The 72,089-nt window shown below is 33.0% G+C and overlaps 3 protein-coding genes across 3 annotated transcripts; 1 reads left to right on the top strand and 2 right to left on the bottom strand.

Moving 5' to 3' along the window:
- Positions 1–6,430: 6,430 nt before the first annotated feature.
- Positions 6,431–11,325, top strand: LOC131045461 (disease resistance protein Roq1-like). Its single transcript, XM_057979043.2, has 5 exons — positions 6,431–7,183; positions 7,596–8,691; positions 8,965–9,276; positions 9,376–10,644; positions 10,735–11,325. The coding sequence occupies exons 1-5, from the start codon at positions 6,645–6,647 to the stop codon at positions 11,050–11,052; spliced, it is 3,534 nt and encodes a 1,177-aa protein (XP_057835026.2). The 5' UTR covers positions 6,431–6,644; the 3' UTR covers positions 11,053–11,325.
- Positions 11,326–42,589: 31,264 nt separating this feature from the next.
- On the bottom strand, positions 42,590–43,927 carry LOC131045449 (phenolic glucoside malonyltransferase 1-like). The gene is made up of 3 exons (XM_059208309.1): positions 43,877–43,927; positions 42,905–43,400; positions 42,590–42,816 (listed from the first exon to the last, which is right to left on the bottom strand). The coding sequence occupies exons 1-3, from the start codon at positions 43,925–43,927 to the stop codon at positions 42,590–42,592; spliced, it is 774 nt and encodes a 257-aa protein (XP_059064292.1).
- A 13,326-nt stretch (positions 43,928–57,253) lies between these two features.
- On the bottom strand, positions 57,254–58,751 carry LOC131045448 (hydroxycinnamoyltransferase-like). The gene is made up of 3 exons (XM_059208308.1): positions 58,308–58,751; positions 58,044–58,223; positions 57,254–57,931 (listed from the first exon to the last, which is right to left on the bottom strand). Exons 1-3 carry the CDS (start codon positions 58,749–58,751, stop codon positions 57,254–57,256), a joined length of 1,302 nt encoding a protein of 433 aa, XP_059064291.1.
- Between the last annotated feature and the right edge of the window lie 13,338 nt (positions 58,752–72,089).

Genomic DNA, 72,089 nt, shown 5'->3' with positions numbered 1-72,089 from the left:
AACCCCAACGTATGCCGCCCTTAACAACATCCATGTTCCAACTAGTCATAACCCCCCTCACTCTCCTATCAAACAATTCCAATTTGGTGGACTGCTGGATGAAAATATATTTGGTAGTATAACTCCTATTACACCACAGGTTGATGCAGCTATTGCAGAAAAAACGATGACAAGAAGTCCTATGGAGGAGCCAGATGCAGCTGTTGTAGAAAAAATGATAACAAGAAGGCCTGTGGAGGAGCCAGAACCCTTCCCTGGCTTTATGGTGAACTGATGAAACTAATCAATGCTGCATGCTTGAATTCAGAATTTTGGATTGCATTGCAAGTCTTGTTTTGTAGGTTGGCCATTTTGCGGTGCATATAAGTTGGGGAGATTCTGCAATATCTTTACGCCAATATAGCGAATGTGGTGCTACTTTATAATATCTATTGATGTCGAGTAATTTTGTAATTTCTATCTATATATCAATAGAATGAATCTGTGTAGGAGTCAAAGTAGACGTTGTGTAGTGTGTAGGCTGGCCATTTTGCAGTGCATATAAGCTGGGGACATTTTGCAATATCTGGTGCCATTCTGTAATATCAATTGATATGGGGCCATTTTGTAATATCTATCTACCTATATATCAATACAATGAATCGGTCCAGCACCATCTTGTAATATCTGCATATTAGTGCAATGAGTGCATTGCTATTATGGATACTAAAACTACAACTAATGTTATGTCAAGTATTTGCATTATGTATGTATGAGTGTATGTATGTATATATGTATGTGTATGTGTATGTTTATGGATACTAACAATGCAACAAATATTATGGAAAGTATTTGCATTACGTATGTATGAGTGTATGTATGTACATATGTATGGATGTGTATACATACACATACGCATGCACATGCACATACCCCCTACCAATCATAGTGAATTAGCACACCCAGTCTTTAGTTACCTTTGACCTAATAGTTGAACATATTGTCACCTAAAAAATTCACCCCCTAACACATATGAAAACCATTAACATTATATGATTGTACATTATGTTATTAATAATTAAATAAAATTAAATCATATCCATTTTTTACTCATCGAATAGTCAAACAATTTCTATTAAATAAGTGAATGAATAAAAACTAAAAACTAAATAAAACTAACCTAATACCTACTCAACCCTAATCTTTTCTATCCTCCACAGCCTTCCCCAAACACTGTCGCCATTGTTTGCATTTCAAGAGCATGCATCCTCTGCCACCACAGGAGATACTTTGTCACCTTTGTCACCATGAATAGAGACGTGGCAACCAGAGCAACCAGGGTAGGGCATTCAGATAGATATATACATACAAATGCATACATAAATATAGACATACAAATGCATACATAAATATATACATATACATATACATACAAATATATATATATATAGATACAAATATATATATATATATACATCTATATACACACACACACACACACACACACACACATATATATATATACATGTACATATATATATACAAGTACGTATATATGTACGTATATATAGGTATGTATATGTACATATATATATATATATGTATATATATGTACATATATATCTAGCATCATATCAGCGAGTTGCTACAAATCTGAACAACCCACTGCCAACAGCAAACAAGGAGAACTTCAGAAAGTCGTTTCATCAAAGACAACCACATATAACCAAGTTCCATCATTCCTTTTATGGCTAGTGTTTTCCATGCAATCATTTTGGTCGAAAAGTAGTAGATTGCAGAATCTGTACAAACAATAATACTAGTCTATCCAAAAGAAAATGACTTGATCATTAGCAAATACAAGAGCCAAAGAACCCAATACCATGATGGACAAAGCTTCCCCATTTAAAAGAGAAAAATTCAAATATTGAACCACGATATCATTGATTCGATGCTTCAAATATTGTAAAGTAATAATTACTACTAGAGGTCTAAAATAACATACAAATTCTATGTTGAGAGCCTCTAAACTACACAATTTATATTAAAAAGAGGCAAGGCTTTGTCAAAGAAGAGCCAAACTTATTAGCAGAGACATTAATTACAAGCAAGTTATGTTTCTTACCCTTGAGACAAACTTTTCTACATGAATCAAACAATGGTATCGTCCCTATGTACCTTGTGATTTCTATTTCCTACTGCTAATGCAACATCTTTTCTTGAGATCAAGACCCCTGTGAAGATCTAGTAGATGACATACATGTCACTTAATTGAGCACGGGCAAGATATCACAACATGGATGGGCATTCAAAGATACATATCAGCCTTTCTTTCTTAAACATGTTATTTTGTTTATTAAAGGATGAAAGAGAATAGATTTCCATAGTCCATTGAGATTATTGCATTGTTTCTGAATTCCTCTGTGTAGGCTTTTGTTTTGATGCAAACAAAAGCCTATTAAAGGATGGTTAAGAATGTAACAGAGAAGCACTTGTTTTAGTGTAAACACTCATGCATTATTTCAATATTGTTTCTTTGAAGCTTTGCTTCTTTTATGTTATTGACTGTTTTATATCTAAAAAGTTCAAATGAATTATAGAATATCAATATAAACCAATACACTTTAAGACAGATTGGAAGATGTCTTCTTTCCTTTGGAATCCTCAATTTTTTGAGGGCCTTTTAGCACTTAATTATTTCCCTATGCCTACTGGCACTGACGAATCTTTGGGAATAGCAACAACGCTTAGGCATTGTAATGGGACTTATGTTATTCATGTCCATATTCTCGCAGGGTTCATATTTCAATTGAGCACATCATGTTGAACTTCGGGTATATTTTCTATGCTAAGTTTCTTATCTATCAAAGTAGAATAATGATTTTTGTCATGCTGCTTGCTTCTGATAAGGGAAATTTAAATTTTTACAGTATCTTAATACCTATAGAACTCCATATATAGAAGAGAAGAGCCAAAAGTATATGAGGGAAATACATGCCTGCCAAATTGACTTATAGAACCCCTGGCTGAAAATGAATCTAAGATATGGATCATAAAATGCAGCTGCCCCACTGTAACTCTAACCATAGAGGTTGTGTTTGAAAATATTGAGTGCATTTAAATGCTTAATGACCATTGATCAATGGCCCTATGAAGTTTTAAAACTAAATCTTTAAACTAATGCCAATGTAATGAATTTCTGCATACAACTTATATTTATGACTTGCAGGTTCATTCACATATATGTCTATGCCTTTATTGATTTGGCAAAGAAAGACCTTAGTCAATTGAAAACTTGCACAATTAAGCTTTATTTTAAAGCCTTCGTCAAAATATATTAACATATTAACTCCCTAATTTGCAACAGAGACCCTAGTTTACTCCCTAAATTTCAAACAGAATGCCCTCGACAATAGTTTCTTGCCAGGCAGGAACTAAAAAGATATCTTATGAGTTTTGTGTGGCAGAGTGCAAGTGGCTTCGAGATTAGCTCTCAAATTCTATTGCCCATCACTGCACTTATCCCATGAGCCATAACCAAAAAAGCTTCACTTGTGTAAAGCTCTGCATGTTTTAAGTCACCAGATATACGATTCAAACATGTTAAACGTATAGATAGAATCAAATCTTCTTCAGGGCACTTCACGCCATGATTAAGAAGTATGTTGCTTTCTAATCTTCAAGGAGATTGATCTTGAATCTCATCGCTAGCTACAGTATAGCATAATGACTGAGCTACCATTGTTCTTTACGAAAAGAATGTGGCCTGCTTATTTTAAACAGACAAAGATCAGAAATTTCAATCGCTGTGGAGCCAACACAATGTTCAAATGGAAGCCAGTTCATAGCCTAACCACACAAACAGGGCTAATATACCCAATACCTAAACAAAGACTAAAAAAGAAAAAAAATTACATTGAAAAAAGAAAACAAATAATGTCCCGGGTAGCGCTTGTAAAGCGAGGAAGGGTTTTCAATTTTCCAGCGGAGAGGAAACGTTTAAGTTTATGCTGTTGCCATGAATTACTAATTTCACCTCCATTGTATCTTCCACTTCACTCGGAATACTTACACACAGCTTGCCCTACCTTTATTATAAGGTTTCTAGCACATAAAATGCTTTGACAGGAAAAGGCAATAGGAAATAAGTAAAACCATAAAAAATAGAAGTTTAGGGCATCATAAAGCCTAAATACCTGTACATGGCACATAGCAAATGACCATGCAGGATCATTTACACCTGGTCGCAGAGCTTTGTCTAATATCCCGCCAGGATTACTCAAAAAGGCTGTTGTTTCAACTAGTCCCTTCTCTCAGATTGATGCAGAAAATAAACAAGTTTTCAACATAACTGGTCCTTTGATCTTGGATCTGTATATTTAAATCTAGATATCTTTGTAAGCCTGACATTCCATGACTTAGGGTGCAGTGCCATTCCAATTTTACCATGAAAACAACAGATCTATCCATCCATATATTGTATTGTAGGGTACTTCATTTATCTCCCGATTAATTTACAAATGAAGTGGGCAAAACAAGATAGTGATGTTTTATTAAGTAGATTTTCTGAATTAAGAAAGATACGTGTGAAATGGGAAAAGGGTTTGTTCTTCTCGTTTCATTTGCTAAGGATTTTGCAGAGGTGAATTGAAAGCCGGGTGTGATACAAGGTTTTATATACAAAGCCACGCTATTGAAGAACTGTGTCGCTGCAACAAAATGCAACCCTTTAGAAAAGTAAATCTCTGTTACAAATTTATAACCCTAGCCAAAGATTTTTGGCAAGTAAATAGCAAGAAGAATGCATAAAAGGAGACAAAAATAAACATCAAGAAATTTGTAACCCTAGCCAAAGCTTTTTGCCAGGTAAATAGCCTTATGCAGAGGAAAATGACAGGTAAAGATGAAAAAGATTGCACAAATGTTCGAATTCAAACATGGGTCATTGCCCCGTAAGATCTATAAAGACCTTACCTGCTCGAAAGGGTTGCAAACCATTTCATTTCTTGTGTCAACAGACAGAGTTGCAAACTATAGGGTCCTTTCAACCATACGAGCCATACCACCATACGAGCCATGCCGCCGACATTGTATGTGGAACGCCGAGGAGAAAGCTGCAAAACGTAAAATACAGTCAAAATTAAAAAGCAGAGAAGGATATCATGTAAAATACAGTCAAAATGACATACGGTTGTAAAACAACATACCACGTCTTTCCCAGGCCACGTCTCTGAATGCCATGCCCTGGTCGCTCTGGTTGCCATGTCTATGGATGCCTTGGCCTGGTCGTTCTGGTTGCCACGTCTCTGTTCATGGTAGCTCCTGCGGCGGCAGAAGATGCAGTGTTTGGGGAAGGCTGTGGAGGATAGAAAAGATTAGGGTTGAGTAGGTATTAGGTTAGTTTTATTTAGTTTTTAGTTTTTATTCATTCACTTATTTAATAGAAATTGTTTGACTATTCGATGAGTAAAAAATGGATATGATTTAATTTTATTTAATTATTAATAACATAATTTACAACTATATAATGTTAATTGTTTTCATATGTGTTCGGGGGTGAATTTTTTAGGTGACAATATGTTCAACTATTAGGTCAAAGGTAACTAAACACTGGGTGTGCTAATTCACTATGATTGGTAGGGGGTTCAAAAATGGTCATTTTGAACACTTTTTATAAATGCGTTTAAAAAACCTATCAAAAATGATGATGACGACCCGAAACCTTAGTTATAAGCAGTTAACTCGTCATAGAAGGTGCTATAAAAAATTTAGACGTTTTCGACATTGTTATGTCGACTTTTGAAAAGCGCGAAGTTAGGGTGCACGACTACTAGGTCCTTTCCCCTAGTAGCTTTGATCTGGTAGCTATGTTAACTTTCAACAACAAAAAGTTCTTTGTTACCACTGTGTCTTCTCCACACATCAATATTACCTTCAGCAACTTCACCTTGTAGAGATGATTGCTTGCAGACTGACCGACTTCTCTGTTTGCCTTTTTCTGCAACTTTTGCCCTGATTTCCCTGTTCTGATACCACTTTGTAGGGGAGAAAGAACACAAAACTGCAGAAAACAGAGATATCATAATAGATAAATTACCTTCACAAAACAAAGCTGCCCATGCTCACCTTTGCATTATACATTCATTCAAGACAATAGAGTTTTTCATTCCTTATACCCGATAGACAGAGTATTACATTTCAGCTCTTTTAAAAACAGAGCCTTGTTCACAGCTATGAGAGAGGCTTCTAGAATGCGCGCCTAAAATGAATATTCTAGATGCATTAAAAAATGGAGTTGAAGAAGATACAGCAGGAGGGGAGATTAGACAAGTACAGCTGGTTGTCCACGTACGCCAACACAAACATCCAAAAAAATCTCCTCCACAATTTATTTTTTTCTGACTTGACTAATTTACATCTGAAAAAATCTCTTCCTCAAATTTCCTGATTAGACTATGAAAAATCTTACACAGACAAATTTCCTGACTTGACTAAACTGCATCCTGAAAAATCTTCTCCGCTACAAATTACTTGAGTTGATTAATTTATCCTGTCCATTTGCCTTGGAATCCTTCGTCTCACCGTAAAGAAGACGACCACTGATTTCCTTCATCTGCGTTCATTTCAGTTTCAATCTCATCTAGAAGGCTTCCTCTTCCACGACCATGGCTTCATCTTCCACAACCAGGCAACATCAATCTCAGCCAGAAAACGCTTTTGATCAAATTGCTCCTTACCTTAAATCCAACTCAGAAGAGCCATGGGACATATTTATTAATCATCGTGGAAGTGATGTCAAACACACATTAGCTGCTGCCATCTATAATAAACTTCATCCCATGGGATTGCACGTGTTTCTTGATGTGGAAGCTCTTGAGCCTGGTGATGTCATGCCAGCAGAAATACAACGTGCCATAACTAGTGCTACCCTTCACATTGCCATTCTTTCTCCCAACTATGCTCAATCCCCATGGTGTTTGGCTGAGCTATCCTTAATGCTCAAAACTGGTGCTAAAATCATTCCCATTTTCTATCATGTTGAGCCCTCTGAGCTTAGATCGACTTATTTAGGAGGAGATATGTATGCCAATGCATTTTCAGAGCATGGGAAGAAGGGAAAATACTCCCCAGAAAAGCTTGACGAGTGGAAAAGGGCACTCTACAACATTTCATTCCATTCCGGCTACCTGGTTAACAAGAATGAGTATGTATTACTTTTGCAATCATAGTATATATAATGCATGATAAAAATAGAGCTATGCATTTATTTTTATTTATCTTTCGAACTGAAAACAGAGTATTTATATATTTAGATAGTCTTCTTAAAACCCTCAATCCAGTCGTTCTATATTTACTAACCTACTCCATACCTTTTCTTAAAATTACTTGCAAAGCTATTTTATATACATTCTTTCATTAAGGATAGAAAGTACTAAACTGACATAACTAAACACTTAAATATATGGCTTTTTATTCTCTAACAATTTTTTCATATTTCTTCGATGGTAAGTCTGAAATCTCTTCTATTGGTTCTACTTGTATTCTACTTTGTCGACAGTATTTAAGTAGAATATTGTGTTCTATTTTGTTTAAAAAAATTCGGTTTAAACTGTCAGGGATGAGACCAGAATTTTGAAGAATATTGTGAATTGTGCAATCAAAGTCATGAAAATGGTATCCTTGCCAGTAGCAGAGCATCCGCAGGGGTTAGATGATCTTGTAGAAGGATTCCAATCAATAGAAAGTAAAGAGAGAGTGCAAATTACAGGCATCGTGGGAATGGGAGGTAGTGGTAAGACCACACTGGCCAAAGAGCTATTCAACAGGAACTTTTCCTCCTTCGAGAGATGCAGTTTTGTTTTCGATGTGCGAGATGCAGCATCAAGGTATGCTCTAGTTGACAAGCAGAAAAAGCTTCTGAGGGACCTTGGTGTTGATCATTTGCCATTCGATCATGTAGATGAAGGCAAGGCCGTTCTTGGAAATCGTTTGCGCGCCTATCGGGTGCTCATAGTTTTGGATGACATCGATCACTTCGACCAGCTGAGTACTCTACTGCCAAACAAAGACGATCTTGGATCCCAAAGTATGGTCATTGTCACAACAAGGGACTTGGGAGTTCTTATTTCATGGGATCTATCCTGCATTTATAAAATGCCAGGACTCAACAGGTCCAACGCTGAGAAGCTATTCTGCTGGCATGCATTCTTGCAACCCTCCCCACCCACTGGGTTTAAATCTCTGGTTGAAAAGTTCTTAAAGGCTGGGAATGGTTTGCCTCTGTCATTGAAGGTATTAGGAGGACAGCTATATGGCAAAAACTCCAAAGCTAACTGGAAATCCCAATTAAAAAAGCTATCAAGAATATTGCCTACCGACATCAAACAAAGGCTACAAGTTAGCTACGATGCTCTCGATGAAGAAGAGAAAGAAATGTTCTTGGATGTAGCATGTTTTCTCATTGGAGAAAATAAAAGCAGGGCCATAGCAGTGTGGGATGGATCGGGATGGAGTGGTGTGCATGGTTTAGAAACATTTGTGAATAAATGTCTTGTGGAGCTGGTCTCCGACCCAGTCTATCCTGGGCAAAGCCCCTCCTACGCGGATAAGATAAGGATGCATGATCATCTCAGGGATATGGGAAGAGAAATTGCAAGTAGACATTCTTCATATCGTATTTGGTTTCCAGAGCAGATAAAGCAACATTCCCTGGTAATGTAAAGACTGGCAAATTTTCTTATATAGCAAGCTTTTCTTAATCCTTAATAAGTGAAGGTGTTAGAAATTAGTTTGGGTTAGATGACATATGAAATCACACTCATAATAGAACAGAGTGTATTAGTGTGATTTCAAATAAACCATATAAACAAGTCACACTTAATATATTCTATTTAAGCTGAAATGCTAGTTTGTCACTTTGTCTGCCTGTCTCTGCTTTCACCGAGTTTGACTGGCAAGCTTTGCATTTCCTGTTTGTTCATACAGGAAAGAAAGCTGATTCGAGGTATTCAGAGTGCTGATGCTTTTTGTGCATTCAAAGAGTACACGTATCCATTAATGAGAACTTCAAAGAGACAATCTAAACTCCCTAGATTGTCTGTTAAGTTACAAATTCTTTTTGTCAGAGGAAACGAGTTCACGGAAGAGTTTGCATCATTATCTGAAGATCTTGTGTGGATCCGCTGGGAGAATTTTCCTCATAGAAGCCTTCCATCATGGTTTACACTCAGAAATTTGAGTGTTTTAGAGCTTTCGGGTGCTAATGAGTTGGAAGAATTGTGGAAGAGCAATGCGGATGTAAGTATTTCTGTTCTTGTTGAGGAAGAATGTACTTATAAACTTTTCAATACTTAATGTTTAATAATTTGAATTGAATATGATATTGGTTGCCTGCAGCCTCCATTGCAATTGAGAGAGTTTATTATATTTGGTATGAGTAAATTGAAATCGCTTCCAAACTCAGTGGGGCGCCTTAAGCACTTGAAAAAGATTGACTGTTACTTTAGTGGTGGCAGTTTACCAGATGAGTTATGTGGCCTCCAGTCACTGGAGTTTTTGGCTTTATCAAGCAGTACAATGCTATCTTCACTACCTGCTGGATTTGGTAATTTACTAAGCTTGCAGCATTTATCTCTACAGCGTTGCCGTCTCTTGAGGGCGTTGCCAAATTCTTTCAAGCAATTGATACACCTGAAATATCTAAATTTACCAGGTTGTGAAATCCTAACTTCATTACCTGCCGGTTTCGGTGATTTGATAAACTTGCAGACTATAGATCTGGAGTCTTGTAAGCAGTTGAAGACGTTGCCGGATTCATTCAAGCAGCTGATACACCTGAAATCTCTAAATTTAAAGTACTGTGAAAAGATTAGACTGAGATTGGATATGCTGGAGCACATGAGAAAGCTCGAGTATTTGAACCTCAGCTTTTGCAAGGAATTAGAAGATTTGCCTCGTCAAATCATAAATCAGGTGTCCCTGACAGTGTTGGATCTACAAGGTTGTATCAGTTTAAGGGGTTCACCAGAAAACATTGGCGAACTGGGCAACTTAAAGTCGCTAACAATTGAGAGTCTTTTGTTGCCAAGCTTGCTAAATTTTCCCGGAAGATTATGCTCGTTGATAACTATGTCAATAGTTAATTCTGTCAGTGAAACAATTTTTGATGCTGGAGCTGCTTCTTCACTTTCAATACTTGAGAAAAAAGACTTAGAAGATTGCAATCAAGTTTCCAGGATGTTAATTTCCAATGATTGTTGTCCCAGTCTAGAAACTCTGGAAATTTGGTGGAATCACCATTTAATGGAGATAGATACGCTTCCAATGTCACTCAAGATTCTAGACATATGCAATTGCAAAGAGCTGAAGAACATCAGGTGTATTGGTAATCTTGCAAACCTCAAGAAACTGGAAATATCTGACTGTCCGGAGATAGACGAGCTTCCAAGTTTCTTATATTTGGCTTCGCTGAAAAAATTCAGAATTAGTAATTGCCCAAAAGTTGAGAAAATAGGAGGTTTGGAACACTGTAAGTCATTAAAGACACTGAAAATAGGCTTGAAAGTGCCAGGTATACCGAATTTAGAGAAATTGGAAAGATTGGAAAGACTAGAGCTCGAATGCGACACCATATCAGCTCTTAAACCTTGTATTCACTCTATGAAGGTAATAAAAATTGTCTCAAATTCAGAATGTTCATTATTGTCAAAATGTTCATGTTTATGACTGAATGTTTGGCATACAATTCGACTGTAGGAATGTCCAAGCGAAATGGAGATACAAGGTAGAGTGATCAATTTTGTGAAGCCAACAGTAACCTCTTTGGGGTTTCCTGGTCTTACAGTCACAGAGATGAAAGCGGGGTCCGACCTCTTAAAGATTCGAGATCCCGCTTATATTTTGTATTATGATGAGAAGAGGAAAGTTGTATATATAGGTGTGTTCCGCCAAAACGCAGGGTGCTGTGCATACAACTACGCCACTATATTTACAGACAAGAAAGCAATGGTAGTGACAGGGCAAGAGGGAAGAGTTGTGGAAGCTTTTTACCAATTATTCGCACTCCTGGAATAGTTGGCACTTGCACAAACGCTCCAACCTGGCACAGTGACAACCTTGACAAAACCAGCAAGAGTAGATTGACAGTTTTGGTTAAATTGTTTTGCTTATTTGTCTATTAACAGTTTGCATTTATGTGTGAGTGGAATGTAGTAAATATTATTTTATAAACGGGTGAGTATTCATCAGCTGTTGAATAGTTTTATGTTGGACAGAAAACGAAAGAGAAGGGAGTGCTGGTGTATGTTGTATTGTAGAGAATAAATGAATTATATAATATTGTGTAAATTTTGTTATGTGTAGTAATTTGATTACAGGAGAAGATTTAGTAATTGAATATCTTAATTTTGCCTTTTTCAAAATTTTATGTGATAATTTTAAATCATTATCGATATTTTACAGCAGTTTATTTGGCAAGTCCCCTATTTGTAAATAAGGTTTTAGGGTCACATCGTCAAATAAGATACCACATAAGCATGTTTTTTGTCAAGGTGTCGAAAAACGCCAAAAAGAGTGAGACCGATAGTTTTGCACTAAGTCATGTTTTATTGGTGTGCTAATATGACATCACATAATTTGTTGCTTTTAGATCCAAGAAACACATTTCAATTAATTATGGGTACTCATCATCAACAATAACAACTTTTGCAATACTATTAAAAAATGTAGACATTAAATCAACAAATATTATAACAACCGATTCCTTTGCTCTATAATGATATTGCAAAATAGCTGTTTGATTTGATTTGATATTTTGTAATTTAAAATAAAGAGTCGCCCTTATATTTTAAATAAAAATTTTGATACGAGTAAACATAAATATCATATAAGAGATTTTTCCTTAACAAAAGTAATCTTCTTATTAAGAGTTTATATAAGAATACAAAACATTTTGAGAAGAGGGAAATTTAAAGAATTGTCTATAAGATAAGCAAAAAGAAGCTTCTAGAAAAAGTACAAATAAATTATATATTATAATATTCAACTATACTAACTAATCAAATATTATACAAAGTTCTAAGTTTATGTCAAGATTGACAGGATAAAAGTTCCCCCATGGAGTTGGCCATCCCTTTGTGCCTTCCACGGGTAATTGTTCTAGTTTTTGTGTTCTTTGTGCTTTGTTGTTGGTTCTGTTCTTTTTGCTCTTTTAGTTTTTTGTGCTGGTTCTTCAGAGTTTCTGCTAGTTTTTTCTATGTTATAGTGGGGGGTTTTTGACTAGTTGCGCACCCCTCATGCGCCCCAACGGTCATTTCATAGTCATGTAATGGTGGGTGTATCCCACTTTTATTAATCAAAACTAATCAAATGTTATTTTTAATGTAGAGATTAAGAGTTATCAATTTCTCGTAATTTAGGAAAAAAAATCATGTTCTTCTTAAGATAGAGAAAAAATTGACCAAATGATGATAGAAAAATTCTCTTGGTAGTGTAAGTTCAAACATAAAAAATGATATTTATTTAAGACAATAAATCTAAAATATTATGTTTGGGATAAAAGAATTGAAATTCTTTTTTCAAAAAACTTGTGGCTCATACCATTTCCCCTAATTAACATTATTTACCACATCAACGCCAAGCTAACATTGAAACCATTATCTCCTATCTATTGAGTAATGATATACTGTCCAAATTGAATAGTTTTAAGCTTATGATACTGTGAGACCCTTAAATTTCTGTTTATTCGTATAAAGTTGGACTTTATCCCCAACCTAAAAGTTGGATGGGATGTGATGCTTTATCACAAATCTTCATATACTGAGAAGTCTAATAATACTGAGAAGTCTAAAAAGCTGCCTATGAAACTTAGTGTTGTATTTCTTTTGTTGATGTGATAAAGTTGGAGGAAGAGAAAGTAGAATCTCATATGGATCAAGAGGATGATATCCATCATAATATATTTTATAAGGAGAATGGTTTATATAGACATGTGAAAAATTCATAATAGGCTATATATGGTGGCATAGCCATCAGATTTGTCTTCCATTAGACAGAGAAAAAAATGTTTACAACTTGTTGAAAAAAAATCGTCCTCTTTTTCTTTTGCACTTTTGAAGAAAGAGAAAGAAGTTTTGTTTATCTCAATGTCGTATAGTTTTGTCTTTCACATCAATGAAATGAATGTCCATGTACGTGTTTGTAAATTTATTACACTGTTCATTTTAGAGCAGCCTTAAACCACACACTAAACAACATTTTAAACATAAAAAATATTATTCAACTCTATATTGGCTATATTGGCTCTATGAGGAAAAAGATCAGGCTTTCCAAAGGGCAGTCTGTTCTGCTAGAGAGCTTCAGAGAACACAACACTCTGAACTGGGTAACATGGATTTCTTTAAACCCTAAAATATTTAATTGAGGCTCGAAAACGTGCATAAACGACAACAAGTGGAAGTCTGGTTCCAGAACAGAATAGATCGGTAAGCCGTTATTTCTCAATGTTCATTTATTTACAAAACAAGTCATAGGTTCGAAACTTGCCAAAGGGTTGAAAACCTTAAAAAAGGCCTTCTATCTTAATATTTGTATTTTCTCGTCTATTTTTCTTGCATTAGGTTTTCGCAGCACCACTGCAGAAGTTCGCAGTCCACTTCGGCACGAAGGCTTTTAGGTTGAGATTGATTACTCTTTGAATCCACGGCTGGATAAACTAGCCCATGTGTTTGAACACTTAATTCAGGTGTTAGCTACGGTTAATAAAAACGTGAAAAGGCAGAGTTTTTTAGGGAGGGTGATTCATTTTGTCATTTTAGAGACCCATTCTGTATTTCCGTACAATTTCGATAGTGTAGCCCTGGTGCATTTTAAGTTTGTAAAATTTGGCTGTCTTTTTATCCTGCTCTTCACATGCCGCAAAATGCAGGCTGCGGGCTGTGATGTGAAAACTCGTGCACATTAGGTAACTCACCCATATGTTTGATGTAAGAAATGGCAGAAGAATAGTACGATGATCTGAAAAAGTCTGTAGCCATCTTGACTGGCCTTACAATAGTCCAAGTTAACATTGAAGGAGCTCTGACGAGAACCAATAAATATCCCATCACTTTTAAGGTGAGGCAGCAATGAGCAACTTCGAAGCAAGGGCTTTAGTGCGGCACTGGCTACCCAGGCAGCAAAACGGCCTGGGTTGGGTTAGCATCCCCATCAATTGCCGTGCCCCCATGCGCCATTCCATGCCGTGCCTGCCTGCATAACCGTCCATGGTATGGTGTACCTACTTTCGTTCACTGACATGGTAAAGTTGAAAAGTTCTCTGTACAAGGCAAGTAGAGCAAGAAAAAAAACATTACGTTTTAACTCTTCTTAACAATCTTATAAAAGCAAACATTTCATTTAATACTGAGAAGTTTCAACCCATAAGATTTCTCCACCCATGATAGAGAAACCATCATTAGAGACAAAGATACATTATTAGGGACACATTCATATGTTGGAGCCATCAATAAAACGTCAAAATAAGAAAATCTAGCCATATCGGCTATTAATTTTAAGCTCAATTTTTAATTAAATAATCTTCACATGATTTGAGAGAAATTTCTCATGCCAAATAATGATGTTTTGCACTTGTGAGGCTATCTTAGCGAAAAGGTTCACTACTTGGTTACCTTCCTTATAGACATGATTTATTGTGTGCCTCTATAATGTTGTCAATTTATTGTAAGAATCCCTTATCATATCCAAGAGAAACAAGTTATGCATAGATTTTCATAATAACATATTAATGAGATTGAATGAATCTCCTTTGATGATAATCTTAGCTAGGCCCTTGTCCTTGGAAATTTGAATCCAATGGTATGCAGGTGCCACCTCAACATAGGTAGAAGTTCAAAACTACAAGTTGAAAACATAGGCAAAAATAAAATTACATTTATAATTATTTTTTAACTCCACCTCCATTTTTCTACAAATGATTACCAAAAGAAAAACCCTTGAGAATTTAGCTAAGTGAAGTTATCATGGATTAGGGGTCTAGATGGTAGATAGGCAATAAAAGGCCTTGTAGGTATCTAGTTTTTGGATAATACCAGAGATATCCCAAATCTATGCTATCTCAATTTCTAAGTCTGAAGGATTTCTTGAAGGCTTCTTCAAATCAACTCCTTTGATTTTTTTCTTAATTGCATTCCTAATAGAGTCACCTAGGAACTCCCATAGCCTTTTTTTATTCCTAAAATCCATCTTATTGTATTATTTCATAACACGCCAATTGGTATTAAATAAGTCTAGACCCTAGAGTTCCACATTAATGGTGTGGCTGAAGGGGTGGGACTAGCTATCCATGATGCCCTTAACATTATTACACCATTCCCAACTCAACAAGAAAAGGTTGAGGACTTTTTGTCTAGTTTTCCAAGTATACTCACAATGAATAAGGAGAATATTAATTCTTTCCACATAAGACACACAAAGGAAACCCCTGTTGACTAACTGCACACCTTTTTCTATAGGTTATCTATGATAAGGACCTTTATGTTACAAGCAGTGCACCACAAGAAACCCACTTTAGGAACGAGTTTATGATTTTAGACATTCATCTAGTATAAGTTGAAAGAACATTTAGGCTCTAATAGGTTAAAACTAGACTTGACAATGTAATTTCTATTATGAGAATATACCCAAATAAGAATTTTCAAGAGATGAAATCTCTAAAATCTCTAATTGAACAGAATTTGAAAAGTTCCTTAGCAGCAACCCAAAGATGGGCATCAAACCAATTAGAGCAATTATTGATGAGGTAGGCAATATCGAGGAATCCTAATAGACTTTGACTAAAATGCCTAGCCTTGTCTACATCTCAAGAAAAATATTTAAACATATCAATAGAAATTCCAAGGGGCTGGATTAAACCATCAAATCTTCCTAAAATTTTGCCCTTTCTACATCACTAATCTGCCATTGGCTACCCAGGCCAAGAAGATCATTAGTTTCAATAAGATTATTCTAGATATTAGAGCCTCTCCATAACAAATAGGTATGAAGGAAAACGATACCCCTAAGACCATTGAAGTATTTGAAACTCATTCATTTTACCCATTCTAAATCCTAATTGATGTGTTTCTCATTTGGTTAACCCTTCTTATGTCAAGCCCATTATAAATCCTAATTGATGTGATAGAAAATTAAATCCTAAATTACCAATAAAATCATATTATTTTGTTTAGACCTTAACCAAAGGATACATCTTTCTATAATTTGATCTTTACATCTACCTATCATATGAAAAAATGATAGTGGTTTGATCATTTAATTACCTTTTAATTAAAATTTTCAATTTTTTTTATCAAAATAAAAGCTATCTTTATCTTAGAACTAGTTACATTAGTTGTTAATATTTTTCCTTTACAAGGGAAGGTCACTCAGTAACAAGTTACTAGTTATTCTACTGAGATTTTACAATAATTCTTGTATATGTTTTCAAAAACATATATGAACTATTCCAACGTGAAGGCATGTGAATATTTTTTAGCCACATGTTTGATTTATTCTTTTTAGTTAAAATGGAAAATTTATAAGGAATAATAATTGAGATAAGTAGAAACCAAATATGGGCTTCAGAATTGTTTCATAATATTTTATATTTTTGTGATGACTATATAATTATATTTTTAAGTATGGTGGCATGTCTCTCTCAATTTTATGGGATAAATTAGCTAGATGCTTTCTACATAATGTTTCTTAGGTTATACATGCTAATATCTAGTTACAAATACTTGGAACCATGCAAGGTAATATTTATAGTTGAAAAATTAAACTATACATAATGGATATTAATTAAAATATTATAGTAATTTCATTTGAATCATTAAGCTATATATAATCATAAAGATTAAAAATAATTAATAAAGAAAAATATAATTGTATTAATTATGAGTTATAGTCAAGCTTGATTACATTTAAGTGATTAGAAATGTATATTAAAAAAAAAAACATAGAGTTGTGAAACAATGAATAATCGTAATTATTTTTAATGTCGACATACAAAATTAACGTATGTAAAGTGTATCCTTAAATATAATTAATCCTTTAAGAGGGATTCAATCGCCTAGTTGGACCATCAAGACATTGATTATTGATTGCAAGAGTATGTTTTACTCCTTCGATGAGTTTATTGTTTCTCATGTTTATTAGGAAGGGAACTTTTGGTTGCTGATAGGTCGGCCAATCTTGGTGTGGCTCAACATAATTTGATAAGGTGGGGATTAATGGACCATATCCTAGAGGACATAAAAATGCTAATTTGATATGATCAAAATGAATGCTATTTCAAAGGATTTGTGGGAAAGGATGAACTCTTTTTTCAAATTTGTGTGAAGTGGCATGTCCTTCATAATGGTGTGTCGAGATACCGCCCTCTTTATGAGCTTCTTTCTCATTGTTGGGACCAACATTACTATGGCTTTGGCTTTCCTATTTTTTCACTGCATTATGGGTGGAGATCAAAATAGGGTTGAGCCCATTGTGTATTGCAAATGGCAAGAGAATCATGAGCTTTTTGAAAAATTAAACTATACATAATGGATATTGTAGTCACATAGATATGTCCACTTAATTAAATGAATATTTAGTATTTATTTGATTATTTAAGCATCAATCAATAATTAATTAAATTAATATTTAATTAATTCATCTTAACCATCTTCTCCTATTAATTAAATAAATTATTCAATTTATTTGATTTAATTCACTTAACCAAATTCAGACCATTAATTAAATAAATAAATCAGATTTGTTTAATTAAATCTTCTCTCACATTTAAATAAAATATTTATTTAAATCCCCCAAAATCCCATCTCTCACATTTAAATAAATTAACATTTACATTTATTTAAATCACCTTTATCCTCCACCCACTTGCATTTTCCTACAAATGCAAGTTGCACAACTATTTTAAATAAATAAATTTAAAATCCTATTTATCCTCACCCACTTGAAACCTTTAATGGCTTCCCTTAAAGTCTTCAAACTTAATGGCTTCCTTCTAGAGTCTTCTCAAGCCTTTAATGGTTTCCCTTAAAGTCTTCAAACTTAATGGCTTCTTTCTAGAGTCTTCTTAAGCCTTTAATGGTTTCCCTCAAAGTCTTCAAGCATTTAAATGCTTTATTTTCCTTTTTCTCATGTAAATAAATTAAGATTTATTTAAATCCAAAATTCACATTCACATTTAAATAAATTAATATTTATTTAAATATCTATCCAAATGCAAATTACACCATTCAATTGAAATAAATGATTTTATTTTAATTGAAAATCCCAAAATTCCTCCCACTTGCATTCTCCTACAAAATCCACTTGCATGCCTAAATCCCTTCTATATTCTTCTAACTCCTAATTAGCCTAATTCACCCCCTAATATTGTCACATTCCTAAACAACTTGGAGTCACTTTTCAAAGCCCTCAAAGTCTTTGAAAGGCAATTAAGGCTTTAAGTCTTCAAATGGTTAACCTCTAAAGTCTTCCAAAGGCTCTTACATAACCATTTATGATTAAGTCACCTTTTACCTTTGGTTAGAGACTTTCCTCTAACTTAACCATCCTTTTGACTCATGGGTCTCTTCAAAGCATTTATTTCTTTGACTAAGGTAACCATTTAACTCTTGCACATTCATTTATCCATTGGATAAAAGGAATATCCATTAACCTAACCCTAACCAACCCCCCAGGGTAACCATCATGTCCCCTAAAGCATTTAATGCTCCTTATCTCTCCTCTCAAGCCTCCTCATGTTGACACTTGTCAACATGGGATTGGATTGAAAGTCTCACATGGATTGAATATCTTTCAATCCTAACCCTTGTTAAGATTTCTCAATCTTAACCCTTCATTTCCCCATTTCTTCTATAAAGAGAACCCTTCTTCTCAAGCAAAGAAGGAAGCATTAGAGTATTGTTGTTATACTGATATTAGCATAGAGTTTTTTCATAGAATCACTATCTACACTTGCATAGCATTTGCTTATCATATTCAACCATTTTGAATCTCCATATGGCATCCATGGCTAGTGCTAAAAGCTGAGAGCTACACTCATGTGGAACTTGGAGAGGAGAGGAACAAGGGAGGAGCAACTATGAGAATCTTGATTAACATTTGTAGGAGTATAGTTTATATATTCTATGTTTGTATTCTTTCTATTTCATGCTTAATATCTCTCTTGATATGCATTTTTAGGATAATCTTTTGTTGCTAACACTAACGTTTGTTTCTTGTGCTCTTGTGTGTGTTGCCATCAGATAGATTTTCTAATCCTTTTTGCAGAGCATCAGATATTAATGAAAATATTATAGTAATTTCATTTGAATCATTAAACTATATATAATCATAAAGATTAAAAATAATTAATAAAGAAAAATATAATTGTATTAATTATGAGTTATAGTCAAGCTTCATTACATTTAAGTGATTATAAATGTATATTTAAAAAAAACCATAGAGTTATGAAACAATGAATAATCATAATTACTTTTGATGTTGACATACAAAATTAACGTCTGTAAAGTGACTCCTTAAATATAGTTAATCCTTTAAGAGGGGTTCAATCCCCTAGTTGGACCATCAAGACTTTGATTATTGATTGCAAGAGTATGTTTTACTCCTTCGATGAGTTTATTGTTTCTCATGTTTATTAGGAAGGGAACTTTTGGTTGCTAATAGGTCGACCAATCTTTGTGTGGCTCAACATAATTTGATAAGGTGGGGATTAATGGACCATATTCAAGAGGACATAAAAATGCTAATTCGATATGATCAAAATGAATTCTATTTCAAGGGATTTGTGGGAAATGATGAACTCTTTTTTCAGATTCATGTGAAGTGGCATGTCCTTCATAATGGTGCATTGAGATACCACCCTCTTTATAAGCTTCTTTCTCATTGTTTGGGCCAACATTACTATGGCTTTGGCTTTCCTATTTTTTCACTGCATTATGGGTGGAGATCAAAATAGGGTTGAGCCCATTGTGTATTGCAAATGGCAAGAGAATCATGAGGTTTGGGAAGAGCACTCAGTTAGGGGCCTTACACTCTATATTGAAAAATTGCATGGTTTGGATCCATAAGTGATTGGGTCTTTTGTGGAAGGTTGGGACGTGGGTACTCTCAAGGTGTATGATATGGAGCTGGTGGTTTCTGAGGAGGTCATGGTGAAGGTGTCTAATACCTTGGTGGAAGGAAGGAAATTTTACAAGGATAGTTAATTTTTTGCTAAAGCTCTTTTGATTTTATTTGAGAAGGGGGAAAGGAAGAAAGTTGAAAGGACAATTGATGGAGGGTATGGTAGGATGACTCTCAAATATCTTTGGGCAGATGTTGCAGAGTTCATTATGTGGCATGTTACCTTGGATGAAAAATTTTATAGTTTTTTTAGTTATTATTTTGTCATCCACAATAATTTTGGACATGCCAAATGCATTTGTTTACCCTCCTATCGATTTTCTTCTCTCATCCATAGTCTGAAAGTCCATAGAAAAAACCCTTCTATTTTGGTTATTCATGAGGGTTTGATTCTCCTCATCAAGGAGTATTGGAAATCCATTTCTTTTCATAAGACCCCTACTCCTAGTCCTAGGAAAGTCAATAATCATAATGTAAGTCCTGAGGGTTCCTTAAGTGATTTAGAGGATTCACCCTTAGGTAAGGATGTGGATTTTTAATTAGGGAAATGTAAACGACCCAAATGGGGTGCCTCGACCCACCATGAAATTGTGTTTTTGAATGATGAGGACTCTGGGTATTCCCCTTCAAAGGAGTTTGTGCTTGATTTTTTAGCCCCCTGTTATGATGTTAAAACATGAAGGGGTCCCTCTCTTAGGTCGGTGAAAGGGAAGGAAAATTTGTTTCCCCATTGGTTGGTCGATCCTTCTATAAAAAGAAGATGAAACCACAAAAGAAATCAAAACCTAAGCCTAGTTTGCAATCTCCTGCTATCCACCCCTTGCATGCTGATGGTATTGACATGGGTTTGGATGTGGAAATTCCTGTGGATATTGGTAATGTTATCCCTCTGGAGAAAGGCTCTTTTGTTATTGATTTTAGTCATATGATTAAGAATGTGAAGGATGTAACGAATAGCCAGAGTGCCTTATTTTTATGGATGATACTTGAAGGATAAATTTGTCCAAAATTCAAATGTGCAGAACATGGATTAAATTCTTGCCACTATTTAGGAGCTAGCTTAAGGAGTAAGGGATCTGAAGGAAGCACATGATCAATACATTAAAGCCTTGGGGGAGTCCCTTGATAAGATTCAAGAGAAATTGAGGGTTGTTGTTGCTGTAAGCCAGATGATCATGGGAGAATAACTCTGAAGGAATTAAGCAGTCGAATGCCCAAGATCATGGTATCTAGAATATCTCCAAAGGGGTTACGAATTCCCCTAATTTCTCAGTGTCGAATCTAGGAGGATGGTTTCCACCCACGAATTGGCTTCTAGTTCTTCACCCAATACTCATACTAGGCTTCATAGTAGGCACAAGGGTATAATTCCCATTAACAGTATAGACCATAAGATGTGCAGTATTAATCGAGACTTGATTCAAATGAAATACTTGTAAGGTCTTTAGGGATTTGTTCCATTGTTTTTGGTGTTCTATTTTTGCTTATGTCGAGTAGTTGGTTAGCGTTTGTTCTATGTGACTAGATAGTTTTTTTGTAAAGTGTTTTAGGTCCCTTCAAAACTTATTTTCCCCTAATAAAAAACATAGAAAACTAAAATATTTAATTTACTATTACAATTAAAAATAAAATTTTAAATTAATATACTTAAATTTAAATATATTCAAGATAATCTTATATTTAATGAGTTAAAATCATTCTTAATTTTTTTTTTGTTCCATTAGTGAAATTTGCTACAATAAGTACCAACTGCTTATTAAAAATATTGTAATCTAGATAGAATTTTTTCAAAAGGAGATGCCTCACTATGATTCCTAAATATACTTCCTTTTGTTTTAGTTTATAATCTACATAGAAGTGTTTGAAAAGGAGACACCTCTCTATGATTCCTAACCTCCATACTTTGTAACCTACTAAATGTCAAAATGTGCAATCATGCAAGATATGCTTTATAGTTAAAATATTGAACTATATACATTGAATATTAATTGAAATACTATATTGATTTCATTTGCATCATTAAAATGTATATAATTAAAAAAAAAATTATTTTATTTTCAAAATGATTGTATTACTTATATGTCATAGCCATTCTAAGTAATTATAAAAGTATACTTAAAAACAAAACACAATTATACATGTAAAAAATGGATAATCATAATTACCTTTAATGTTAATATACAAAATAAGAATAATATTATTTAATTATTATTATAATTAATTTTTTTAATTAACATACTAAAAGTCAAATATATTAAAAATAATTTCATGTTTTAAGAATTAAAAATATACTTAAAATAAAATATATTCACAATAATCTTATATTTTAAAAACTTAAAATAAATAAATAAATAATATTCTATTTTTACTAAATTGAGATTTCTAAAAGAAAAATTATAGCTTATATATATAAGCAATAAAAAATACAAAATACAAAATAAACAATATATATTTTAAATTAAAATAATATTTTTTTACAATCTATTAATAATTTGAAATGCTTTATGATTATATAAAATAATATTAAATTATATATGATACAATATATATTAGAAACCTAAAATACAATTTAAGATTTAAAAAAAATTCTTAGATCATCAAATTCTCCACAAAAGATTAATAATTCAGTAGCATCTTTTAGTGCTATCAAAATTAACTATGATCTAAATTTTAAATTATAAATATACTATTAATTATTAATAGAATTAATAAATACGTCACATTGAGTTAATAATTTAGCAGTATTTATTAGTACTATCAAAGTGAACTATATTCCAAAATTAAAATTATAAATATACTATTAATTAATAAAGGAATCTCAAAAACTTGTTCATTAAGAAAAAAAAGTTATAAATATGTTGCTCTATGTTGTGTTTTGTAATCCAAAAAGTAGATGCCTTGCTAGGACTCCTAACCTGCATGGGAATGCCAGCTATTCCAACAATGCGAATAATTTTTGAAATGTCTCCACGATTTCTTTATCTCCACCTATAACTAACATTGCTTTTCCTTCTTTAACTTTTGGATTGGCCTTACATCTAGCAGCAATGAAGTATGTAGAAAGGGAAACACCATGTCTGACCACTTTCATAAACACCTCTCTCCCTGGAGGAGGCTGCCTTTGGGGCAAATCACACTCTCTCTCAACACTGCTACTTTCGGCATTATTATTCTCTTTTCCTTCCTCGTACCACAGGAAAGCCGGCTTCAAAAGTTGCGGCGTAATGTTCTTCCAATCTGAGGTCTTTTCCAGACACAAAATAGTAAGATTTGGTAATGCCATGGAGTTTAGAATCGGCTTCATGAAATGGGTCACCCATCCTCTTAGATACATTTGCAAAGGAAATTCCTGCAAATTGTACAAGATTTCGTTAATAACAACTTGAACATTTTCAAGATAATAATAAAAACTGAGAATTTGAAATAGTTATGATTACCTCTAAAGACTGGATAGAAGGTTTAAATGCTGAAATATTGAGACCTGAGAGATCTAGTATTTCTAATCTCTCCACATTCTCCAGACTCTGTATACCTGGCTCCTTCCAAGAGGTATCTGCTCTCAAAATTTGCAAAGATTTACAATGTTCTAAACATTCTATTTTCTTAATTCTGGGGATACCATAGATTTCAATTTCTTTCAGGGAGCTCATATCTGCAAAACTTGGGAGCTCCTCTAGCCTGTAACACCAGTGTATTTTGAGTTCTTACAGGTTTACCAGACTACCAGTACAGTTAATGGTCTTTAGCAATCGACAATCACACAATTTGACAATGGAAACTGATGTTGGCAATGTTCCGGTCTCCATGAAATGAGCATTTGCATCAAATTGTTGACTTTGAGGAGTGGGAAGAAAAGCTCCGGGAATTGGTAGGCCAAACAGTGCTGGGATATGCAATGCAAAAGGCGGCAGATGATGAAAATATGGTCTGTCCCTTAAATGAGGGAATGCATTGAGGATTGGACTTCGGGGTTGGGTAAACGACTCTCTGGGAATTGATGTGTGAGACATTTGTGTGTGTTCCAGCGAAGGTGAGATAAGACCAAATACCAATTCTCTAATCTCTACCCTTTTTATTTCTACTTCAGACAAGCTGAAGAGAAGTTGGTAGGCTTGTCAACAGCCGACTCCCAATTCTCAACTTTTCTAGCTTGCTTAGTTGACCAATGTTGGCAGGGAAATCCATTAATGAGATAGAGTTCTTTTAGACTTGCCTGGTTTGTTACTTGATGTGGCAGTTGTTGCAGTTGGTGGCAGTGATTGAGGCTCAAATACTTGAGCTTAGTGATGTTTTCAAGAGTATCTGACCTCAAATTTAGAATCTTGCAAATTGACAAATTGAGATATTCCAGGTTTATGAGGTGTTTAAAGGAAACCGGTAGCTCCCGTAAACCAGAGCAGCTCATATCCAGATACAGCAGGTTTGTTAAATCCCCAAAAGCGGCAGGTAGTGAACATAGCCATAAACACCATGGTAGCTCCAAGTGTTCTAGTGATTGGAGACTGCAAATTTCATCTGGAAGATTGATAAGTCGAAGGCCACTCTGGAGGATTATCTTCTTCAAATGCTTAAGACGTCCGATTGAAGTGGGAAACCTTTGGAAATTTCGGGTGTCAGTAATCCTCAATTCTCTCAATAGTAAAGGAGGCTGCAAGTAACCAGTATTCATATTCATATCAGCTTAATTAGGAACATATTGAGTAATTATAAGTTTGGAAATGTTTTTATTGAACAACCAGAAGATAAAATACTTACGTCTACGCCAGTATCCCACAGTTCTCTCAATTCATATGCATCAAGAAGCTCTAGAACTCTTAAATTTCTCACTAAAAGCCACAATGGAAGAGTTTGCTCTTCAAAATGATACAAGCGAAGCCACGCAATATTTTTTGCTAAGGATGTGAATTCTTCCGTTAGGTAATCTGATTCAAAAAGAAGAATTTGTGGTCCACAGATGGAGCTAAGCTGTCTAGATCCACTACTTGAGTTCCCCAATAACTGCTTCACGTATATTTTAAACGGCAGAAACGCCGGGTTTCTTATACCCCGAATGGGCACTATTCCTGAATGGAAGAATCAATGATCAGATAAAATTTGAAATTAACCGAGAGAGATGGTGAAATATGAACAAATTTAGCTTTATAAAATGAGAAATGCAAACTGTAACACCACCATCAGAAACTGGTCAATTTTTTATCTAGTATTTATAGGTGAAAAATAAGAAAATTACATCAATAGCAGTTCATGCTAAAGTTGTAGAATCTAAAACTACTATGTCTCCTCTGAGCCAACTGATTAATCAAATTAAATAGCAAAGAACACACAATAACAACAATAAATATAGCAGAGGTAAAAATAATTGCAGCCAAACACAATTAATCTTAGAAATAAACAATACTCTATTTTTTAATGCACAACCCTGTTTTTCAAGAAGAGATTCTTTATTGCAGAATAATTAGAAATTACATAGAGGCTGTGTATATAAAGAATTTGAAGCCTAGAAGAATTAATAATAACTGCAGTTCTAAATATATTCCCAGCATTGCATGGAAAGCTACCAATAAGAAAAACATTAAATAATTTTCCTAAATCTTCTCTGCATTATTTGCATGGAAAAATTTTGAGTCTCTCAAACTAAAAACAAACTCATGCAAAAAAATAAATCTAAAATTAGTCCTAAGGATTAATGTATGCTGGAGTACATGCTTTATTTGCATGAATAAACAAAAACTGATTTAAACTAAAAATAGCATATGCATGGTGATGAATGGAAATATTCATGTCCAAATTGGAGTTGCATGTTCAAGGAAGATCTCAGCTTCAAACATCTACATACTCCCCCTTGATGCTGAGAGAGCTTACTATCTTATCTCGTAGTATCAGAAATTGAGCTTTTGCAACTGCCTTGGTCAATATATCCGCTAGCTGATCCTGGGTGTTGATGTGCTTCAATTCAACGTCCTTCTTTTGCACCAAATCTCGTATGAAGTGATATTTCATATCAAAATGCTTTGTTCTGCTGTGATGAAACAGATTCTTAGCTAACTTGATGACACTCACATTGTCACAATAAATTATTGTAGGCTAAATTTGTTTTTCTCCAATTTCTACCAAAACTTTTCTGAGCCAAAGAGCTTGTGTACTTGTTGAGGTAACTGCAACATACTCCGCTTTTGTAAATGAGAGGGAAACAATACTTTTCTTTTTCGAGCTCCAGGTGTAGACACCTAAAAGTTGCACAATGAATTAAGTGAATTTTATTCATTTAATTATTCTTAATTCTTCCAATTAATTAAATTAAGATTTAATTAATATCTCTATTCTTCTAATCGCCTATTAATTAAATTATGATTTAATTAATATACCCTTCTTCTATCTAAGCCATTTAATTAAAATCCCCCTTCTAGCCCATTTAGTTAAATCCCCCCACTTGCAAAATCGTACAAATGCAAGTTGCAACCACAATTGAAATAAATAAATTTTATTTTAATTAAATTCTATTTTCCCCTCCCACTTGCAAAATCCTACATCTCCCACTTGCCTCCTAAACCCCCTTCCTAAATTCTTCTAGAACCCATCTAATCCTAATCAATTAGCCTAAACCCTTCAATTTTCCCCTTTCCCTAAATTTGAGGATGTCACTTCTCAAATTTGGAGGAAAGTCTTCCAAAAGCATTAAAGCCTTTATGTCTTCAACAAGCTAACTTGTTGAGTTCCCCCAAATTTGGAAGGACTCTTACAAATTTGTCCCCAAAGTCTTCCAAACCATTAATGGTCAACTAACCCTTGTAGCATGGTTAGAGACTTTTTGCCCAACTCAACCTTCATCTAACCCAGGGGTCTTATCAGGCACTCATGGCTTTACCCTTGGTTATCTCCTTAACCCTTGCACAAGAGTTTACCCCTTGGGTAAAAGCTTTGTCCAAAGGATAACCCTAGCCTAACCTTAACCCTTACCTCCTAAGGTAACCATGAGGTCTTCTCAAGCATTTAATGCTTCTTACATCTCCTCTCAAGCAGTTTCTTGTTGACAATTATCACCATTTCATTGGTGAGAATTGTAAACATGGATTGATTAACTTTCAATCCTGGCCCTTGATAAGATTATCCAATCTTGACCATCCATTGCCATATTTTCCCTATAAATAGAGCCCATTCCTTAAAAAAAAATCAAGTCTTTGTGCATCAAACTTATAGTCTTATAATATTAAGCATATTATCTCTCTTTGATAGAATAGTATTTTAGATCATTTTGATAGCATTCTAATCTTACATATATCATGTTAATCTCATATCATGTTAGCTTCATCTTAGTATCATTTTCTTACTAGTTCAAGCTTCATATCAATATCTTGCATCCTATCATCATCTAGTTTCATATCTAAATCATCACTAGCATCTTGGTTGCATTCCATTTAGATCTTAGAATCATTGAAATCTCATTCTTTAGGTTGTCATCTTAAAGAATCAAGTGCTCTTCCAAGCTGAGAGCCACCTTGAATCTTGGATATCCTTGGAGATAGAGGAAAATGGAACGATTTTAGGAGTTTAGATTCTTTTTAACTTGCTTTGTTTGGATTTCTAACTTCTAATGAAATGTTTCATGTGTGTGTTTGAATTGTTTTCTCCTACTACAGGTTGATACCACATTTCTCGCATACATTTCTGGCGCCCACCGTGGAGCTCATCCCAAAAAATAACATCATTTTTCATGTAGGTAGAAGACAACAATCACACTAAAATACCAGAATAGCGCATCTGAAACTTTTTGTGGTGCATCTGTGTTGAACTTTAGTGCATCCATGGCATTGTTTAGCACTTATAGGCCATTCTTTAGCGCATTTTGTAAACTTTCTAGCGTGTACCCTTTTCTGCTTGTCAAACGCATAGGAGCATTGTTTTAGCGCATTTGGGCCACATAATAGCGCATTGGTGCTTCTTCTTAGCACATAGACATCATCTCTTAGCGCATCTGTGCAATAGTTTAGTTCATAGAGCTGACAGAGGCAAAAGTTTGGATCAGAGTAAAAAATTAGGCTTGTGGGAGGCAGAATATATATGGAATATAAAATTTAAGTATAAGAAAGAGAAAAGAGAAGAGGAATTTCTTATACTTTAAGTTATATTCCATATATATTGTCAGGATGTTTGAGAGGGTTTTTGGACCTCTAGGAGTTATAATGCAAAATCTAATTTTTGGAAGATCCTCCAAATTTTAGACTTAGTCAAATTTCAAGGCATTTCAGGATCAGGATTGTAAAATTTGTAACCAAAATCTAAATTTAGGCTTGTGTAAGCCCACACTAACATTTGATCACTGACTGTGTGCAGGTTCTAATCTTTTTTTTTGTGTAGGGGAAGGATTTAGTTTTCAACAAAAGTTGGTTAAAAAGAATCCACTCCCCCTTCTTGTACAAGTTAAAATAAACCTTACATTTTATTTTGGAGTACATAAAATGAACCTCAAACTTGTTTTTGGTGCTTAAAAGAAAATTCATCTCTCTTTATTGCAAGGTAAAAAGAACAACAACCTCATATTTGCTTTCTTGCAAGATTAGAGGAAAAACACTTCATTTTGGAAGCTATAAAAAGAACCAAACAAACTTAGTTTTAGCAAGGTGAAAACAAACTTCACCTTCCTTTGGTGCCTAAAAGGATCAATCTCAATTGATTGCAAAAGGAAAAGAACCTCATCTTCATTTTATGCAAAGCAAAGAGGGAAAACTTTCCCCTACCAACTTTAATTTTGTTGACCAAAATCATGATTTACTTTGTTGACCAGGCTTATTTTTCAAAGGTTTTCAGAAATACACACTTTGCTATGAAGGGTTAAAAGGAATACCATGCTTGTTGGAGTAACATCTCCAAGTAGAAGTTAGCAAATCATGGTCTTGAAGGCTAAAAAGAACCTTGTTTGCCTTGCCTCAAAAGTGGAAGGTATATGCTCTCCCTTTAACTGGGTGATCAAAAAGCCAAACCACTCTTATGCTTTCTGTACTTCAAGCATTTTAAATCCTTTAGCAGGCCTGCCCTCCCAAGGATCTAAAAACTCTTAAAGCCATTTTTGGCTGGTGTGAGGGGAGCGACCTAAGTGGGAAATGACTTTATCGCCAAGTGTTCCAACCCACTATAATCAAAGGTGGAGGGTGACGAAAGTCCCTTTCGATGGTTTTGCTCAACAATTAGCCTTCCCCCAGTATCTTTATGATGCGTAAAGATTTTGTTCTAAAGGTTGGGAAGCCTCTTGAGGGAGTTTATGACTGAAGACTAAACAAAAGCCTGATTATGAACCTTAGCATTAGAAACTTTGAGCTGAGGCAGTTGCCAAACATGGGCAATATCATAGTGCAAGGGCGGGGAAGAATATTGCCCTAAGATTACTCACCATATATCTCCCAAGATAACTACTCAATTGTGAAGCGATTCACTTTGAGTTAATTTCTGGCAAAAGGCAAAAAAATGGGTGCCCCTAGGGGGGTGACAAGGTTGTTTGAGCTGACGGAGTATCGAGACTAGTGGGCTATGATATTGTCAATGACCTTTGAATAAAGAGTCTATTTGATGTGTCTTTTGTTGTAAATCAAATTAGTGATAACATCGGGGATTTGAACACATCCTCAAAAGAACACACACTCAATGTTTAAGATTAGAATGACCATTGTCTTCATGTATGCTATGTATTCTTGTCACAAATGTTAAAATATCTTGCAAAGGATCAAACTCAAAAGTCAGTTCAAACAAGGAAAACTCATAAAGTGGAGAAGATTTCCAAATCCAACAAAGCATCTTTTGAGATGGTTATCAACTTTTCAACTATCTTTAGGAAAGACTTTCATCCAACAAGATTAGGGGAATATCAAACCAAGTGATCACGAGTTTATCTATTCAACTTAGTAAGATTGAGTATCCAAAACAAAATCATCCATCAAAATCACAAGTGTTAAAATTCAAAAACACCAAAAACAGAGCAATCATGGCAGTTTAGCGTGTAGGAGCAACTTCCTAGCACATCGAGAACGTTCTCTAGCGCATACAAGCTGAATCATTCAAAATAGTGCATAACCAGTATCATACTAGTGAAATTTTAGGTAGCGCTTGTCAACATCAGTTGAGCATTTAGACATCAGTGTAGCGCATTTGAGACATATCATAGTGCTTTCAGTCCAAACAGAAGCGCATAATCAGGACATATTAGCGCATAACCCATCCAGAGCAGTCATTTTCAAACAATCTGAGTCAGTGCATAGGAGAGGAAGCTTAGTGAATAGAGAGCCTCCTATGGTGCATCTGGAACATTCATTAGCACATCCAGTCTTTGTTTTAGTGCATGGTAAAAAACAAGAAAATAGAGAGCAAATCAGGGCTTTAAGGAAAATTTAATCAATAGTCTTGAGTACCCTTTTAGGTCTTTTGTCAAGCTCAACAGTCAGAATCTGAATCCAATTATCAGAGAAAACAATTCCAAATCAAGAAAGCATCTTGAAAAAAAATTTGTCAATCTTAAACTAGCTAGAGGTAAGACTTTATCCAACCAAATTCAGGTAGTACCATCACATTGATCAAAAGGTCCGCCATCTAAACAGATTCTATCAAACAAACAACATACCGAGTTTAAACCTTAATTTGTCAAATCAAGTTTCCATATTGGGAGACTTTATCCATATCATTTGACACACTTTGTCATGGAGGTGAATTTAACTAAAACTTTACTTGATAAAGTAGGCTTTAGTTTTCAAACAAAGTACCCAATCCAAACAATTGAAGGAAACCATTGATCAATCATGTATGACCAATCTTCATATTTTGAGAAGAACAAGTCTTCATCACCAAACTAAGTTAAAGAAGAGACAACCTAGTCCTAGGGCCCTTATCAAAAGGAGTAAATTTCTCTACATCAACGTATCAAAAACATCAACTCTGATCATTCATATGACCATTCATTATCAAACCAAGAAAAAGGAAACTCAGTCAAAGGAAATGAGTCCTAGTCATAATATCATGACTTCCCAATCCGATCCCATCTTCAATCAAGATCCCACCTATCAAGAATCTTATGATGATTCCCTAATCTTTTGGTATTCCATCCACGATGATCCCCTTTCATCTCAAGAGAAGAGTCCCATTCAACATCCACCTCCTAAGCAAGAGCATGATATCCCTTCCATCTCCTCCACTAATCTAATTCCAAATCAAGAGGAAAGCACAAACTCAAATGATCCTACTCCAAGTCAAGATCAAGATCAAGGAATCTCTTCATCCTCCAAATCTATCTTAGGTCCTTTCATTCCAAAGTCAATCTCTTCATCCTCCAAATCTATCTTAGGTCCTTTCATTCCACAATCAAAATCTTCATCCCTTCCATCCATCTTGGGTCCTTACCTCCCTCCATCCACCAACCCATCACCTTAAATGATCCACAAGAAATATCAACAAAGGCACACATCTTTGAACTTCTTTCAACCATATATCTAAACATCTTTCCAAAACTATTCTTCCATAATTTGTTCTATCTTTTTTGGGTCCTTATGTCCCAAAATTCAATTTTCCTCCATCTCTTCATCACTTCTCGAGTTGTGTATGAACACTCATCCTGAATACATTTCCCTCTATCCTTGCACAAACCTTCAAACATTCTATCCATTATCCAACACCTCTTTTCTATCCTCCAATCCCTATCATTCAATCCTTTGCATAAATCTTTCATATGTGAAATAGGCATTTATGTCATTTTGTCACATATTTGCCCATGCTCAAATATCATGTTCAGTCATTTTCTGGATATCTATTCATGAAATGCTTTAGAATCCAAGGTTGTTCCTCTTTAACATTTTCTTTGGTTGGGATACACACTTAGTCTAGAAAAGAACCACTTATCGTATCTTGGTACCGACATCTTTTGATTACTATATCTCATACACTTAATCAATTACTCTAAAATCATCGCGATCTCTTAAATTGAAGACATGGCTAGTGAAAAATCTAAAATCTTGCTTCAATGCCATTGTAATTATCACACCCATGTAAGTTTCATCACTTACAAGCCAATGCAAGAAAAAATAAAGAGAAAAAAGAAAAAAGCATGAGCAAGAAAATGAATATCAAGAAAAGCAAAATGCAATGAAATGCAATATCAAAACGATTGGCTATGGGAACATGCAAGTAACTCCATCGGAGCTATGGACGCTTGGCTGGCAATGGAGCAATATTTGTGAGATTACAACGATAACCTCATCGGGGCTATGGATTCTCGCTGGCAGCGAGGCTCTATCTAGGATGCTTTTGAAGTCAAGGTAACTCATGTAGCTAGCCATGTTGGATTTTGAAGATTACAATGATCATATGAGCCAGAATGAACCCACTTGCACACATATGGGTAATCAAAGAATAAGTACGTTGATCCAGTTTGGGATTCTTCTTCCCTTTTAAGTATACTTCCTAGTTGCTAGAAATGTTCAGTTGATTTTTTCGGAGGTTCTAAGTGTGGGTTGGGTCTCTATCTTTGAAAATTTTAGGAACACTTATTCAGATGGTGCTAAATGTTGTGATAATCTTACATATCACCTTTTTGCAAATGGAAACCTCTATGCTTGGGGGAAAAGTTCATCCACTCTATTCTTCCAAACATATCTCCCATTATCCTTCCTCCAATATCCATTACCCTATCTAACTTCATCATTATCTATAATCTTGATTCACTCTAATCCATATCCCTTATCCTATCTATTCATATCTTCTATCATCCAATTATTTCTACGATCTTGCTTCACTCTAATCCATATCCCTTATCCTATCTATTCATATCTTCTATCATCCATTTCTTTCTACAATCTTGATTCACTATCCTATCTATTCATATCTTCTACCATCCAATTATTTCTACAATCTTGCTTCACTCTAATCCATATCCCTTATCCTATCTATTCATATCTTCTATCATCCAATTCTTTCTACAATCTTGCTTCACTCTAATCCATATCCTTTATCCTATCTATTCATATCTTCTATCATCCAATTCTTTCTACAATCTTGCTTTGCTATCCTATCTATTCATATCTTCTATCATCTAGTGCTATCTATGATCTTGCTTCACCCCATCCATATCCTCTAATCCATACCATATATCCTATCTATTCATCTCTTCTATCATCCAGTGCCATCTACGATCTTGCTTTACCTTATCCATATCCTCTAATCCATGTCCTCTTATCCATACCATCTATCCTATCTATTCATTTCTTCCATCATCCAGTGCTATCCATATCCCCTTTTCCATCCTTGATCTTGATCAAAACTATGGACAAAAAAAGAATCGATTTCCACCTCAGTGGTTCAGTCATACATTCATAATATTCATTATCTTGCTATACATCGGGGCAACCACATACATCTTTCTTCTAATCCAAAATTAAAATATCCAATAAATAAAAAAATCAAAATATCCAAAAAAAAAAAAAAAAATCCAAAAAAAATAAAATAAAAAAATCGACAAAATCAAATAAAAATTGAAAATAAAAAACATGAAAGCATGGACCATCCATCAAATCAAATCAACAACAAGAAAACTCTCAAAATATGCAATCAAACTGATCACATGTCTTGTTAATCAATTCATCACTTGAAATCAACATCAACATCAAACATGTCTTATACAGGGATAGGTACACTCGAAACCAGATAGATCGGTCTTATACGGGGTACTCACTCTTGAAACCAAACATTCCTATCAATCATCGAGTCTTGATAATTAATCCATCTATCAACATCAACATTAACATTTCTTATACAAAGATAGGTACACTCGAAACCAGACAGATAGGTCTTATACGAGGTACTCACTCTTTGAAACCAAACATTCCTATCAATCATCGAACAAATCAAAACAATGAAATAGATCAATATGACTGCTGGATTTTATTCTAGTTAGTCTTATCTTTATCAATTGATGGCAGTACATATTCCACAAATCATATTGTACATATCATATCCACCCATATGAGACATCGCCATAAATTCACAAATGCGTATCAATCCTGGACAAACTTAGCGTAGTCACTGTCCTTGATTTATCTGAATTGGTTATCCAAATCATATCCCACCATGGCTTGGTGATCAGTGTAAATATCCATATCGAAGTAGTATCAACAACAAGGGGCAAAATCCTGACCTCGCTGTGGGCATTTCACCTTCAGGATTTTCAACATCAGACCAAACAAGTAAGCAAGACAACAAGGTTCAGAACAACCAACAAATGACAAACGACCATGCAAGAAGGCTAGACATCACGGACTTGAACTGACTAGAACTAAACAAAGATCTATTTGCAAGATGTTTTATTTGACAAGAATACATTCCAAATAGCATGCATGCTTACTTATGATTGTTAATTTTTGCTTATCATATCTCCTAAGTGACTCAAGGATGTCTTACGACTCGAGAAGCAAGGAAGGAATGTGATGTTTTATTTGTCTTCTATCTGTGAGTGAAGTCTTTTACCATGCAAATTTGTCCTGCGAATCAATTAGGTGGCATATCGCTGAGGATATTTCAGATTTGTATGGGACAAAGGTCAACTCTTGTCTGTTTTATGCAAGCAACACTCAGATCATCTTGGTTCAATTATACCTCAATGCTTGTGACGTCTTGCAATATCAAAATCCTTGTAAGTTATACTCAGGTCGTTATGGTTCAATTATACCATGATGCTTGTATCAACTTTCAACAAATCAAGGCTCGATGATGAAAACAAAGGAAGCACTGGCACTTTGATCACAATAGATGGCAACATTGAGAATGAGAATGCATATTAAGCTTTACATTAGCTACACATCATTATCATCTTAATCTTGCATTTAGTTGCATATCATCTTAATATTGCATTAGGTTGCATAACATTTTAAATCTTGCATTTAGTTCCACATCATTATCATTATCATACATCTCATTTTCAAGATCTATCTCATAATCATCATCTGGTCATATTCATCATTGCATCCATCACATGCATATCTATTGCATCATCACAGAATCTTTCTTCCAAACTATCTTCTATCATGTCTTATACAAGATATATCTTTCCTGAAACCAGATGTTTTGATCAGCTCTTATACAGGATATATCATTCTTGAAACTAGATGTTTTGATCAGCTCTTATATAGGATGTATCATTCCTGAAACCAGGCATTTTGATAAGCTCTTATACAGGATATATCGTTCCTGAAACTAGATGCTCAATCATCCATGTCTTATACAGGAGGTATCATATCTGAAACCAGACACTCAATCATCCATGTCTTATACAGGCGGTACCATTCCTGAAACTAGATGCTCGATCATCCATGTCTTATATAGGAGGTGTCATACCTGAAACCAGACTTGATCTTAATACGATCAATCTTAATCTCAATCCAATCAATCTAATCAATCTTATCAAACCCATGCATGTCATCACTATCCACTCTTCTATCTTTCAAACAACATTCTTCTTCTTTCGAGAGATCATTCATGCCTTTTGTGCACAAACAATCTCCCGAGGGGGCATTATCATATCAAATCTTGACATTAGTTTCATATTTGCTTCATATCAAATCTCCATATCAAATTTCATATCAGTTTCATATCAAATCAATTCTTCATATCTGGGACATCATCAATATCAATCATCAAATCAGGGGCATCATATCGACATTTTGACACATGCATCATATCCAGCAAGATTTTCTTTGAATCAACATGTGGTCACACGTTAACTGAAAGAGGGACAAAATGTAGACACCTAAAAGTTGCACAATGAATTAAGTGAATTTTATTCATTTATTTATTCTTAATTCTTCCAATTAATTAAATTAAGATTTAATTAATATCTCTATTCTTCTAATCGCCTATTAATTAAATTAAGAATTCATTAATATACCCTTCTTCTATCTAAGCCATTTAATTAAATTTACATTTAATTAAAATCCCCCTTCTAGCCCATTTAGTTAAATCCGCCCACTTGTAAAATCCTACAAATGCAAGTTGCAACCACAATTGAAATAAATAAATTTTATTTTAATTAAATTCTATTTTCCCCACCCACTTGCAAAATCCTACATCTCCCTCTTGCCTCCTGAACCCCCTTCCTACATTCTTCTAGAACCCATCTAATCCTAATAAATTAGCCTAAACCCTTCAATATCCCCTTTCCCTAAATTTGAGGATGTCACTTATCAAATTTGGAGGAAAGTCTTCCAAAAGCATTAAAGCCTTTATGTCTTCAACAAGCTAACTTGTTTAGTTCCCCCAAATTTGGAAGGACTCTTACAAATTTTTCCCCAAAGTCTTCCAAACCATTAATGGTTAACTAACCCTTGTAGCATGGCTAGAGACTTTTTGCCTAACTCAACCTTCATCTAACCTAGGGGTCTTATCAGGCACTCATGGCTTTACCCTTGGTTATCTCCTTACCCCTTGCACAAGAGTTTACCCCTTGGGTAAAATCTTTGTCCAATGGATAACCCTAGCCTAACCTTAACCCTTACCTCCTAAGGTAACCATGAGGTCTTCTCAAGCATTTAATGCTTCTTACATCTCCTCTCAAGTAGTCTCTTGTTCGCAATTGTCACCATTTCATTGGTGAGAATTGTAAACATGGATTGATTAACTTTCAATCCTGGCCCTTGATAAGATTATCCAATCTTGACCATCCATTGTCATAATTTTTCTTATAAATAGAGCCCATTCCTTCTTCAAAAAAAATCAAGTCTTTGTGCATCAAACTTATAGTCTTATAACATTAAGCATATTATCTATCTTTGATAGAATAGTATTTTAGATCATTTTGATAGCATTCTAATCTTAGATATAGCATGTTAATCTCATATCATATTAGCTTCATCTTAGTATCATTTTCATACTAGTTCAAGCTTCATATTAATATCTTGCATCCTATCATCATCTAGTTTCATATCTAAATCATCACTAGGATCTTGGTTGCATTCTATTTAGATCTTAGAATCATTGAAATCTCATTCTTTAGGTTGTCATCTTACAAAATCAAGTGCTCTTCCAAGCTGAGAGCCACCTTGAATCTTGAAGATCCTTGGAGATAGAGGAACATGGAACGATTTTAGGAGTTTAGATTCTTTTTAACTTGCTTTGTTTGGATTTCTAAACTCTAATGCAATGTTTCATGTGTTTTTTTGAATTTTTTTCTCCTACTACAGGTTGATACCACATTTCCCACATACACTAGGTAATCAAACCATAACCAAAAGAAAAACAATTTCCAGATGGAGATTTACGATCATCCATAGTACCTCCCCAATCTGAATCACTGAAGCCTACGAGTTTGAACTTTTCAGAAGAGTAATAATGAATACCAAAACTTAAATTCCCTTTCACATACCTCAAAATCCTCTTGGTTGCCTTCATATGTATTTCAGATGGATTTGTCATATACCTCGAAACAAATGAAACTGAATAGGCAATATAAAGCCTCGTGTGGGTTAGAAACATCAAGCTCCCCACAATACTTTTTAAAGTTGTCTCATCAATTAAATCAGCACCATCATCTCTACATAATAAAACTCCATGAGCACTTGGAGTGGAGGCAGGGTTACCATCAATCATATTAAATTTCTTCAACGTATCCTGTGCATACTTTGTTTGACAAATGAAAATCTCATCCTTACTTTGATAAACCTCCATTCCTAAAAAATATTTCATCAGACCAAGATCTTTCATCTCAAATTCTTACATCATAGCAGCTTTGAATTCATCTTTCATCTTAGAACTACTACCCATATACAAAAGATGATCAACATACAAACCTATGATGATAATATCAATACCTTCTTGTTTGTAGTAAAGGGTAGGATCACTCTTACTTCTCTGGAAGCCATTCTCCTGAAAGTATCCATCATTTTTGGCATACCACGCTCTTGGTGCTTGCTTCATGCCATACAAAGCCTTCTTTAGCCTGTACACTTGATGCTCTTTTCCTTCCACTTCAAAATATTGTGGCTACTCCACATATACTTCCTCTTCTAAGTACCCATTCAAGAAGGCACTTTTCACATCCATATGATGTATGCTCCACTTCTTCTAAGCTACTAATGAAATCAGCATTCTTATGGTCTCTTGTCTTGCTACTAGTGCAAATGTCTCTTCATAATCAATTCCATACTTCTGTGTGAAGCCTTTAGCAACTAATCTTGCCTTGTGTCTTTTAACACTCCAATCATTATTAAACTTAGTCTTGTAGACCCATTTGGTGCCAATCTTTTTTTTGTCATATGGAAGTTCTGATAACTCCCAAGTGTCATTCTTGTGAATGGAATCAATCTCTTCTTCCATGGCTTTCACCCAAACCTCATTAGTACATGCATCTTCAAAACATGATGGTTCAAAATGAGCCTTGGCTAATAAAGAAAAATTCACTATCTCACCTATTGGGTTTTCTTCATGTACTCGATTTCCATTCCTCTGGTAGATATCACTCAATCTCCTTACCTTCCTTGTAGAACTTGGAGAAGAAGCTGGACTTGAACCTGGTACTGAAGAACTTGATGAAGGGCTTCTTGGTGGAGTTAAACCACTGGATACATAAACATTAGTTGGCTGCTCATGATTAATATCAGCAATTATATCATCATTCAAAATAGATTTTGGCTTCTCAACATGGCCTTTTAAATGACCATAAACTCCCCCTTCATCAAAAATTACATCTCTTGAGACAATAAGCTTAGTAGTGATGGGATCATACAATCTATAAGCCCTGATTTTCTCACTATACCCAATAAAAATACACAACTCACTCTTTGCATCTAACTTCTGTCTATTCTTTTTAGGTACATGCACATAAGCCAAACAACCAAAAACTTTGAAATGATTAACATTAGGCCTTTTTCCATACCAAGATTCATAAGGAGTCATCTTTTCTAGTGCACTAGTGGGGCTAAGGTTGATGATGTACATTGTTGTAGCAACTGCATCTCCGCAATAAGAATTTCTCAAACCCTTAGTTTGTAACATGCACCTTGCCATTTCAACCACAGTACGATTATTTCTTTCAGCTACCCCATTCTGTTGAGGTGTGTATGCAGTTGTGAGTTGCCTCTTGATACCATTTAGATCACATTAACTCTGGAAAGCCTTTGAGAAAAATTCTCCTCCACGATTAGTCCTTAAACACTTGATCTTGCATCGTTTCTCATTTTCCACAAGGGCTTTAAACTTCTTGAATGTATCTAGGGTTTCATCCTTGGCCTTCAAAAAATATACCCAGCTATTTCATGAGTAATCATCAATAAAAGTGATGAAATATGATGACTTACCCAAACTCTTAGTCTAGATAGGACCACATATATCTGAATGAACAAGCTGAAGTGGGTAATGAGCCCGCCATGCATTCCCCTTTGGAAACTTTTCCCTTGCATGCTTTCCTTTAGCACAACCTTCACAAACTTCCTTGTGTTCCTCAATCTTGGGAAAACAAGAAACTAATGCATGCAAGGTTAGAAACTTCAAACTATGAAAATTTAAATGCCCATATCTGAGATGCCATAACCAACTTGAATCCTCATAAGCCATATTTGCCAAACTATTGTTATGTTCACCAAACCTCAAGGGGAACATCCTATTTCTTGTCATAGGAACAACAATGATCATCCTATTTTCTTGTCATAGGTGCATAATAAGAATACCTAATGTCATCAACAATTCACTGATTATATAATTAGGTATTCTTATTATGCACCTATGACAAGAAAATAGGATGATCATTGTTGTTCCTATGACAAGAAATAGGATGTTCCCCTTGAGGTTTGGTGAACATAACAACAGTTTGGCAAATATGGCTTATGAGGATTCAAGTTGGTTATGGCATCTCAGGTATGGGCATTTAAATTTTCATAGTTTGAAGTTTCTAACTATGAAAATTTAATTTTTTTTGACAAACTCACGCAATACACTAGATTGCTCCTCCAAAACATTTGGGCCAAGTTTTAGCTATAAGAAATAAAAATATATTCTTCTTTAATCATAATTACTATACATCCTACGTGCGAATATTTTAAACATCTTTATGGGATGTTGAATTCCAGTAGATCAAAGATCATTCAACAAGCATACAAGCTATCGACCTCTGCTAAATTCCAGTAGGTCAAAGATCATTTAACAGACATACAATCTATCGACCTCTGCTAATTACAATTTCATGATATTAGACATGGTTTATTTTGAGGTCAACCATTTTGTATTCATGATGAATCTTTGAATTTGAAATTGAATTATCTATCCAAATTTCAATAATGTTAATTTCATTTTGATCACTTGTGCAATTAATAAAAATTGTATGTTTTCTTGTATTTTTTATGGTCTATTTTATATGAGGATTTCTTGATCTGGATGATAATTAAGATGAAGATTAATTCCTACCAATAAATAGATAAATGAAATTATCATCTGATTTTTGTTTCTATTTTTTTTTTCTTTAACTAATGTTTATTTGTACTTGAATATATAATGAAAATTTTATTAATAGCTTTAAACTTAATATTATTTGATTTTAGGATACTATTGTTCATATGTCAAAAGTTATTTATTAGTATTCCATCTATGTTTTATGTGTGACTTATTCTCCAACATTTCCCTTGAGTCACACTATAGGTACTTGGTAAACTTCAAATCAACATGACTTATGTGTGGTTTTATGAGATTAAGTCTACAATCTTCAATTACTATATTTGATCAACTATAATTATAGATGCTTGGTCAACTTGAAAGTACCATGTTTGAAATATTTCATGGGTTACCTACAATTCAGTCCTAGGATAACCTTTTTGAACTTTTAAGGTGCTTTGTCACTACGCTATTAGTCCACTCATGACTATTCTATCTACGAATTGGGTGTACCTCATTCTCTAAGGATAACATTGAATGAGTGAACATCCTAAAAAATTGCTTGATAATGAAGATGCATCATCAAATGTAGCCCTTAAGATGTTGGGTGGAAGATAATAATAAGACCATCACCAACATCAAAAGGAAATAATTACTCTACTTTATATACCTTCAATTATAATTATAATTATAATATCATAATAGATTAATATACCATTGAAAATTATTTTATTGAAATTATTTTTAGGATTTATATTTTTGAGCTACTACTTACCATTTGTTTTTAAGAATTATAAAATGACAAATGAGTTGACCACATCGGGATTTTCTAATCCTAGTAAGTGGGGCTTCTCTAATTTATCAATGGGCTTTGTGAAGGGTATCCATTTTCTACATCCCTTTTCATAATAATAATGGCCGAGGTATTGGATCGATAGATTCAAGAAGAAATTCTAAGAGATAAAAACATATTGAAGTAACAGATGTTAAGAGATAAAAATATATTAAAGTAAGAACAAATGTTATTTTGACACCGCATTATCAATTCACTAACGATACACCTTTGCTAAAAGGAAAATAGAAATTACGAGACACGCATTCGAATGCTACTTATAAATCCAATTCTACGTATAAATATTTTATACGCCTTACTCGGATGTCGAATACCAGTAAATCAAAGCACATTTAACAGATACAAGACACTGACCTCTGCAAATTACACTTTTATTGTTATCACACACACACAATTTCAACAAAATACCTTTTTGTCTTTGATAGCATCTTAAAATGAATTCACTCTGGGGAGAAGATAATGCACTGTAAGAAGTCCATCTGTTGTTGAGGAAGGCAGGTGGAAACAAGAATGCTTATATCCCCATCCTTTGAACATGACAAAATCATGCTTCCAATTTCCTTCATCTCTGCCATCTGCACGTCCGAAGGCTTCCCCCATCCATAATTCATCTCGTACAGAGGAAATCTGGGAGAACTTACCACGTCAGTTCCGTATTGCGATCCAGCTTCTCCTAGTAAAGTAGGCAAATTTCTGTTTGGAAATTCTGCCCAGTCAATCAGATAACTGATCTGCGCTTCCTCAGTGCAGGATTCGATGATTTGCTGGATAACATCTGCAACGAAGGGGATGTCGGAATTGATGAGCGTGTCAGCAGAAGTCTGCGCCACACCCATATCCAGTGGTCTCCACTTCTACTAATCCAATGGTGCACTTTCTTACTAGTAAAAACTTTCTTAAATTTTACTATATGAATTTTCAAATCTATTACTAGTTTAAAATATTTGTGTAACTTTATAATTTTTTTCCATAAATATATTTATCTTAAAAATAAAAAATAGAAGTATAGAACTAAAATCATACCATCAACCCCATAACAAATAAGATGAAGTAATTTAAAACACTGAAAGTAATAATGAGGAACACGGAGCAGTGTTGTAATGGAACTTAGCTTTTCACATACACCACAAATTTTTTTTTCCCTCCTGATTACTAAACCTTGTATTTTATTAAAATCACACCGGTAAAATAACATACATTTCTTTAAAATTACTCTCCTACGAGAAACATGAGGCGATGTAAGAGGTCCATCTGGTGTTGAGGAAGGCAGGTGGAGACCAAAATGCTCTTACCTCCATCCTTTGCACATGACAAAAACATGGCTCCAATTTCGTTCATAGTTGCGGTCTGCATTTCTAAAGGCTTCCCCCATCCATAATCTATATCATACACCCGAAATCTGGGAGAACTTATCACATTAGTTCCGTATTCCCAGTCTGCGCCAAACCCATAAGCAGTTTCCAAAATATGTCGGAAGTAGAGGCGGATCAACACGACCCCTGCAATCAGCTAGCAATAGGAAACAAACGGTTTCTTCCTGCGGCACCTCACGAGCTCTCATTACACATCTCCAAAACTGTGCGGCCACTGCAACAAAAGAACTCGAAGCCCCGCTTCGTTGTTTCAGATCTTGTATTATCTCTTCTGTAAAGCAAAACGCTGAGTATATAACTTCTGTTTTCATACTGGGATCTACCCATTTCTCAAGAGTCTCCTTGGGCTTTTCCATATACCCACTACCCGATTGTTTTAAATGCTCTGGAACCTCTGCTACAAGCTTGAAAACCTTGGCCCCTGTCATCTCATTGCTTACTATTTCATAGGCTTTGTAAGAAATGGACAAGGGGTTCTTCTTTCCTCGTCTCACAACTGTTCTATCGAGCTGTGGTGGTTTGGCAATGGTGATTCCTCTGCTGCACTCTGCCCACGATGTCATGAAATGCCAAAACGAATTTCCATCTGCCATAGCGTGGTGAAGGGTCGTTCCAATACACATGCCGCCTCCCTCAAAAGTTGTAACCTGAATAACCAACGTACTTTAATAGAAAGGAAATTGATAATGGTTTTCTATGTGATATAAATATTATAGGGTTTTTAACATACCCGTATTGAGAGAAGCGGTCCACTATGATTTTTTTTCTCCAGAGAGACCGACGTCGTGAACAAGCTTTTGGAAATAGGGTTTATGGCGACACACATCTCTTTCCAAGTCTTTGAAGGGTATATTGATTGAAGCTTCAGTAAATTCTACTCCTCCATCGTTGCAATCAACCTCCATTCTGCCAAATTCACCCTTCTTCAACCGACCAGCCAGAGGATAGAAATGTACCAAAATAGAGGAGAGGCTTCTCTTTAGGCCTTCTATTGAAAAGAGTGGTTGACTAAAGGAGAGGGTGAGTAGAAGAAAAGCATTTGAAAATTGTTGATATGTAACCAAATAAGATCAAGGTTGGAGAGGAACATGGTGTGTGTCAGGGTTGGGATGGCCGTTTTTACCACACACGTTCTCCTGAATTTTACAACAGCTTCTGCTGCTTCATCTGCCATGATTGTAGTTAGCTCAATGGCTACGAGACCTTCCTCACCAAATTAATTGATACGGCTGTGCCAATAGACATCTGTTTGTACTGTTTATCTGTCGCTACCTTGTTCCAGCCTGAATTAAAAGAATACATGGTTTTTGTTTTGTAGTTGAATCGGTGTTGTTCAGTAATTGACGGTATATGATTGCAGTAATGATATGATTGCAGTAATGGTGAAATTTGTATACATCTAATTTAGATTCGGTCTTATATTGATGGAACCTCTTAATAGAATTAATATTGGTAAATAGAAAATTTTTACTAATTTTGATTATATATTTTATAATAAAAATAATTAGATTATAAAGATTCGTAATTTTTACATTATAATAGGTAAATTATCTGAAAACTTCCTTTTATATTACCCCAATGTCTATTCTACTATTCTTTTCAAATACTTTTCACACTACTATCCCTTCATTTCTTTTTTATATACTTTTAGCTACCATGAGCTACCATATATCATAATGTTTTGTTCATCATCTTTTAGAGGCGTTGCTTTCTCCTTAAATCCTTGCTCCAATGTATCATTCTCTACTTGTTCTTGAGGTATCATACATGAAAGCTTTGAATTTTTGAATGAAAGAAAAATTTCTCAGTTTCATGATATTCTTTGTCACCATTCTAAATGAAAAATCTGATTCTATTAAAACTTAGTCTTTTTCCTTTCCTTGTTATTTTGTCCTATCACTTATCATTCCTTAAGGAGTCAAATAGGTTAACACTTATTTTCATTTTAATTGGAATAAAGAAGTAAAACTATAGAAAGGTAAATATCTAGTTGTTAAAATGTTGGTTTAAGTTAATAAATAATTTAATCATACTTCAATTTTGTTGAGAATATAGAATACGATGTTGTACTTTGGGATGAGAATAATTTGTTGTTCATAAATATCTTTTTAATTTTGTACATTGATATCTTAAGCATCATTTGTGATTTATTTATCAAATTGTTTACTTTATTATTTTTTAGTGTTTTTGGGCATTTACATTGGTTCGTTTACATCTTCTTAATTACCATTTCTTCTTTGTCATATTTTTAAATTATTGACCTTTTGTTTATGTTTTTTTGTGCACGTATTTCATATGTTTAGCTTTTTTTTCCTATATTATGTGTAAGTATTTTATTCTTGTTTTCAAACACAATTAATGTTTATTATTAATATTCAAAACTTATAATTTTGTGTTAATTATTACTTTATTTATTCATACCTTATCTATTTATGGTGCAACAAATTTCCTATAATCTATCTTCTATGTTAATGGTTTCCAATTCTAATATCATTTAGATCTTATAGTATGCTTATTATTTGTAACTATTACATACATTTATAATGATTTACTTTTATTATTAGTTTACAAGATGACTCTTATGATTATTACATCTTATATAACATAAATTCCATATTTTATTATATATGCACTTTTCCATATTATCATCATATTTAAGTATTATGATCTCAATATATATTTTGCTTAATAAAAGTGGGATAGGCGGGTCAGTGCAAGAAGATGAGTCCACTTTTTGGCCAAAAAGTGGAAGTGTTTTCTTTGATTTTCAGATTTTGTCTCATTTGAGCTTAAATTTTGAAACACTTAGAGATTGAATTTTGGAAAAAGTCAGTAATATAAAAGATAGCCCTCTGAGTTTACTTTCCAAATATATAATTTATTTCAATACCCACATAATAAAAACAACTTTTTAAATGGAGTTCTGAAAACTATGTTTTAAAAATGCCTATTTCAGGACCATACCATGCATGTGTACGACCCACACTTTTTGACACAATTAAAATTATTTTCTCAAACCATTTTGGGAAATGGTTTGTAACACACTGAAGATTGATGAGCATATTTTTCTGTATTTTTTTTTCTAATATTTTTTTTTCAATTAATTTTTTAATGGCTGTAATTATCTTTTTAAAAATTTGAAGTGTACGACCCACATAATTTGATGTAAACTTAACATTTTTTTATTTTTATTTTTTTTAAATACAAAATAATTTTGTGTAGATTGATGACATATAATTTTTTTTCCAAAATTCTTTAAAATAAAAAAGTTATTAAATTAACAAAATTAGTTAAAATTTCAAATTTATGGACCCGATTTAGTATAAATTAAATGAAAAATAGTTAAAATAATCAATTTTTAAATAAATTTATATATTTAGAATCTAGACAGTACAATATAAAATGGGTTTTAATTTCGTATAAAAATTCTCTGATTAGAGGTACGTAAACTATTTCTGAAGTTCATATTTGTGCTTTCATTCATAGAGATTTGAATTTGCAGGTCCATGTCTCAGGTGTGGCCATCCCAGGCCTATCCCGGGCCTAATCTCGAGCCAAGTGGTGGGTTGTGGAATCAACTTCCACAAAATGGGCCCCCGTTTTCAAACAAGGGCGACTTGTGGAAAAAAAAGGAAAAATGCCATTTAGAAATGAGGGCCCGCTTTTAAAAAAAATGGGGGCCCGTTTTTAGAAACGGGCCCCTGTTTTTAAAAACGGGCCCCCGTTTCTAAAAAATGGGCCCCCGTTTTAGAACAAAACGGGGGCCCCTTTTTTTTTGCTTCGAACCCTCGTTACCTTTCGGCTCAGGAGCCTAAAGCACAAACGGGCCCCTATTTATAAGAGCACATTTTCCAATGCACAGACTTCCGTGAATTTGTGACTCATTACCTTGCACTTGCCTAGGCCCGTACCATTACATAACTGTGAAACAACACCTGGGGCACATGAGAGGTACACAACCAGACAAAAAACCCCACTAAAACATAGCAAAAACCAGCAAGGATATCCAGAACCCAACACTAAAAACTAAAAGACTAGCAAAAATAGAACAAACAACAAAACATAGAGAACACAAAAAGGAAAAACAACCACCCATGAAAGGCATAAAGGGATGACCAACTACATGGTGGAAATTTTATCTGGCCAATCCTAGCATAAACTTAGAAATTTATAAAAAATGGACACCTTTTTAGAAGACTCGAACCCAGAGCCAAAAGAAACGAGAGCCCAATCCGGGGTGGCTTTCACCATAGAATCTAAAGGACCAGCACCAACGATCATGGCCTCCATCCACTTGCACTTCTTATATAGTTTCCTGTTGAGTTCACCCTAAATGGTCTGAATAGCCCGTAGAGAGGAGTGGAGCAAATTAGCTACATTCTTACATATCGAATTAGCCACCTCAAATTTAGAATTGAGGGCCTCACGGGCACACTAAACTTCTTCCAACTCAGCTTTCGTTCTAGTCATTTTCATTTTAGCATCTAGGTCATCAACCTTGGCTTTCATCTTGTCCCAGTTGTTCGCAATACTAATGAAATCATTGGCCACCTTCCAGGCTCTGTCATCATTTACTCCCTCAACCCATGTATGATCTCAATTTATGTTAACATCTTCATATAATGTTCATATTCTAATAGTATTTTTGTATTCATCTTATTATAGTATATTTATTTAATCATTATTATTATATGGGTAAAAGTACAAAGTTGTGTCACACTTTTATAAAGGAAATCGAATGTTGATTCAAATTTTTAAATTAAATCAATAGAAAGTGAAATATATGTTTTGAATTTTGAAAAAATGTAAACTAATAAAATTTATATTCTTTTGTCTATTTTATGTTTGTAATGTTAAGAAAGTTTTTAAAAATTATTTGAATATAGTTTTTTATAGATTAAACACTATAATTTAGTTGTTGATAAAATGTCGAAATTGAAGTTACACAAGCCACCACACTTTATTTAGTAAATTTTACTTTTTTTCTTCAATTTTTTTATCGATATTGATAACTTGAAACTTTAGTGCATGGATATATTTTTAATAATTTTTTATAAATATATATTTTTCAATAAATTTGAAAAGTTGTGTGTGCTGAAGTATAACTCTTTCCAATTCGCACCACTTTTTTCCTTAACTATTTATCCAAATTAGAAAATAATTATATCATCTTGACATAGATTCTTTTCTCTACTACATCATATTTTTTTCAAAATTTTTAAATAAATTTTAGTATTTTTTCTTGACAAGATAATCAACCTCATATTTTAGTGTTGATGACCTACTTTCAATAAAAATAAAATATAAAATATAAAAACTAATTAAAATAAAAAAAGATATATATTTTAGAAAAATTACTTATAGATCTATAAAAGGGTATTTTTATATTTCAAAAAAATAATTATTTATGAGAGTAGGAGTTGTTGAAACATCAAGTTTTTATTGCTTTTGGTAATTAGACCCAAAGTCGTATAAAATTTACATTTAGAAAACATTTCCAATTAGAAAAGTTGTGGCTCATATATAACTTAGCTATAATGAATCTATATAGACCATATGCTTGACAAAAAATAATTTTTAGTTAGAATTACTTAAATTCACTAGTGCTGATAATTAAGTTGGCTTGAAACGTGACATAATTTTGTACTTTTACCCATATATTGCATCTTACTACTAATTACATGTTTCTTATATATCATGATGGTTATCATTATTTTGGTAGAATTTTCTTTCACTTTTGGTAATATTGTAGAAATACAATATTTTTTGTATTATTTTGATTTAATGGCCATACATTACCTATATTGAGATATATGACTATCACATGAGGATATCTTTCACAATTTTACATATTTTTTCTAGATCACATGTTGTCTCCTACCTCTAATTCCTTAAATTATTTGAGGGTATATATATTATCTATCAAAACTTGGATCTTTTGATAAAAATAATGGCATTGGTTGGGCCACAATAGTTTAACAATCACCTGTCCTACAAAATTAGAATTAAAGAAAGTATGAAATAAATAAATAACTCTCAAATGATTTGGGATTGAATGAATAAACATAGGAGAACACGTAAGCAAGTTATCACCTAAAATAAAAATTTATCATAGAAGAAATATCCATGACAAAAAAACATCCTGCAATCTATAAAAGAATATTAGAAAATTAAATATTTCTTAGAAGAGATATACTATAGAGAAAATATCCTAAGATATAGGAAATGAAAGAAGAAATATTGTCATAGATGATAAGATTTGCAACTAATAAAGAATCCCTAATTAAATTAAGTTGTTATGTGCCATATTAGAATCAATATTACACCAACACCCAAACTTAAGTGTAACTCATAGACTCTACACACTCAAGCTAAAGAATAAGGATGGGTCCAAGCATCAAGGCTTGACATGTAACTATTTACAAATAGATCAAAAAGGAGAAAATATATTAGAAACAAAAATCCTAACAAATTATTTCAAATCTTAGAAAGTAGAAGCTACAAATATGAATGAAGAAATATAGATGAATCTTCACTACAACAAGATTAATATCATATTGATAGAAACCACTACACAAGCACCTCAAGGATACTCTTGAATGCTAAAAAATTTAGGTCATACATGGTTTGCATTACTCAACAGGATTAGTTTGAATATATAGACACCCATACTTTAGATAATTAAGCTAATTGTCAAAAGATAGGAAGATTTATATTGTAGATATGTGCTATGAAGTGGATAGCCAATATGATATCCTTCAATTGGGATATTGCTTAAATATTTGAAGCTTGTAGACCCTTTTGGTTGTCGATTGAAGGAATGAAACAAATCTCAATGATAAAATGACATTTTTTTCAAAATTTTCTTATTCATTAAGCCCCCCATAATGGAACCTTTTTGAATTTTTTTATTACAATATCCCAAAATTTATCTTGATTTTGAGATCTCTAATTACGTAGTTATAAATCAATACAAATAATTTTTAAAATAACTATTAAAATATTAAAATACACATGACATGCAAAAAAGAAATCTTGCAAGATGGATGTTCACATCTTCCTCCATAGTTGCCCTCATAGGAATTGACCTCTACCTAAAATTAAATTACCATCAAGAATAGATTGAAACCAAGATAATTTTCTTCTTGAATCCAAATAAACTTTTAGTCTAAATGAAGTAATTATACTACACTACTGTTTGAAGTAGTTAGGCTCTAATACCATGTCTAAAATTGGACCTTCTGATAAAATTTGTGGTACTAGTTGGGTTGTGAAAGTTTGACAATCACATTCCCTAGAAAGTCAGAATTGGAGAAAGTAGGTAATAGAGAAATAAGTATCATATAATATGAGATTGAAGTAATAAAAGTAGGAAGATACATATATATAGTGAAAAACAATAATAAATTCAAACTAAAACAATGATATTCAAATCCATGTACATTGAGTGATAAAATAAAGTCTACCTTTAGAAGTAAGCTTATTCCAAAAAAAAGAAAATATCTTGTAGAAGAGATACTCATGATCCTATAGTCTTGGAAATAATCTTAGAAAGGGAAATGTTCATTATAAGATATATACATTAGAGAAAATATCCTAAAATATAGGGAAGCAAAGAAAAGAAATCCTAGATGATAAGATAAACAACTAATAAAGACTTCATTATTAACTTAAGTTGTTATGTTCAATATTAGAATAAATATCACACCAACATTATCAACATTCATTTATGCTTCTCCCCCCAACCCTGAGGTTTCAAATTTGGATAATGATTCTTCTTGATAGTTGTTCAAAGGATGGAAAAATGTCCTCCTAATTTATATTATCTCTCACATGCCAAACCTTTAAATGCTAGGATCTATTTGAAGCTTTAGTTTGGCTTGATGTTTTGCCCTATTTAGTTGTGTTTTTCTATTCTATTTATGCTTAGTTTAGTTGTTTCTAAGATTTCTTAGTTTTTCTATTTATGAGCTCTTTGTACAATGTTTTGGGACCTTTCAAAAGCCTTCTTAATAAAAAAAATCCCTTCTGAGTTTTGTTTTGTATTGATCACCTTATAATCTTTTTCATGTTTGAAAAAAAATTGACAATACTTTTGTAGAGTCAAAATATTTTATCTATGGTTATAGTCATATGACATTATTTTGACATATTCAAAATCTATCACTTTATCAAATTTTTGTTACACTTTTTATTAGTTGAAGTCCCCTTATATTTCAACTAGGTAGGATTTTTACTAATCTTTGTTTGGATGAAATTGCTTGCTCTTCATCTTTAAATACTTTCTACTTTTAACTTAGATAGTTTACATGAAATTATAGTTTGATCATTTTCTCCATATATGATAAATGCACATATTGCATGCCTCTTCTATTTTTAAAGTTTATAATGGGCACTTACTATTAAGAATAAAACAATCATCATGCACATTTCTATGTTAATTTATTGTTAAATACTTTTGTGTGTCATAATGGTATTTACATGCTCATTAAAGCAATGGAAAAAAGTAGTTGTATAAATGACATATTTGTTCATTTTTCTTATATATTAGGCTCACTTTTTATATATAGTCATTTTAGGAAAATAATCTATAAGTGACATATTCTTATGTGAAAAATGGTTCATAAAATTATCATTTCTTATGCACACCACTCACCTTCAAGGGCCATTTTTTTATTTCTAGATGTCTCTTTCACTACCCTTGTCTAGATTTATGAAAGTAGAAAAGATTAGGAGCACTTCTATGCACATAGGTATAAACCTCATGCTTCTAAGTGAAAAATCCAATTATGAACCTAGTGACTATTTTTCTATAGCCATTGTAAAATTTAGATAGCGCATGGTTATTTGGATTTATGTGTTAACTAATTGTATTTAAAGATATTTAGCTATTTTAAATCATTAAAAGAATAAAAGGAAAAATCTAAGATAATTCACATGAAAGCAACATAAAATATTATAATTACATTACTATCTTGCATCAAAATTTTATGAATACAATATATCCTTACATTTTTTCTTCGATTATAGTTCACCATTCTTAAATTAGTCCAACTAGAGACATTCACAAAGGAGAAAAAATAGATTTTTAGCAAGTTTCAAAACTTTGTTCATGAACACCATGACACAATAGACATAGGTTTGCCAAGTTGAGGCACATCTATGACAACATTTAATTCTTCTCTACTCCATTATTCCTAATTATGTTTGAATTTTTTTAAACTAGGTTCACTTTTATAGACCAAAAAATCATTTTTTCAAGTGTGATTCTAAACTCAATTGAAATGTAGTCAGTTTATACAGATTCTAAAACATTTGTTCAAAATTCTTTTTTATTTTTATTTTCATACAATGCTGAATCAATTCTTAACATCTTCAACAAAATAATCTCTTTTAACAATTCAAATCAAATATCATATTTAATTTAATTGATCAAAATTATAATATTTTTTCTACAATCAGTAAACTCAATATTGTCTGAAATATTTTTCTGCTTAATTAAAGACAAATTATTGGAATACCCATCAATCACAGAATGGTAGAAAGTGACAGGCATAAAAAATATAAGATTATTACATCTGAGCTTCTTAGATTTGTTGCAGAAGCAACTTTGTGAGGGGTCGGGAAAATATACCTTTTACTAAAATGCTACAAACAAAAGATTCCACACTGTGTTTCTTTCTGGTGGGTGGTTCTATGAATATGACTTGAATATCTTTATGGCTACTCAGAGAGTTGGTAGTATTTTTAAATCCAAAGTTTATTAATATAAGATTCCATCTGACTAGATAAAGATTATGACAGAACCTTGTTTTCAACCATTGAGCTAACTAGAATGGAGCTTCATTTGCCATCAATTGGAATATCCGGATTATTAATCAAAAACTATATGGGACAACAAAAACCTGTACAAGACAATATAACTAGGAAACAAAATCCTGCAAAACCTTTTGGTTAGAACATCATAATTATATAAATTTATGTGAACATAAAATAACACATGCATAAAGGACAACAATACATAGTAGCGAAGATAAAAACCATGAGTCAACAAAGTGAAAGATACATCAGTGTGGAAGGTTGTTTCAATGCTATGTATGGTAATAAAATATAAAATAAAACAAATAAATATCACATAGAATAATTCTTAAATGATGAGAAGAATGTATTGAGTCCATCAATTGTTTATGCCAAGAAAGAAGAAATCAATCAGTAAGAAAAGGAGCACATGAATTATACATTATAAGGAGCACATGCATTATACATTATATTTTCATGTTATTATGGATCATGAACTAGAAAGATGTTTTGTGCTAGCTAACCATAGGTATAAAAAGATAAGTCATATGAAGCACATAGTCTAGTAAGATCCATTATGCTCAATGGCTGATATACTATAAAGGTAGGATGTATGAAGACCCCTATTATAGAAATTTTTATTATGGTAGGTAGTTCATATTCTACCAATGCTATGTGGAGTGTTTGCCTCAAGGGGAAAATACTTTAGGGAGTATAGAAATAAAAAATTCCACAAGGAGGTTAAAAAGAAATACTATTCTAGTGTTGTAAATTATGTTCTCATACAATTTCGTGCTCATTTGGTTCTCACTCTAGTGTTACATGATTACAAAAGCATATACTAACATGTTACATGACTTTATGAACATTATATCAACCCTTGTATGAGAGTCCATTAGAGGGTTTCATACTTGAGGTAATGTCTTGTCATTTTATTATTTCATTATTTTTTTATCCTATGTTCTTCTAAGGGCATGCACTCATATCTCATCATTAGCCACTGTAGATGTGTAAATACTAACATGGGATTTCACTTAGAAAAGTTACTAAATTACATAACAATTGTCCCCATTTTTCATGTATGTAGGTGTTGATCCAACAATGAGAAACTTACTAACAAGTAGAGTAGATAGTGATAGACAAAAAAGACTTTGAAAGTATAAAAAGCCTTATACTAGAGCCCACAATTGCCTCTATCCTATTATAACGACCTATTTTTTTTGGAGAGAGATGCACATAGCCTCTTGAATACATTTTTGACCATCTTCCAAAGCCTCCATCATCTCAAGAATAAGATGCCTAACACTTCTATCCTAGAGATCTAGCTTAAGATTTTAGATATAGGCTCATCTCTATATTCTTATCTTGGATCTAGTTTAATATTTATGCCTTTTATTATGTATTTTTTGTACACTATGTAACTTATTCATTCTTCCATATTCAACCTAGATCACACAAACAAACACTTTAGTATTCCATTCTTCTACAACAAAAAGAAACATGAATCCCAGTTGCCAACCCTCCTTTGAGGATAATAGTTAGGCCTATTCTTGATCCCCAATGTTATAAAGGAAATGAGAACTTTAGATTCCATTACATTAAACTAAAGATTCCATTTCTCTTCATTTCAATGACCTCTATCGAATACTAAGGACCAAGAGATTATTAAAATTTCTCTCATTTATTTTATCACTTTCTTCAAATATCAACTCTTTCATTCACTCATTGTTATGATAAATAATATAAATTCATGTGAAATACAAATAAATCATTTATAAGGTGCAAAAATGCTCAAAATGATGACTAAAATATTCATCACTATTACTCATCTACACAACCTTCATGGAATTCATTGACTATTTCTATACAAAATATTTGAAGGCTTTAAAGATATTAAAGATGTCAAACTTGTACTAGAGAAAATAAACCAAATTATATATAAAAACTTTATCCATGAAGGTAAAAATATATGTAAACCTAGGAAGAGAAGGATGTGGAAATTGGCTAGACAAGTCAATTTTGATTTATGAAACTCTCTATGTTTAATTTTAAAAATTTATTTTTTGATATTCTTACAAATAAAATTAAATTAGAATAGAAAATTGAATAAAATAAAACCCTATAATTATGCCAGAGTAACTAGGCTAACACAAATAGTTGTATAACTCAATCTACATTAAAATTCTATTTTTTTTGGTTTTTTTTTTAATCTTTTTTATTCTTTTTTTTCTTATTATGATTGTCTATTAAGTTTTATTCTTTGTTAATTTATTTTCAACCAATAAATTTTTGACTTATAAAACTTAACTTTACTTATCTAGAAAACTTATCTTGCTACCTAGTGAGAGTTAGAACAATCATTAAGAGATGACATATTGAACAAATCTCCTTGGTTAACCTTTGTGGTATAGAAAGTAGAAACAAAGAAAAAATTATTTAAAATAATATATATATATATATATATATATATATATATATATATATATATATATATATATATATATATATATATATATATATATATATATATATATATATATATATATATCGAGTGTCTAATTTAAAATTTATAATTGTTTTAATTAGAGTCTTAGTAGTTTCAATCTAGTGAAAAAGTCTTGAATGGTGTCAAAAATTTTAAGACTCAAAATAGTGAGTTTATTATATAATTCATGACCTCTCATGATATGATAAACCATAAAAAATAGCTTTCTTAGTTCAAACTTAATTCTTTTAATCTAAAGAATCAAGGATCCAAGCTTAACAACCCACATACAGGTAAATTTAGAAAAAAAGATATATGAGAATGTAAAAATAATTAAGAGGACACATCACAACCTCTATTACTAGTTGATAATATAAATATTCAAGTAATATTTTACATTTTATCATTAATATATGTTAGAATAAGAAAAAGTACATTTAATAAATCTTTAAAAGATGAAGAAGTGGTTAAAATATGAAAAGTATAATTCAAATATTGGAATAAGAAGGAATAAAGCGTAGTAGTACCAAATTTTATATAAAATAATACTTTGAAAAGGGTAAGATACAAAAGGAGTCTAATTGCATAAGATATGGTTCTTGAAAGGTCTAAAAATGGGAGTTGCATTAAAAGTTTTTAAAAAAAAAATATTCTCTGAAAATTAGAAGATTCAAATCTTAAACTTGGTTATAAGACTATGAAGTATATGAAATTATACATATTCAAAAAATTACATTAAAATATACACTGGTATGACTAAGAAAACGTATCTTAAAATTCACTTATCACACTAGAAAGTGTAATGCAGAGGGACTAGAAGGTGTGATGATATGTTGGAGTGCCTTTTTGGCTTAAGGGGGGTTTTTAAATAGTGGTATTGGTAGTTTTGCTTAGCACAAGTCATTAGAAGACTAGAAAATTATGGATTCCCATTCAATAGTTATTGAGAGATGTAAAAGTAGTGGTAACCATTAAGCATAATGGGACTGGTGCTTAGCTAGCCTTTTTATCTTTAGATGGTCTTGATGTAGATTTCAATATTAAACAATCTTAGGTCGTTTATGCTTACCATATATAATAAAAATATTTGTTTGGTCCAAGTTCTATAGAAAACTAGTAATCGACCTATGACTATGATCAAACCCTGTAATGAAAAATGACTTCTAGACCTCATATTGATATAAAATAAAATCTAAAATTGAGTTTCTCAAGCCTCCTAAACATAATGTAGCAAACAGAAGTAGTATTACAATCATTAAAAAATACACATGCCTATGCTATCAAAGATTAAAGCTAAAAAATGACTTCTAGACCTCATATTAATATAAAATAAAATCTAGAACTGGTTTCTCATGCCTCTAAACATTATGCAACAACCAAAAACACTATTCCAATCCACCCCCCCCCCCCACACACACAGATGAAAAATGACTTCTAGACCTCATATTGATATAAAATAAAATCTAGAACTGGTTTCCCAAGCCTCTGAACATTATGCAACAACCAAAAACAAAGATATAAAGTAGTAATCTTGAAATAAAAATAAAACAAAAACAAAAAATAATGCTAAAATGATTTTTTTGTTAAGTGTCACAAACATGTAAAATTAAATAGTTTTAATTTTTGTTGACAAGATGTTTACATTTACATGTTGAAGTGTAACTAATAATCCATTCACTACATCAAATTAATATAAAAAAATCATATTAAGATAATATCTTATTAAATCTATATATAAATATAACCCTATTTAATATATGAAATTATTTAATTTAATTAATAATTTCAATTTTCAAAATTATAATAAAAATCAAAGTCATTTCTTTATTTGAATGGTCATTATAAAATCACAAAAGAATTATAAATTTTAAAATATATTTACTGGATCACATTATTGAATTTCTTATTTCTTATTCTTAATTTTCTAGAAGAAAATAGAAATTACAGTCAAGAAAATGTCATGTATCTTTATCATTCCTTTTTGAATTGATCACTATAGCAAGGACTTGATAAATAAACAAAACATAGATAGACAGCCACGATTGTAAGATACCTAATGAGTTGCTACGCAAAATCTAATCAGGAAATCAGAGCACAAAGGGGAATGAGTGCAGTATCACATACATACACCACGAGGATTTTTGCCTCTTATAATCACAAAATATTGTATCTTATTAGAGTAATTGTAGCCGTAGTCGCTTATATATTAAGCATAAATCATTCAACTGAAACGATTTGAAGGCGATGTAAGAGGTCCATTTGGTGTTGAGGAAGACAGGTGGAGACGAGAATACTTTTTCCTCCATCCTTAGCGCATGATAAAACCATGGCTCCAATCTCGTTCATAGTTGCCACCTGTACATCCACAGGTTTCCCCCATCCATAATCTATCTCATACAACGGAAACCTGGGAGAAGTTACTGTATTAGTTCCATATTGCCACCCGGTTTCTCTGAGTAAATTTCCAACATTCATCTTAGAAGACTCCGCCCAGGCAATCAAATGATCAATCTGAGATTCATCACTGCAGGAATTGATGAGCTGCTGGATAACATCTGCAGCGAAGGAGATGTCGGCATTTGTAAGTGCGTTTGCTGTAGTCTGCACCACACCCAAAGATATGCAGTTTCCAAAATAAGTTGGAAGAATAGGCGGCTTAATACGAGCCCTGCAATCAGCCAGCAATGAGAAATGAACAACTTCTTCCAGCGGCACCTCACGAGCTCTTATTACACATCTCCAGAACTGTGCGGCCACTGCAACAAAAGAACTCGAAGCCCCACTTCGCTGTTTTAGGTTTTGTATCATCTCTTCCGTAAAGCAGAACGTCGAGTATACCAGTTCTGTTTTATTTTTGAGATCCGCCCAATTCTCAAGGCTCTCTTCGCGTTTTTTCTTCATTCCCGCAAACAGGCATTTCTAGGTGTTCTAAATCGTCTCCTAGAAACTTGAAAATCTTGGCCCCTGAAATCCCATTGCTTTGTATCTCATGGGCTTTGTAAGAAACAGAAGGATTTGTCTTTCCTCGTTTGAGAACTGCTCTGGCATGCTGAGGATCTTTGGAAATGGGGATTCCTCTGCTACACTCTGCCCACGATGTCATGAAATGCCAAAACGAATTTCCATCCGCTATAACGTGATGAAGGGTGGTTCCGATGCATATACCGCCTTCCTCAAAAGCTGTAACCTAAAATACCCAATGTTCTTTAATAGAAATGAAATTAATATTGGTTTCGCAAATGATTGAAAAAAACACCAGTTCTTTAAATACCTGTATTGATAGAAGCGGTCTACATGAATTCTTGTTCTCAGAAGGATCGACCTCGTGAACAAGGTTTTGGAAAAAGAGCTTACGCTGAAACCCATCTCTTTCTAGGTCTCGGAAGAGTATGTTGATTGAAGCTTCAGTAAATTCAACTCCTTCGTCATTGCAATTGACCTCCATTCTGCTAGACTCCCCGATTTTCAATCGACCAGCAAGAGGATAGAAATACACCAAAACTGAGGAGAGACTTTTCTTTAGGCCTTCGATTAATGAATTGTAGTCGACTAAAGGAGAGATTTTATAGAAGACAAGGTTCTGAACATTGTTGACGGGCAACCAAAGAAGGTCAACATTGGAGAGGAACATCGTCTGTGTTGGGGTTGGGATGGCCGGTTTTACCAGACAGAGTCTTCTAACATTAACAACTGTTAGTGCTGGTACTTCTGCCATTACTGTAGGTGCGTCTATTGCCAGTAGATGTAATATCTTATAGAGACAATTCTGAAATATGGCTCTAGAAATGAACATGTCCTCGTAGTATACGATGAGGCTGGGTCTATCAACATCTCTCGAATTGCATAGTTTCTGTCTTGTAGTTGAATTGGTCTTTGGTTTTTTGGTTTTTTAAAAAGGTATAAGGGTGTAATTTTGGAATCTACGTACGTTTGGGATTTGTCATCTAGATTTGGATTTATTTTGATGTTTAATATAACTATATATTGATAGTTTATGTCTTGCAATTTGAAATGGTCTTTGTTTTTTTCTGTAGTTGAATTGTTCTTTGATTTTTTATTTTTTTAAATGATATAAGAGTGTAATTTTGGAATCTATCTACGTCTAGGATTTGTCATCTAGATTTGGATTTATTTTGATTATATATTAATAAATAGTATATTATCATGTTAAATTGATTTTACATTTTATTTATTTTTAATTTCATTAATTTTTATATATTATATATATTTTTATTTTTAATCTAACACCAGTTGAGTATTAAATATGGACTTCCTCTATTTATATTTAATTTAATTTCTTATTTTCACACAATTTAATTGTTTAAAATATAAGATGTTTGTTTTACAATTAGTAATCTCAACACATTGTTTCTAATATTTTACTGCTTAATTAACGATAAACTATTCGAATACCCATCTATTGTAAAATAATAGAGATTGAAAGCATAGAAATTCAAGATTATTACGTCTGAACTCATAAGATTCGTTTCAGAAACAGCTTGGTGAGGGTCGGAAAAATATATACCTTTTGCTAAAATCTTACAAACAAAAGATTCCACGTTGTGTTTCTTCCTGATAGATGGTTCTGGGAATAAGATATATATATGTTTATGGCTCCTCAGCAACTCGACAGTTTTTCTTTAATCTAAAGTTTATTAATATAAGATTCCATGTGACTAGGTAAAGATTATGACGGAACAGTTTTTTCAATAATTGAGCTGACTACATTGATAGTTCGTTTTACATCAATAGGAATCTTCGGATTATCAATTGACAGTGACAATATCCGGAACCACAGAGTCTGTTTACATCCAGGAAGCCCTGCCAAATACATATTAAACCATCAAGGAAGTCAAGCAGAACACAGTGATTAGTTTGAAGGGTTGAGTTGAGATTTAATTTAAATTTAGAATCTTAAAATTGCAGGTTATTTATACAAATTGTATGTCTAACTGTAGTTAAGGGATGGATGAAATTAAAGATTATGATGTTTATTTAAGTTTAAATGGGATTACATGAAGTTTAAGTTATATGCCGATTTTTATAAAAAATCACATTTCTTGTATACCTGTGAGGACTTGGGTAAAAGCGAGTTTAAAAAAGAAGTACAAGGTACTCATTTTCATTATTATTACGTTTTGCTCACAGTAAATATCAGATTAGATTTACCTTATGATCAACTGTGTGTAATGTGTGACTAGTATTCGTGTTAGTCGCTTTTCTGACAAACAAACTCTATTTTTGAAGCCAGTTTAGACGCGGGCTAATGATATGGAACTCTATGAGTAGCATCACATAGGTGTAAAAAGTTAGATTATATTTTCTACAATAGAAATTAAAAGTTAAAGAGAATTGGATCGAGGAATATTCCACTTGTTGGAACAAGCATACTTTCTATTGGCGATCAAAATTGTTAGCTTATTTTTCTAGAGTTTGACACTAGAAATCAAGATAAGAGAAACAAGAATATGATTTGTCAATAAAAAATATGAAATATTGTTTAGCAATTGAAAAAAGTGGGTTGGTTCTTCTTCGAAGGGCTCTCTATCTTTAAGATAGTAGTTCTTTAGATTCTCTAAATAGGACAACTTAAAAAAATATTGAAATCGTAAGCCTTAACAATTATGTCTTATGTCTTTCTTCTTTTGAGAGATTGGGTTCTCTTCTGTCGATTTTTTCTCCTCTTTCTTTTCTAGTTGGTGGTGGTTAGTTCATGCCTTCTTTGTATTAGGGATCCTCCTTATACCCTTAGTTGTTCTCGCTATAGCTTAAGGTGCTAGTTTAAGGGTTTGGGATCCCTATCAAAACCTAAAGATTATAATAATGTAGTGTTTATGCAAGGTTGGGACCCTTGTTTCCCTCTAGTTACATCTCTGATCAAAAGCTTCTAGTTTTATTAATCTCATTCATTATGAGACTCGTCTCTCATACCTTCTTAGCCATTTTTGGCTTGTTTTGCCTTGATGGTTGATCTATAATGGTTTTGGACCCTCTCCTATGCTTATCAAATTAGATCAATTATATCTTATGGCTCCCATAAACAAATCTACAAGACCTTTTATTATGTAAATAGAAAAATAACTTTCAATATGTAACAAAAAATATGAATAGAATTACGTTTCTAAATATGAGTCTACTTAATATTACATACATCATGAAAATTCTAAAGTTCTCATAAGTATCACCCTCTAAATATATTTTATACTTAAGCTCACAAAATTTAAGTATAGGTGTAGCACAGTAAATTGTCATTGGGCCCATTTGCACCTCATGTTTGTGCCCCTACTTTAGTGTGTCTCATCTTCTTCCCCTACCCGAGTCTGTTTATTGCCTTAACTCCAATTTTTATGTCATATAATCTTGCTAGTTGATCCTCTAGAGCTATGTCCTTCTCCTTGGGGCTAAGTTGAGGCCCCTAATTGAGGAGGACCAGAGCGCCCAACACCCTGCTCCCTTTTAATGGGGCCCATTTCTCAAGTGGAGGATGTGATCTATCATTCTGACGGGAAGTTAAATTGCGAGCTCTATGTGACTATTGGAGGTCGGCCTAATCAGTAATTCACCTAAGATCTCATATATGAAGGCATTTGATCAACCTAATTTCATCCAAGCATCTTAAGTCTCCATATTCAAGCAATCAAGCATTCAAGCATTGAAGTGTTCATCATCAAGCATTTCCAGATATTTTCAAGGTTGTATTTCCTTTATTCAACTATTGTGGAGCAAAATCATATCATTCGTATGCAAGACTATGTGTGTGATTAGGGTTTTTTCATGTTCATGCCATTCCATACAACAAATGTGATTACATTCAAGAAGCAAATCATCATTATCAGTCATTGTAGATCTGAGGTATATCTTTTCATTATTTATTTCATTATTTGTAATATTTCATTCAAGATTAATTCATAAACCAGGGTTTGACTTAAGCAAAACCCTATTCCCAACTTATCTCCCTTTAGTGTGCACAGGAACAAGGTATGGAGCAGCGATCTTCAGAATTGTCTTTATTTATAATAAAAAATTGATCCCCTATTGAAGTGTCAAAAGTGCGGAGGACTAGGGTGACCATCGCTATGGTCCTAACAAAATAGGAGGTCCTTTTGGGAATAGGTCCAAATACTCTTATAATCCTCAGATCTAGGTTTGTGGCTCGATCCGACAATTGTAGATCACTATTCACACATAATTACTTCAATTTCATCTCATTTGCCCTAATTTGAACATCTTCAACAATTCAATTCATCTCAAGGGAAGGAAGAGGACCATTCAAGATCCTTGGAATTAGATTAAAATTGAGATCTATCTAATTCCTATCTTCCCCTAATGTAATGCTTCCTAAGTAAAAATTAGCAGTTCTCATCCTTCTTATGGTAAAAACCCTAATATTTTCACCATTACAATATAGGTTATACTATTGAATCATGCAAATTGATACTAAGAAAACTAAAATTATAATTGAAGTGAATTACTTGTTCTGTTAAGTTTTACATAGCAATTTGTTATTAAAAACTAGGATTTTGGTCACATGGACAACTATGTCAAAGGTTAGGGCTCAACGCAAACCATTTAGAAATTCAATAATAAAAATTAACTTAAGGTTAAATATTATAAGTATGGCTCTCTAGTTAAACATATCTATACCTATATATACCTTAAATATAGATAATAAATCATACTTAAAAATTCATAATGTAATCTACTAAATCAATATGATATATAATCTAAAGTATACTTAAAAAATTGATAATCAAATCTAACAAGTCAATATGATTGTGGAAGAGGAAAATTTATGATTTATATTAAATATGTTAATCAAATTATTTTCCCTACTTTAACATTACAATGGATACTAGTTTTCTAATGTTTAACAAAACATAGCTACAATCAATATTTCAATGAAATTTTCGTATTTAGCTAGAACAATAGAAATAAGTTGGTAAAATACTATTTTAGAAAAAAATAGATAAACTATATCTAAGTGGAGAAATTTATTTTCTAGACACATTATGTGGATGTATGCATGTTGTGATATTATTTGTGCAAATATAATATAGAAAAGCCTCCTAAACTTGTGAAAAATCAATCTTGATGTTCATCTAGTATATAAAAAAAATTTAAAATGTACTAGAAGATTCCATACAATAGAAATATAAATAAATAATAATATTTCCATGGGTTAAAGTGGAAGAAACAAATTCAAACAATAAACAAAAACATTTCCAAACCTCCATGCAAAATTTGAGTGCACTAAAAATATCTTTAAGCACAAAGAAGAGGGGAAAATGTATTCAACAATATTAAAGACACAAATAGAGATAGAATCTAGTTGAATAAGAAATTTATCCATAACAAGTCTATGCAAAAGGTTTATGCTATAGATATTACTTGAATTGATCCATTATCAACCAAGGTACACCTAACTCTATATCTATTAATGAAAACTATAATTATGAGGGGATCATATTGATTTTGAACTTTCAAATAAGTTAATTCATATTGTGATAATATGATATCTAACTTTATAGAATGCATATAATCAAACAAGCTTGCCACCTCAGTCGGTCTCACAGAAGGTGGAATAACTAGATATTCTTTAAGGCTTCTTGGAGCATCATGTTATATATAGGAAAATTTTGAATTGAATCTCAAAGGGATATCTTAGTTAAAGTAGCACAAAGCTTCTCATCAAGATCATACTCCTTAACAACAAATTATGAAAGATAGGGTGGTGGAGAAAGAAAAGGTTGAGAATGTATGATGAAGGATAGGGAAAATTGTTTCTTGAGCCCTTAGAGCCCAACCATAAGCCAAGGATTCAAGAGTTAAAATCTAACATCATAAGAATTAAGGTCATTCTAATAAACACAAATGCTAATGAAATACTAACTAACAATAAAACAAATACATTCAAATGAAATCTCACTCCATTGCCCTCCTATCTACAAGATCTTACAATTAACATTTGTGCTCTCAAATTTTTAGCACTAAGCATGAGAAGCTATGAAGAATGGAGAATGGTTGATTAAATTTAAAATAACTTAAAAATATGAAATATGCAAAATGATCTCAAAATTACATTACGATCTCCTAGTTTCAAAATGCGAGAGACTGAAATGTGAGAAGGAGCATTGATTAAATAGATGGCCTCATAGGAGATGTTAGGTTGTGGGAGGAATGTGGGATAAGATGGTTGGAGATAAATATTTTCCCCACATTATCTAAGTGGATGTGATCGAGGGAGGTGGAAGGATATAAGTAGGATGGATGAGAAGTAATGAAGATTAGGAATTTATGAATTAGAATAGATTTATGAAAGGAGATGAGTGAATTGAGTAGATGAAAATAGTTAATGAATTAAATGTATAAAAATAGAATAATGGTATTGCATGAGGACATTTAAGTAGAAAAATTTATATGTCTATAGAGGAGTAGGAAGAATATGTTTGGATCTTTATTATTATTATTGCAAGTGTCATATGTATGAGTAATTGCATGATAATAAGGTTGTTGTGATATTTCTTGATTAAGTCTACTACTTTGAGTGAGTTGTATTGTATAGTTTAAGTAGTAATTAGGTGGCTTGTAGGATTTTTAACATGTTGGATAACAATCACTAGTTTAGGTTGGTGAATGAGGATTACTCTAAGGATAATCATATATTTAGTTTGGGGTTGAGAAAGATCAAGATGAAGATGAATTTTTTTTGGAGGTTTCACATGACTAGAAGAATTAATTGTATCAACTTGAATTTGATTGAGATATTTGTTCACAAATGGTTCACCTCTAAAGTGGGAGAATCATTATATCACCATCATACTCCAAAATATCCTCGCAAGTCTAGAATAAACTTTGAGAGAGGGATTAGCAATATTCATCAATGCGTCATCTCCAAAAGAAATGTCATTTAAATGCAAGGAAGGTAAAGTGACATTAAGGAAACTTTTTATGATATCCTCCTCATGTGCAAAAATATCATCAAGAGTAAGGTTAGATTTGGGTGGGAGACAAGCAAGATTCATCCATTCTTCATCTATAGAGGGGAGATCATTGATAAATGTGCTAGTTTTATCATCCTCGTACCAAAATATCATTATGGGTAGGTTGAATTTTAGAAGAGAGATATAGTGATATAAGAGAAGCATCCATTGTCACATCTATGAAATATATTTGACATTATGTAACTAGCTAATTGAAAATACATTAAGAAGAAAAATTCTTTCTAAATAATAACATGTGCCATCATAATAAATTAAGTGATATAAGATAATAATTATGAAAGCAATATAAATGTGCAATATTGTGATTAATTAACTAATGCATGTACATAACCAATAAATTCCAAAAAGTGAATGCAAATAAATATGATCTATTTTTAAAAATAAAAAATATGCAAGTGAAGACATGTTGGGTTCACAAAAAAATATATATGGAAATGGGATCCTAGGCCTATGGATAAAAACCAAAACACCAAATATCCATAGCATAACAATGGAACAATAATATGCTTAACTATAATCCTAAAAGGAGAAAAAAATCACTTGAATTACATTTCTCTATTGCAATAAAATTGAGATTGTAAAGTGTGTGTAAATCAACTAGGTTTTTGATTAGATAAAATAGTTTTTGAGGGGAACCAAAACCCTTTACAAGAGGATTTTACAGGGATCCATAACCCACAAACAGAGCATTGCTGAAACTAGATATGACATAGAATAACAACATCAAACCAACAACCCAACACTAAAGAATAAGAATCAAAGATTTGGCTGAAACACCAAAGATGTCAAAGCCATCAAAAAAGAGACCTCAAAGATACATAGAAAAAAGGTTTTTCTAGGCTCCCATAACCTAAACCATAAGTTTGGTAAGGCTCCTATAACCTAGACTATGGGTTTTGACAAGGCTCGGGTATAACCTAAGATGCAAAAAAAGAGAGAAAAAAAGAAAAAAACAACTTGGGTCAAGGAATTGATATGCTCCCCCAGCCATCATAATGGGTGTTAGAGTGGCTCCCATAAGAATCAAGGAGAAATCAACAACAACCCCAAAAATCTAGTCCCCACCACACCAACAAAACACATCTCTACCTCAATAGAAGATGTATCCACCTTCATGGGGTGAGTAATGAAAGACACTAGTAGAAGAATGAGCCTCCCCCGCAATAAAGATAATAGTTTCCAAACCACTAGTTTCTACCTCACCAACAAACCCCATATCCACCTCAATACAAGATGTCTCCACCTCTATAGGTTCAGCAAGGGAAGAGAGAAGTGCATAAAGAAGAACTTAGAATGATCATCCACCTTATCCACATCAAATATCTCCACCTCCATAGGAGACCACTCCACCTTGATAGGAGAAGCATGGTGGGAAGTCATAAGGAAGAAAACAAAGTGCCACAAAAAGAAGGAAAATAAAAAAAAATTGAAGCCGACTCCAAACCTAAATGAAAAGCCCCAGAAAATACAATGACACCCACCACCACAAAAACCCTCCCACACCCAAGCCACCCTAAGGCGAAAATAGGCTAGGGAGAACCAAGGAAAGGAAATCCCTCCACCAAACCAAACACTGAATGAAGTGTAGATGGACCATTGGTAGAAGAACTTGTCAATATCCATGAACACCCATAGAACAAACTAGGAGAACAACCACCAACTTGCACGTAGGAAAAGAAAACCATAAAGGAAACCCTTAATATTAACAAAAGAAGAACATCCTCTATAACAAAGACAACAACCTCCCGCTCAACACCAAGACTACTTTTCCCAGTACATGAAACTTGAGTAAAGAGAAGAAGAGGCACAACACTAGGGGAAAGACCAAAGAAAAAAAAAGCTAAAGGTTAAACCACCGCAAAAAATACCACCCCCAAGAAATAGACGACATACACCAAAAACAAGCAAGGGGATAGAGAACACCCAACACTAGGGCCACAAAAGGTGTTAAAGCCAACAACAGAGACAAGGCCCAAATAAGTGAGGAATGCTCTTCAACCCACCACCACACCAACAAAGATAGGCACAGAAAATGAAAAGAGTGATCTCCTATACAACCAAATATCTAACTAAGCAGCCATAATAGGCAAAAGAAAACACAACACCACAAAAACCCCATTCTGGATCAAAAAGAAAAGAGGAAAAAATGACACATAACACTCTGCCACCATAAATATCATCTTTTTTTGGTTCATCCTCTCCCTTAGCATCTCTAGATACCCTAAAAAATCTACCCATTTCACTTGAATTCCAACTGTCACTCCTCTCGCTCATTTCAAAACTTGAAGGCCACAATTGTTTGTCCCTATAAAGGACTACGTTAAATAATAGCTAAATGATGAATTTTATAAAAATAAATAATTTATAAAATAGAAAACCAACATAGTATACTAGATCTAAAAATAAGATACAAAGAGGAACTTGTAGCTACAATCTAGCGTCAAAAGTGTTGGACACAAGCGTTGGCTACCCTAGACTTGAGGGTGCCCAAATTGATAGAAATTTACACAAATGTAGCCACAAGATCTTATAGGGATTTAAAAAAATCCAACTATAAAGTATTGGACATAAGTGTTTTCGATAAAGATAAACGGGTTTTACAAGGACCTAAAACCCAATGTTTTACAGACCATGGCCAACAGCCAACCAGACTAAAAAACTAAGCAGAACAAGGGATGAGACCCACACATACCAACTATAAAAAACAAAAAAGATGAACCACAAAATAGGACAATGGACTTAACTAAGAGAGTGCATCAAATCAATGTTTTTCTGAATAATACTCCTATTAATCTTCTCCAAGCCCTCCATGAGAATCTGGAGGTACCCTAGTCCTGGCTCCAGCTACTGGTTCTAGTACACGGACCCGAACTGGTCTTCCGAGCAGTAGCACTCTGTTCAGCCTCCAAAGCAATATTTTTCTGCTTTTCACCCATGGGAGGGTCACTGACGATGGTCTTGGCTCTATAATCAGTCATCATGGAATTAATCTTTTCCAAACCATTAGTTCTATTGTTCATCATCTACCTACTGATTTTGTTCAGGTTTTCCTTGATCTCACTCACATCCTCTTCCAGCTTCTCAATTCTATGCTCTTGGTTAACCTTCATGGTTTCCACATCGTATAAAATTTTCTGGATCATACTCATGATCATCTTAGATTTGTTGGGCCCAGGGGATTCCGTGAAGGTGTCAAAAATTCCTTTAATCCCTTCTTTTAGGGATCCAATCTCCTTCTCCACCCACTTCCAACATTGCTCCTAACTTTTGGTAGCCTCTAATAGCAAATTCCCCATCACCCTCTCCTCCTTTATCTCGCCTTTATTTTCCTTACTAGCACTCCCCTGTTTCTCATCGTCCACCTTGATAGGGATGTCTAACTTAATCTCATGGTCCAAGGCTTTGGACCCACTAGATTTGGTCAGTTTCAATTTGTTTTTGGTGGGAGGCTCCAAGTCTTGCATTTTCTTGCTGTTAGGTTTAAACTTACTAGCTGCCCACCTTGGGGGATTGGTTTTCCTACCACTGTGAGTTGCCAGTGTATTGGACATGAGTGTTAAGTGTCCTAGTCTTGGTGTTTTTTGCCTATTCAATGTTAAACTAGTGAGCATATTATATTTAAAGAAAACTATTATACAAAACCTATAAATGAAAATTGATATTCAGTAGATTCAAATTAATAATCTTACAAAACATGATATTATCTTTATTCATATTTACTCTATGGGAAACACTTCCCTTCAACTAACACTTAGCAACTAAATATTTATTTATTAACCTATTAAAAACTAACTATAAATGTAGTATTCTCCAACACTCCCCCCTTATTAAATTAATCCAATGGAATATTGCAAGGGTCGATCACAACAATCCTTTTGGAGACTTTGATAAAGAATCCTCAACAATCCTCCTTGCTCAACCAACAAAACACTGGATTGACTACATCAGTGAATTTCCTAATTGTAGAACCTACAATCATGTGCACAATATGAGAGAATATGTAAGGTGCTCCATAATTAAATATTTAAATAATTCACAAACTACACAAATAGAATAAATTATTAACATGTACTCAAAATTCCAAGATCTAAGAAATGATAATTTACATAGTAACATGAATATTTAGTACAATAAGATAATAACAAGGTTGAATATAGGATATCATAATCCTTACAATAGACCATATGGTCAAGTACATTGAATAAATATGAAAAAATTATTAAGACCTTCTTGATAGGTACTATTAGAATCTTTCTATCTAAGGTACATTATAGGTGAGAATATTATTGAAGTGTGTTTCCACCCTACCATGAAGTATTTAGATTTGCCCATAATATTTCATGACATGGAAGATACTCGATCCAAAATGAGAAAGACAAGCAGATAATCACTAGAAAGAGTAATAAAATTGTGTGGTTTTCTAATGCAACATCCTTACTTATCTATTTAAAGTCAAGTCAACTATTAATTATCCATCTCACATACAAGAAAACAATATTGTAGCTTTATCATGATCTCTAAATAATATCCAGAAAACTCCAGATACATACTATAGAATATATGAACACATTATCACATAAGAGCAGAGAAGAGCACATAAGAGCATAGAAGAAGACATAAGTGTATTGAAGTGAGTATGTCTAACCATTTTCTTAGATGCATATGAATTCCATTATGTAACATGAATTATTCTCATACTAAAATACTTCATATGATGACATAAGAAAATAATATTTCTTCATGCTACTAAATCTATGTGCATTATTCATTATGGACAATTATATGATTTTTATTTTTTAATGTACGGGAAAAACATTCACGTCTCAATGAACATCCAAATTGAAAAGAAATAAAAAGATTTCAGCCATAGACAAGATTCTGCAAATACTAAAATAAGGTATATCATGTGTATGTATAAATATATATACATATATAATTGCAAATGTATATCTATGTGTATAAGTTCTAATGGTATAACTTATTATTTTCAAATATAGCATAAGACATATAGAACCTTAAAGAAATAGTCTCTTAAGATAAGAATGATTCTATATTAAATCTAACCAAATTTTCTATCTTAAAACATTTAAACTTCAAAGTGTAAGATTTTATATAGCTATACTACAAATTTTCTAGTTTTGACATATCTTATATTCAATTTTCTAAGAAAGTTAATCAAATAACAACATTCACATCTCAATGAACATGCAAATTGAAAAGAAATAAAAAGGTTTCAGCCATAGACAAGATTCTCCAAATACTAAAATAAGGTATATCATGTGTATGTATAAGTAACATGGTTGTTGCTTGGATTTCAGTATATGAGGCAAGTGGGTAGGCTAAGTATATACATATATAATTGTAAATGCATATATATATGTGTATACATTCTAGTCATAAAAATTATTTATTATTTTCATGTATAAAATAAGACATAGAGAACCTTAAAGATATAGTCTCTTAAGCTAAGAATAATTCTATATTAAATCCAACTAACTTTCCTATTTAAAAACATTTGAACTTCAAAGTGTAGGTTTTTATATAGCTATACTACACATTTCCTAGTTTTGACATATCTTATATTCAATTTTCTAAGAAAGTTAATCAAATAGTTTTACACTATAGTATTGAATATTTCTCATTAATGTCATCAACAATTTTAAAAAATATGATCAATGCAATTATAATGACATATGCATATATTTTCTTCCTATATTATTCTTTATAAACATCATTTCTTGATAATGAATCCTAAACATTTACAATCAGAAGATTACTTTTACACAATCCTTTCAAAAATTTCTCATAATTAGTTTCCTACATTTATTTATAAGCAGAACAAAATGAATATAAATGCTTGTTTAAAAATAGTAAGCAATAATTCACCACTATTGCTTTCAAGTGGAAAGCATGAGAACTATACAAGATAAATATGATGACATCGACCTTTCATCATTTCAAAATGCAATTTAAGATTCATGTAGAGTTATAATCTAGCATTGCTAATGTTATTAGGATGGTGACCGACATAGATGGACATCCATCAAATTTTAAGGTATAAACTTATGCTATTTTGAAGATGCAATGACCTTAACAAATATGTAAAAGAAAGGAGGATAGAAAGGTATATGAACCATTTAGAAACTACTACATAAATGATATCATATAATTAAATGATTTCAGGGCATGTACATTTAAGGATGTTTTTGAACAATATAATCGTTTGAAAGAAATGAATATGACTACTACAAATCAAGCTTTATGGCTTCCTTATCTATCATTAAAAAAGGGAAAGTATGTGAAAATTATATGGATGATACCAAAATGCCTATTCGGTTACTCAAATAGATGGAGCAAGGGAGGTTTTGTTTGTTGCATGCAATTAGCAACACTCCTAATTGAAATTCATTCAAGGTAAAAATAAAATAAGATTAAATGTACATATCAAGAATATGGTATATAAATAAAATAAATCTAGTGTAATAGTAGCAGAAAATTGTCAAGCATTAGATATTAAACTATCCTAAACTTGACCCAAATAATACTAAACTAATATAGTAAACTATAAACATCACTTGAAAACTAATGGACTATAATATTTGTATGATATACTCATAAAAATGGATTCAAACTCTCCCTCTCTCTCTAGTAACATACTCTAAGTATGATTAAATGTAGTACAAAGGAATGAGTGTTCGAACCAATGAAATCATGGTAGTTAGATATTAGAACTAGTGAAATGGTGTTTTAGTTATTGCCACTGACCAATGCACAATAAATAACTACAGAACATAGCTCAATACTTACCTTAATGGATGCTTGGGTTCCATGAACATTCATTATTTTGTCCTCCTTTTCCACACTTTTCTTATTCTTTCATCCTTTCTAACATATGCCCAAGCAGATAGTAGCATACAAGAAATCAACAATCAAAACCTCAAACTTCTCACTCTTACAACTACATTTTCTCATTGCTTCTTTCTTTTAACAAAACCACTCTCATCCCTTGGAAAGAATAAAAAGTAATGTACACCCCCAAGATCTATCAATTT

Source organism: Cryptomeria japonica, chromosome 7 (assembly GCF_030272615.1).
Source record: "Cryptomeria japonica chromosome 7, Sugi_1.0, whole genome shotgun sequence".
Taxonomy (NCBI): Eukaryota; Viridiplantae; Streptophyta; class Pinopsida; order Cupressales; family Cupressaceae; genus Cryptomeria; species Cryptomeria japonica.
This window is presented reverse-complemented; position numbering and strand designations above follow the sequence as displayed.

Excerpts from the sequence above, each read along its gene's own strand:
- LOC131045461 (XM_057979043.2), top strand. The coding sequence starts at position 6,645 with ATGGCTTCATCTTCCACAACCAGGCAACATCAATCTCAGCCAGAAAAC. Across the intron at positions 7,184-7,595 it reads TACCTGGTTAACAAGAATGA|GGATGAGACCAGAATTTTGA; the intron begins GTATGTATTACT and ends TTAAACTGTCAG. Across the intron at positions 8,692-8,964 it reads AGATAAAGCAACATTCCCTG|GAAAGAAAGCTGATTCGAGG; the intron begins GTAATGTAAAGA and ends TTGTTCATACAG.
- LOC131045449 (XM_059208309.1), bottom strand. The coding sequence starts at position 43,927 with ATGGCAGATGAAGCAGCAGAAGCTGTTGTAAAATTCAGGAGAACGTGT. Across the intron at positions 43,401-43,876 it reads AATTCAGGAGAACGTGTGTG|GTTACAACTTTTGAGGGAGG; the intron begins GTAAAAACGGCC and ends TTGGTTATTCAG. Across the intron at positions 42,817-42,904 it reads GCCGCAGGAAGAAACCGTTT|ACTGGGAATACGGAACTAAT; the intron begins GTTTCCTATTGC and ends GGTTTGGCGCAG.
- LOC131045448 (XM_059208308.1), bottom strand. The coding sequence starts at position 58,751 with ATGGCAGAAGTACCAGCACTAACAGTTGTTAATGTTAGAAGACTCTGT. Across the intron at positions 58,224-58,307 it reads GACCGCTTCTATCAATACAG|GTTACAGCTTTTGAGGAAGG; the intron begins GTATTTAAAGAA and ends TGGGTATTTTAG. Across the intron at positions 57,932-58,043 it reads GAGGAAAGACAAATCCTTCT|AAAAAACGCGAAGAGAGCCT; the intron begins GTTTCTTACAAA and ends GCGGGAATGAAG.